This window comes from Solea senegalensis, linkage group LG21 (assembly GCF_019176455.1).
Source record: "Solea senegalensis isolate Sse05_10M linkage group LG21, IFAPA_SoseM_1, whole genome shotgun sequence".
NCBI lineage: Eukaryota > Metazoa > Chordata > Actinopteri > Pleuronectiformes > Soleidae > Solea > Solea senegalensis.
The window spans coordinates 4,243,336-4,315,424 of NC_058040.1; the positions used below are offsets into that span (position 1 = coordinate 4,243,336).

General features: G+C 40.7%; 1 protein-coding gene across 4 annotated transcripts; it reads left to right on the plus strand.

Moving 5' to 3' along the window:
* Positions 1-2,017: 2,017 nt before the first annotated feature.
* On the plus strand, positions 2,018-55,109 carry arhgef28a (Rho guanine nucleotide exchange factor (GEF) 28a). Of its 4 annotated transcripts, XM_044011971.1 has the most exons (36): positions 2,018-2,342; positions 7,265-7,318; positions 16,788-16,932; positions 17,959-18,345; positions 20,733-20,922; positions 22,833-23,022; positions 23,331-23,391; positions 25,595-25,641; positions 26,117-26,189; positions 30,515-30,630; positions 30,748-31,019; positions 31,107-31,290; positions 31,417-31,525; positions 32,881-32,967; positions 34,582-34,624; positions 35,969-36,070; positions 36,793-36,916; positions 38,820-38,955; positions 39,037-39,092; positions 39,179-39,239; positions 39,334-39,457; positions 39,561-39,676; positions 40,719-40,859; positions 40,956-41,206; positions 41,290-41,415; positions 42,188-42,305; positions 42,451-42,705; positions 43,309-43,385; positions 43,520-43,698; positions 43,786-43,877; positions 43,979-44,164; positions 44,873-45,105; positions 46,710-46,757; positions 47,404-47,922; positions 49,906-50,191; positions 53,816-55,109. In XM_044011971.1, the coding sequence occupies exons 2-36, from the start codon at positions 7,286-7,288 to the stop codon at positions 53,974-53,976; spliced, it is 5,328 nt and encodes a 1,775-aa protein (XP_043867906.1). In that variant the 5' UTR covers positions 2,018-2,342; positions 7,265-7,285; the 3' UTR covers positions 53,977-55,109. The 4 variants fall into 4 exon arrangements, with proteins under 4 accessions (XP_043867906.1, XP_043867907.1, XP_043867909.1 ...); XM_044011972.1 differs by lacking the exon at positions 32,881-32,967; XM_044011974.1 differs by lacking the exon at positions 35,969-36,070 and having other exon boundaries at positions 2,019-2,342.
* The last annotated feature ends 16,980 nt before the right edge of the window (positions 55,110-72,089 follow it).

Here is a 72,089-nt window from a genome sequence, read left to right on the forward strand (position 1 = left end):
CGCTTTGGATAAAAGCGTCTGCTAAATGACAAGATTAATCATTCATCTAAATTATACATGTTCAAAGGGGAGTGGGAAGAAGTCGAAATGTATCAGGCCCCAGAATACTAATACAGTCAACTACACACATCTAAAAGTTACACAGTGCAGTTTTAAATTAGACATTTCTTTGCAGGAGTTGCAACTATGATGTCTGCAGCTTTATCAAAACGTGACTCTCTCTCTCTGTGTTATGGACACAGTGTGCTGTCGCCATCTGCTGGACACCAGGATCACATGCACTGAAAATAAACATAGAAAAAAACAGCAACACAAATACTGCTTATATATTCTTTGTTGTATAAACTAGGGTTTTATGAGGCTTACGTTGAACATCACTTTGCAGCATACACAGAAAAAACAAATGTGAGGTTGTTTGGGAATCCTCCACAAGGTGGCAGGATTTTCAGTTCACTCAATTTTTCACATTCTTATATTCTTCTGCCAACAGATGGCACCATTGTCTCATGGGTAATACATTGCAGGACTGTGGGTCCAGGCCAGTAATCAGTTCATCTCCCCAGTTAAAGCAAGACTACACTGTCTGAGAGGAAACTGTTGAACTAACTCACTTAAAAAAACTGTGAAACTGTAAATATTTAACAACATTTATGTTTTTGTTTTGTTTTATTTGTTGCACATAATCAGCAGGATGAGTTTGGGAGCAGGAAGGGTGGGGAAGTTATCCTCTGTCTTCCTGTTAATGTCACATGTCTGTGTCTTCTGTGTCTTATTATAGTCAGAATCCAGCTGAGATTAGATTTTCATCTAACGGAGGACTAGAAGGAAGAGAAGCACTCCACTGCAAACACAGTTACATTAGAGTGATACTATAAGTAGCAGAGACGTTAAAGTGGAGCCATGGAGGACAATAATGAATGCAAAAAAAACTTAGTTTGCGTCCAGTTGAGAAGAGACAGTGAGGTGAATATTATTTATCTAGCACACTACTGTGTACTGTCAGCAAAAACTAACATTTATATCTCATGTGTCAGCTAACATACTGCTGCACAATAAAAAATGTAAAAGTACAAGTTAACATATTATATCACTTGCTACCTACTTAATTGGGTTTTATAGAAGTGTACAGCACCATCACGGAATACATGATTTTATCTCCTCTCTAGGACCTTTTGTGTCATTTTTTCATGATCACTAGTCCTAAATGTGCACTACAAAGCTGAGTCGAAATGAGGCAAAACCTCAAAACCATATTGCGACAAATATTGCAATGGCTACATGATTCCTTTGGCGCAGTCGACCTAAGACATAAGTGAACTCAGCTGCAGCCAATAATAGTGTGTGGAGAATAAAAACATTTGAACATATAAAAGAACACAATAGATATGCAAATGTGTATACGAAGGAGTTTTAGGGCCAGCCAAAAAAAAAAACAGCAAAAAATATAAATAAAACATTTTTTTTTGGATGCTTTTGCCCCTTGTGTCGGATTTTTTTTTTGGCTGGCCCTAAAACTCCTTCGTATATATCTAAATCGTGTTTATCTCAAGTTATCTGGTTTTATTTTGCAGTTGAACCCTGATGAACATGCGGTAAGTGCACATTTGCATATCTCTTTTAAAAACCAAAGTCATTAAACTGGTTTACTTGTTTAATTCAGGTTCAGTATCACCACACTTAATGTTTCACTTTGAAAACGAAAGTGCAAATAACAAGCGTGGTTTGGTGTAAGTAACAACTTTAACTATTGCAATGTATAGTATTACATTTGTATCATGTGCTGAGGTGGTGGGAGGGCCCCCAAATCAAGTTCTGCTTAGGGCCCCATGAAATCTTGGGCCGGCACTGCCCATTGGTATAATAATCCCCTTTGCATCTTTTATGTCATGTTCATAAAAAACTCATATTAAACTCATGATGTTTTGACATTTTTGTTTTTGCAGCACGTTTGTAGCAGTACTGAATGGGAGGTCCTATGTGTGCGTGTGTGCGAGCGAGGGGGCTGGACAAGCAGAGCAGGCCGCTGGAGAGAGACGAAGAAGAAGAAGAAGAAGGGAAAAAAACAGGGGAAACGACTCTGGCGACACCTGCGAACCGACTCCCAGCAACAGCAACAGACTGACTGAGTCCTGTAGCTGTTGTGAGGAAGAGGAGGAGGAGGAGGAGGCTGATGAAGCTGAGCGACGCGATAGTAATGTGTAACAAAGGTGTAATAAGCGTTATTAGCTCCATCGCGAAAGCGAATCGAACTACAGAGAAAAGTTTTTGAAGGCAGAGAGTCGTTTTCATCGGTTCCGAGTTTCCCCGAGTGCGGAGAGGAGAGGAGAGAGAAGCGGCAGCAGGTAATGGCAACACGCTGACAACTGTAAACTACAGCTTTACACAGGTTCAGTAGAGATGTGTGAGAAAATCAATCTAAAGCGACATTATCGCGACTGTGTTTATGTTTTCTTGCTCCTCGTTTTCTGTTGCTTCGTTTTGTCTTCAGTGTATATGTGGTCAAACACCGCTGGTGCGTTCAGGTTCACAGGTAAAGCGTGGAAAAAGTCTGTGTTGTGTGGCGTTTGGAGGTGTTTCAGTGTCTGTTGTTCTATCAAACTGTGCTCTGTGTCTGTGCTGTGGTCACTTCATTTCACGACTGTGTTACTTTTATTTGTTTCACTGACTGGATTTGATAGTGTGATACATGAGTGAAGGCAGCACAGTTTTGTAGGTATGAGCCCAACGATGGGTCACATGAAGAAAACCCTATTTTATACATGCCAAACATGAAGTTGTCACTAATCAAACAGGAAATCTCTGGTCTCTCCATTCAAATAATAGTAGGTGTTAAAAACAGTCAGAAAAGTAATTTTACGTACAACTTTACTGTTGTTGCTAGTTTTAAATTTGGGTCTCCGTGTAAAATGTTTGGGAAAGACAGCTGTATTGTTTCTGTGGGATATGTTTGAGTGTTGACAGTCGAGTCCCAGTTGTGTAAAGTTATCAATCAGTGCTATACATGTGTATATATACATATATATATATATATATATATATATATATATATATATATATACATATATATATATATATATATATATATATATATATATATATATATATATATTTATTATTAATTTATTTTTTATTGTATGAGGTATTGACTTCGTTAAGCACGCCACAATTTCTGAGAACCAGCCTGGGACCTGGACACTTGGTCTCAATGTTAACATAGCTGCCAGTAGAGTCAGAGAAAAACAGATTTAAGCCTCTTAACAAAAGGCCGACTGAATAAAATCTGTCTATTATACTTTAAGAATATATTCACAGCTTTACCTCACTGATGGACAGTCTTTTGCGTCTGCAAACTGAAGTCTCTGAACTGCTCACTCTCCTGCACCAAAAATCCAAAGAGAAAATCATCGTTTTTAACTTGTGTTTAAACGGGAACTGCTGGTCTACTGTCACTTCATCTGGTGAGTTTGTGTCACTTACGTAAAACAGAATTAAGGATTTCAAACGTCAAAGTCACAAGATGATATATTTGAACTCAGTGATGGAGGCTGCAGTAAATCAGAAACTCGTGTGTGCGGTGATGTAAAATCGCAATTTTTTCGTATGGACTTTGGTTGGGAGGGAAAAACAGTTTCCAAGTTTCCATTCGAAAAACACTGTTCAGTGTTGAGAAAAAGTGGTGAACATCTTCTTAAGATATCGTAAACTGTATCCAGATTTTAAGCAGCTGATTTTGGTTATTTCCATATTTTCCAATGTTTTCCATTAGTTTTCGTTGCACTAAAAACTGTATCCACAATAGGAGACAATATCTCTATGTTACTGTAATCATACAATTATTAAGGAGTCAGCAGGAAACACCTTTGCAGCACTTGATGTCATGGTGACTGACTGTGACTGTGATTAGTCATCATTGCGTTGAACACATTCTTGTGAGAGGTAATAAGAAACACTGGTTCCACATTTATCTCCATGCCTCACATACAAGAGTGTGTGTAACAGATTCTTTTTTTTACATAAATGAAGCTAAAAGCAGAAAAATATCCATTTTTATATAACAACCCCCTCCCACCCTAACTCAATAACTAATTGCAGCATGTCATGTGAGATAAATTAGATTATTTAATCATGCGTCACCTAAAAAAAAACTCTAGACATCAAGTCATCAAGTTGATGGTGTCTGAAAAGTATTTGCCTCACATTAACAGAAGTCAAAATCATTTTTGATAGCATGTGTTCTCTTGTTTATGTTTAATCTCTTTTCTCACGCCCTGTTTTAGAGTGCGTGGCCAACAGCCAGCTCAGGTTTCTTATTCACACTGACTGAACATGTCAAAGGCTAATGTCAGGCCGAGGACAATGACAGTGACATAGTAGAAAAGCTCAACCCTTAATCGTGGCTTACAGACACATCTTTGCATGCACAGTGTTTTGTTAGCGTTTTCTGATCACATTACATTCAGTTTTGCTCACAGATGAGCTGCAGGAATCTCAAATCTAGATGGATGTTCTCACTGTCCTTCAATATGTGGATTGGGATTATGTCTTTAAACCTTACGTAAACAAACAGCTGCCAAAATATTCACGTTTTGTTGACCTAATAGGTCGCAACCTGCAAAGCAAGGACAATGTTTACTCAACACTATGACATGTTCCTGCTCCAACTGCACATGGAAGAAAGAACCCCAAAGACCCATTGTTATGATTAGGCTTACAACAAGGTATAAGACGCCCTGGCCTGTGGCACTGCACTCATGTATCAATAAAATGTTAATATTACAGCACACAAACATGACAGTGACATTAGATAATCCCAGAGGACAGTATCAGTCAGTGTATTACTGTAATAGGACTGGATTTACACTTAAGACACCAAATCCTGTTCCTGTTGTTGGCCTGTTGTGTCACTTCACAGGCTCATTTTCATCAAATAATATAAAAGGATGTTGACCCAGATTCAGAGGATTGTGCCCCCGACTATTACAGTTTTAAGTCAGAGAAAAAGGAAAGTGTCCATCATACATTCGTGGTCACCTTTTATGGGATATTTGAACAACAGTAATGACCAGCATCAAATATAAACCAGTCAGTTTTTTGAAGCATGACATGCCTATACTCTCTCCCACTTTATAAAAATTATAATATATTTGGATATTGATAAGTTTAATAGTGTCCATTTTGTATCAAAAAATATAACCATGAACTATCTTTAGTTTTTATCCCTATGCTGTCAATGTAAGCTATTATCTGACAAATGCAACAGGCTCAGTGTAATTACACAACAATACAGCCCATGCAGATGAGTGTTCAGACCAGTGGTGGAGAATCTCGTACCTCCAGATTGTTCATTTAGGTTTTATGTGTTCAAAGAGGCTGTCAAAAATCCCACTCAACAAAACAACCACGTACAACACTAATGAATGAAAGTGCTCTGAAGTGGCTTCTAGAAGGTCAGTGATGGGGCAAGTTCGGAACCAGTGGCCCATTAACTTGGGACTTTCCCTGTAGACAATATTTCCGTGCCAATACATCTTATTCTCATCTCTGGTAACAGTCTGATGAGCAACATGAGAGGCGAGAATAAGAAGACTTCTCTAGCAGATTCTTTTTTTTACAGCTTTTTGGCTAAATAAGATTCAAAGGATTCTAAGGCTTTATTGTCATGTGCAAAAAATACCACGTTATCTCTGCAGGGAAATTCTTTCTCTGTGCCGCCACCTGATCACAAGGAAAAAGTAAGTAAGTATATATACACACAAGGAAGTGCAATATCCGTGGAAACAGTATATGTGAACAGTGTTTTGCCAGTGGGGCTGCAACGATAAATGTATTATTAATCAATTACTTAACTAACCGTCAACTATTTGATAATTGGTTTGAGTGTTTTTTCAGCACATTTCTGGTTTCTTTGCTCCATATAACAAAGAAATCATTAAAACAATAATTTTGCTTCGTGGGCAAAACAAGAACATTATCATTTCCAGGTTAATTGACAGATTAATCGATTATTAAAATAATCTTTAGTTGCAGCCCGAGTTGCCAGTATGTGCATGACTGCAGAAAGTATTAAGAATGCACACGTAGGAGTAACATGTTATAATCCTGATGAAAAACCCTTTTCAGTACAAATAATGATTTTTGGTTGAACTAAAAAATTAAGCAGGGTTTCGAGTCTGTGGGGAAAACCAGTTTTTAAATGGCTGATGGCTACAAACACCATCATCACCACCACTACCATCTCCCATCTGACACCTCACAATACCGATGCCTTTGTATCGCATAGTCTAGTATAGTTTAATGTGATATATGTGTTCAGTATTTATGTACAGCCTGCAGAGGACATCATAAAAATGAAAAAAAAAGCTTCCCAGCCCCTGGTCTAGACACCGTGCATCCCGCAGAGCAGACACCGCTGTGCAGCTTTGAAGTCATGTACTATTCACAGCTGAGAGTGAAGTCACCAGAAGATCAGGTTTTTGCAGAAGATACAGTTTCTTTTTCCTCGTCCTTTGCGTTGTGCCTGAAGACTCTGACACTGCTGGTGGTGGCTGACCACGGTGACCCAAAGGATGTAAGAGCACAGCATCGTATTTGGTGTTTACGTCTGAACTCATCCAAATGACCTCAACTGTTGTTGTTGTTACGTCTTTTCAAATAATCATCATTTAGCCTTTACTCCCTGAACAGAACAGCTCAACTCACTGGCTGTAACCTGGATTGATATTGATACTAGAGCTTTGTTTTTGTTGAATATCATTGCCGTTGTTGTGTAACGTTATATGAGACTGAGCAGTTAAGTGGTGAGATGTTCTGTGTCAGCTGGAGTGGATGAACTGTTCTCTTTCACCACCAACCTTCAGAACTGAGAAAGCCTCTTGGATCAGAGGTGAAAAGTCCAGTTGTTACCTTTGGATGACTGTTCTCTGGAGTTTTGTTTAGTGGTCCCTTTGCCAAGCTCACGCTCCAGTTTGTTCTTAAATTTCAAATGTTTCTTTTAACGGCTACATAACTCCCACTGAAATCAGTACATAATGAAATCATAATTCATTAAGACGTCAGACTATGACTCCGTTTTGAATCTAGTTTGGACTCTGGAATGGTGACATCAGTTCATCATCATCCAGTAAGTAATTTAAGTCCATATTGGATTGGATTTGTCCCTTCTGTAATTAGAATTATAAACTACACAAATAGATGCACTTAAAGTTAAAGGTCAAATTGTTTTGGTTGTTATTATTCTATTGTAACGTGACTATTTTCTCTCTAGGTATCTGGCGGATGGGAGAAAATGGAGTTGAACAGAAGAGAGGTGCCTCTATATGTAAGTGCTGTCTTATTTTACGTAAAGGTGCAGTGGCTGCAGTGACCCTCACACTGGGTTTTTTAAATCCAAAAAGATTAAAGTTAATAATCAAATGTCAGATAATTAAATATCAGATCAAGTTTTCCTACTGAATGAAAGGTGAAGAAATCTGTTAATTGGCGATTTGCATGGTCATTTCCTGACGTCACAAGAGTGACGTAGAAGTGTTGCGGTGTTGTCCCTTCACAACGCTGAAAACACCTTTTAGGCCACGTTGAATCCCTAGTACTGAAGCAACTACAGAATAACAATGTTTATGTTTTTGATCAATTTTAATCACTTACTTTAACCTTACAAAGTCCAAGAGTCCCCTCAGTGATTAATTGCGAAAATAAACCTGAAGCTTATAATGGAATGAATGAAGGAGCAACACAATAACATCACAAAAAAGGCATCTTTAGGCATCTTACACAGAGAAATACAACACACACAGAAAACACTGGTGGACACAAACGCACACAAGTCAGGGAGGGCAAGAGACCAAATGCAAACTCACATGAAGAGGGAGAGAAAGAAACAGCGCATTCACACACTTTAGTTTTGTCCAAAAAGCCTTTGGGTAACTTTTTAAAATGAAACTTTCCACTATAAGTCCGTCCTTATCCATCTTTGCACCGTAGACTGTCCTGTAACCAGTATGGCTCGGTTTGCCTGTGCATGTGACCAAAGGTTATGGGTCAGTCGCCACCGGAAGTAAACAACAATGTTAACTGTGTTATTTTTTTTTTTAATTATTTAAAATGAATCGCCAAAATTAAGGCGAAATGTTGACAGCACTAATATATGTATGTATATGTATATGTATATGTATACATATACAATGAACCCTCCCCAAATGTTACACACATGATTCTCTTGTGTGCTGGTGGTTTTCTCCTGGGATCTGTTTTGGTATTTTTGGGAGTGGTCGGGGAAATCTATGAACCGTGAATGCTCCTCTGGACCAGTCCCCCACATTTAAACCCAATTCTGTTTTGTTTTTTTGTTCTCACCAGAATTAGAGTACTCATGTTCCTCTCTTCAACCACCCCTTTTGCTTCTCTCTCAGTCCTGATTCTCCGTCTGTGCAGTAGTTGACTGGCAAGCCCTGTGTCATAGGTGAAACACAATCCAGGAGGCTTTCAGTCCCTGGGGAAGCCCAGCCTTACAGAGACTGTTCAACAACTGACAAGACCCTCTAAAAGCCTGCACAGAGGAAACAGGGAAGCCAGAAATAAAAGTATAAGCTCATTTGTTTCATGGCTTTTTACGGACTATACGTGCCCGATTTTATAAATATACACATTTTTCTTTTGGAAAGTGTGCAGGTGTGTCTGAATTATTATTTTAAACCATTTTTTGACGCCGTAAAACTCCGTTTCGTGCAGTTACTTTCATTTCTTCCATCTGTCCTCCTTTCTCTTTTCTATCCTCCATATCCCCCATCTTTCTCCCTCTCTTTCTCTCTCTCTCTCTCTCTCTCACCCCTCTTCTCCCGTCTGCATGAAATCGTGGGTGGGCCAGTCATTGAAGCGGTGCCAGATTTCTGGTAAGCAGAGTGTCGGCATGTTTTGCTGTGTCACCACTTTTAGACACGGTGTGGGAGGCTCCCTCCTGAACCTTTGCTTCTGCACGACTGATTGAGGAGTGCTCCAAAAACCCGGGCATGTGAGTCATTGTAGGCTGTTTCACGCACACCCATACACCTCTCCATTAAGAGGAAGTGGCGTCTCCACCCTCTCAGGTCACAGCTCAACAGGAGCAACTCTCACTGCTGAATGAGATCCAGATTTCAATGCCGGCCTTTGTGTGGGCAAGCCATGGTGCACTGCTGTGACATAAAGCTGTTATTGTAACATGCCTGGTGAAGTTTTATGGTGCACCTCCACACGTACAGCATAGTGTCAGACCCATAGGAGATACTGTTAGCCCAGATCAATGGATAAATGGCTGCATTCAGTTGCAGACAGAACGTGTGCGAGTTCCCGTGTTTAATGAGGTTTTTATTGCACTCCAGTGCAGGACTTCATGTCAAAGTCATTCTGTCGCCCAGGTGTGTGAATGACTGCTCAAACGTTTTGGAGCACCTTAGTTTACTCTGCTGTTATTGGATTTAAAACTGTACTGCATGACTTTAAAATGTAAACACATGTCCGTTGCATTCAAACCGATCTCAAATGAGTTCACACAAGTCTGATTAAGGGCCGGGTCATAGTTTCCAGGTCCACATGTGTGCAGAGGTCCACCAGGGTCTGCGTGACATTCATTTCACCATCCGCCCATTTCTGCATTGGGCTGCAAACCAACCAGCCAGTACCGAAACATTCAAAAGATATAAGAAAATACAAACGAGAGCAAACTCCTTGTGAGAAATTGCCACTACTGGAAAGTATGCCGACCGTCGCTCGTATAAACAGATCATGACTTCCTGGTTTGGTGCTATCACGTGTCTGATCCACGTAAATGTGACCTACTTCCGTTCTGTTACTGCTGTATTTTCATTCCAAAATAAAGAACAATGAACAGGCACGAAAGTCACAGCCATGGAAGAGCAGGAAAATGACATGGATAGCGGACAGCGAGGGCACATGCAATGTTTGATTACTATGGAAGCTGATTCTACTTCTGGAGGATTAGACAATACTGCGCATGTCAAAATTGTCCATTCTAACTGAACACTTGATGCATGCGTATGCACACAATCAGGCAATTTAATACAGCGTCCATGCAAATAATGGGATTGTAAACACAAATCTTCTCAGAATGCGGACATTTGTAACGTAAACATAGCTCGTATGAACGCACCTGTGGGCCATGTATGCACATGTGCAAACAGCTCCACTCAAGTCTCTTTGTGTTTCTCAGTATAGCAGCGTTTAGATCTCGTGTCGCCTGGCGACATTCCTGTGCTGCTGGAAGTGATTAGTAATATGACAAGGCAGATGGACTGAACACACAAAGAAACACTCACTTAAAGTTTCAAAAGTGACTTCCACTGGTCAGAAAAAACTTTGAGGGGATAAATGCTGCCCCCTGCGCTGCTGCTGTATACACAGAAACACTCCCTCAGTCAGGTCTGAGAGTTATGCTTGAACGAGCTGCTTTTCAAATGAAGGAATGCCTATACAAATAAAGTTATGTTGTTCATGCAGACCCAGCAGAGACAGAATAATAACATTACAACAACAAAAGCTTTAACTTTATATAACTTATCAATTTCAGTGTTTCTGAAAATAAATCACGGAAGGACCTTTGGAATGTCCTTGTTGGGCTAAATTTAATAAAGTATTTTGACTCATCCAGCAGCAAAACACACTTTTATGTCACTCAAATCTAATTTTGTCAAATATTAAATAATAGAATCACATATTTAGTTTGTAGGAGGTTTGTCTCACAAATGTGTTGCATTTGTAGTTTTTCTTTGCTTTCACTTGTCTGACCAGTTCAGGCCAAACCAGCTTTGTTAAATTTTGGAGACAGGAGAGTGGAGAGTGTTCTTTTATTGAAAACTGTGGTATGTTTCTGTTCTGTAATGTTTGGGGTCATGTTGTTGAAGGATGAATCCCTGACCTATCCACTCTGCCTTTCTTTGTCACTCGTCCTTTCCTCACTGTCGTGACAGCAAGGATTTCCCCTGGCTGTCATGACTCGGAAAAGTCTTAAAGGAGAATGTTAAATTGCAATTGAAAACTCTTTTTGGAATCTGTCCAGTGGAGCATTTCCACCATCAGTCTCACTCAACAAGAGGCCTTGTGAGACGTGTTGTTGTTGCAGGAATTAAGACAAAGATGGAAACATGAGTGTGAGATAAAAAAGAGTTGTTGAGAGGAGTTTGGAGGCTGCAATTCAGGATACATGTTATGCAGCATATTTTAACCATTGTTAAAACTTTAATTTCGATTGTTCAAGTCATGGTAATTCCTATCTTTATGTTGAGTATAGAGTAGTTCATATTTTGATGGTGCCTTGTGTGGCGATGCTTCAACATGTTTTAAATCTGTTCAGTTGACTTAAAAACATGATCATAAATCAAATTGCAATTGCGACATGTGTCGTAAACATTGTGGTTGTTTATTTTAGCAACAGACAGAGCAGGGAGAATTTAGTTGCTGCACAGTTGCAAAGCTCTGGAAAGCCCTTTATCAGCAAAATAATAAAAAAAAGCCATGTCCTGTAGCAGTTGCCCCCCCTGCCACTGACACCATACTGCGGCTGTTTACAGAGGTGACCCATTTCAAAAAGTTTCTGAAAATAGCATTCATCTACACACAGCCATTTATAAACAAAAGACCCAGGTTGGAAAAAAGTGATGTTGTTAATTGAATTCTTAATTTTACTATTTAAAATTTTCATTACTTACTATCCACAAATAATACAAACAAAACCTGTTAAACGTGATGAATGACTTTGCCGAAAGTGTCCACAATCAGAGTGAATTAATGCTTCTGTTATTATTATTATTATTATTATTATGAGCCTTTGATCCTAACCCTGGTCTACAGTGAGTCAGTAGACGCTTTTTATTTCTTTACAGCCACTGTTATCTCAGAAAAGCACAATCGTGTGCACAAATGGAGGTAGATTAGCTGTACCTTTGTTGTACTGTGTTTGCTCAGTTTGATGCTGATAGACAGTCACTTTATGCCAGTGAGATATTTTCTCGGACTTATTTTTCCTTTAAGTGCTGTAGCGATTGTGTGTACCATGCTTTTCACGAGCGGAACCAAAAGAAAACCTCAACCTAGTGATAATACAGTCTGTCATTAACGGCAGACTGAAAATACCAAGATTCAGCTTCATAACTATTACTGAAACCAAATTCTCCTCGGTATTTTATGATGTAACAATACATCTATCGTCGGCAGCCCCCTTCTTTGATGTGAAGTGTCATTGCCACTTTTACTGACAGCCTTTTCTGACATGTGCACTGGGTATTAGTATCTCATTTGCACAGAAGATTAAATCAGAGGTATGTGCTTGAGCAGACTATGAGAACAGAGAGTCTGCTGCACTGATTTCCTCGCTTGTGTCTTTTACATGTTTAACTGTTGTGGCTGAAGGGGCTCATGTCCGTTGTGTGTTTTTTTTTAGGGACGCACAATATTATCCGCACATTATCGGTATCAGCCGATATTGGCTTTTCTTTCCACTGATGCCTAGTGCTTACTCATTGTGTGAACTGTTGAGTTTCTCTGCTCTCGATGATGTTGTCTATGTACAGTGCCTTGAGGTAATGTATGTTGTGATTCGGCGCTATACAGATATATCTCAGCTGACGTAGGGCAATAGGCGGGGCACACCCTGGACAGTTCCCTCCAGTCCATCGGAGGGCCACATAGAGACGAACAAGCATTCACTCTCACACCATGCATATCATCAAATCAGATATGTGTCCTCTCTGTCTACGTTACTAGATCAACTATATATCCGACATGTGGCCAGAATCCATGCTGCTTTTTGCCTATATGAATGCGTAGTGTTGACATCATCAATGGAGGAGAGTGTCATCCTCTCGAGTAGGGACTCTCAAACGTTTTATACCAAGTACTACCTGAGAAAATGTTGAGCTAACGTTTAAAATACAGTGGTGTGAATTGGCCGAGCAAAGTTTTCACCAGATCACATACCCTGGTATGTACAGTAGAGCAGTTTTTTTACGATTTTCCTCACAAGTACCACCAGAGGAAGCTCACGTACCACTAGTGGTACATGTACCACAGTTTGAGAACCATGGCTCTAGCCATGGAGCTAAATCTCATCCATAAATTCTGGTTTCAGAGACAGACTTTCCCCTGTGCGGATCCATAAAGGTACATCTTATCCTTCATAACTCCCTCAAATACGAGGCCTCTGTTGTTGTTGATGACAAATGTAAACATGTACAGTGTTTGTGTGCTGTTCACGAGGACAGGCACATTTACATGCGAGACACATCTGAAGAGTAATGAAGTAAGAGCTGGTGCTCTGATTGTAGCCTTATACTAACTGTAATAATATGAGGTCTGGCCTGTTCCAAATGATAATGACATGCCCTGCATGCCAGTCCCTTGACTAAAACTGCACTGTGAAAATGTTAAATTTGAAACAGAGAATACTGCGTGTCCCTGCTGACATCAAAGCTTTCTTCTCACTCGCTGTTATTGGAGCTGTTTTTGTTGTTGCAGTGGCAGAGATCTTAGTCCCCTGACGTCACTTACGCGTCGTACTCAGGAGATCGTGGCAAAGAGCCGTAGAGTCGATGGCTGCTGGTTTCCTGGAGACAACAGGCAGCAGATCTGATGTTGTTTTTCCCCACTGGTTGGACAACAACACATGTAGATTACATAATCATGCCTCCGTTGTATCATCCAATTTGTTTTTTTAATTAAAACCGCCGTTAAATGAAATGTCCACCTATTATTGTGCCATATTGAGGTAATCCTGCATAGCACAGTTGTAGATTTGTATCAAGCTATGCCATCTGTGAGAAACCTCCTCATTTGTTTGTGTTCCATAATTAACATATCATGATTGACTGCCTGAAAACTGCCCATATGGGAGGCATGAGGTCAAACCACATGGTGCTGAATATTTCATTGTTACTGGATCAGGCTGTGTCATGATGACGCCAAAGAGAAAAGGCCATAGATCACATCAGTCTGTCATCTTATCACCTCCCAGCCATCCACCTTCCCCTTCCCTCAGGCACAGCCCATACAGTTATGATCAAGCAAATTCTGTCTGATCACATTGTGCTGGGGAGAAGCAATAATGTCTGAGGCTGTTGCAGACTGGTGGGGCAAATAAACAAGACCTACAGCACCCTCAGAGGACTGAAAACAAAATCAAAGGAAATGAGAACGTAGTGGTCACACATGTTCTTGTATCATACACATATTGTAAATCTAATTGCTGGGAGACAATGTAGAGAAAATACCAAATACAGTATATGGATAAAGCTTCTTTATGTGATTGATTCTTCAGAATATGGCTCTTCAAGTGACAATACAAAGGCTAACTGACATGAAATCGATGCAGAAAAATGGAAAACCAAAGGTCCTTTATGGCTTACTGCTTTTATTTCGTTTGAAATATGAAGGAATTATGCCACATAAAGGGAATCTTTTATTTTTCCAAATGCTAATTCTCTTTGATCCCTTGTAAGAAATCCGGACTGGCTGCACAAACAACGGCGTCCGATGTCCGACGTGTTATCTTTTCATTAGGTGGAAAAACAATCAGTGATAACATTAACGGTGTGTGCGCTAAGTGATCCTGCAGCAAACCACTTAGTGCCAGTAACAAGCTGAGAAGCTGCAGTTTGAGTCAGACCTGTTTTATCGCTCTGAAACACTTGAGATGGATGCATTTCTGCCTCTGAGTCACTTCATACTGGATTTAATACGCAAATCTTTAAATATTCCCAGAGACAGAACTGTAGACTTTACATTAACACTGTGATTGATTGGTTTGCCAGGAGCATATGGTCTTTCCTAATGAGGTTGTGTGGTGAAGTCTGGATCTTTAATTATGTCTTGAAAGTAACATCATGTACTCCTTTACCCTATGTCGAAGCTACTCCAAGAGAATTGCCCAGAAAATCCCTTGTTTTCTTTTTAATCATACCACAAATTAAATATCAACAGAAGTCAATTGACCTTTCCATTATTTTTAGTTACACTTACATACTTTATACTTCTTCAGTCACCAAATCTAGAAGAATTAACCTTTTTTATTAGGGTTTGCTGCAAAAATAATACAAAAGTAAAGACATTTCAATCAGAACATCAGCATTGATGCCTTATCACTGTGAGAATGTTATTATGCTTAGGTTAGCATTTAACTCAAAGCTCTGCTGTGTTTAAGTACAGCCTCATGGAGCTGCTCGCGTGGATATAGACACTTAGTCCTGCTTATGTATAATAATGTAGATTACGTTTAATCCGTGCAAACTCAAAACTGTAATTGTCACCTGCGTAGGCCTCAGTTCCATCATATTTACGTGATATGAACTGTTACAGGAATGAATACATTGATACACAGAGAAGTTTTTTTGTTTTTTTTTTTAAGTGAAGAAAATGTAGGCACTGTACATTTAAACGTGATGAATGACTTCTCCGAAAGTGTTCACAATCAGAGCGAATTAAGGATGGCCCATAAATCCCAAGATAAAGCCCCAAGCTGAGCACAAGAAAACAGAAGATAAGATTGCACAAGCATGGAACTTCAAGTATGTGATCCCTTTTGAAAGGTGTTCTGTGAGCTAACCCTCTGTAAAAGTTCAGTCTCTGGAGGAAGGACAGACCTGAGGAGCTGAAGTAAACCCTGTGGTTTCTATCTTTCGGTCATCCATCTTAATATATTGTATTGCGAACAACAAAAACTCCATGTTGTTTGTTCATGAATACAACATGCACTGGTTAATGTGAGACTATGTCTTTAAAAAAAAGGGTCTGTCAGACAAAACATTTCATATATCATATGTTTAAAATTCTATTATTTTGCAATTCATTAGTTGTTTTTTTATCTCATAGAATGTCATTTCTGCTGATAGGAGTCTCACTTACGTATTCCGAAATGCTACTTTTCGGTGTTGTAATGTAGTGAAGTACAAATACTTTGTTAGTGTACTTAAACACATGATTCATTTCTTTATATTTCTAGCAGCTTTTACATTTACTCCAACACATTTCCCTTAGCTTATCTTCATTACTACCAAATATAATCAGAAGAAGAAGAGTTGGTTATTGTCTGTATTTATATAGTGCATTTCTAGTCTTTACACTACAGTTTTGCCATTCACCCATTCACTCACGCATTCATAGGACACATCTATGTGCAGTGCATTTTCTATCACACATCTTTCATACCATTTACACACTGCCGGTACAACTGTCAGGAGCGATGTGGGGTTAAGTGTCTTGCCCAAGGACACATCGGCATATAGACTAGCAGAGCCGGGGATCAAACCTGCAACCTTCCAGTTGAAAGACAACTCACTCTATCACTGAGCTACCGTCGCTCATTTCTACTCACTCCTCACTTTTACTTTAAAGTTATGTGGGTCTTTGAGTTTATATGAGGTCAATAGAAACAAGGTCAATGATTGAACAGAAATAATGAACTCATTATAGAGATGGATCATGAACGCTCAGTAGGGTGCAGACTCTCCCCCATTGTGAGAAAATGAGTAGTGGCTCTCTTCATTCTTCATTTTTTCCTCTCTGTCTTCCACCCAAATTAAAGTGAACTTTGTGAAATCAATCAAAAAAAGACATTTTGCTTCCAAAAAAGAATCTGCCCACTATTATTTCCAGCTTTACCTGGAGCTATTTGAATGTGACAGTGACATTTTATTTTAAATTTGAAATCTGTGATGGTTTACCCTTGAAACAGTCCTCCTATTCATGAGGAAACGTCTATTGTGGTTGTGTTGTAAAAGCCGATTTTTCTCTTTTTCTAATCTCAGGGGCAAGTGGAGGCCAGTGTAAAACTGCAAGCCAGCGGTCCTGAAGATGCAGAGTTTTACATCGTCGTTCAAGGTTCGAGACTCACACATGTGACTACAGCAAAAAGAGGAGATGATGGGCTCACGCTTCGCTTCACAGTTCCCGGTAGGTTTCGTTATTTTACCTGTCATTGTCTCACAGTCTCCAACAGCAAAATTCCATGACAATGATCAGTGACCCTAGAGCAGGGGTGTCAAACTCATTTTTGTTCAGGGGCCACATACAGCACAATTTGATCTCAAGTGGGCCGGACCCGTAAAAATAGTACAATAATAGCATAATAACCCATGAACAACAAGAACTCCTTGCTTTTTTTCTCCTTTGTTTTACATTTAATGAAGGATATTTTTACAAAACATGAAGTTTCTTGAGAAATATAAGTGCAATTTCAACAATATCGTGCCTAAATGTGCTATTTACAAATCACACTGGCTCTATAAAGGAACAAACATTTAGTCACAGGTATCTGGAAGAGATTTAGATTGTAATCGTAGTGTGAAACTTTAACAAATTCATCCTGTGGGCCGGATTGGACCCTCTGGCGGGCCAGCTCTGGCCCCCGGGCAGTATGTTTGACACCCCTGCCCTAGAGACATATTATATCCCATCAAGCTAACAGCATAGGGTTTTGTCTTTTACAAATCCATAAAGTCTGTCCTTGATAAGCCTGCTGTCAACACTAGCCTGCTGTTTTCACGCCCTGAAAACAATGACAATTGAAAGTGCCGCTGGCTCCAGTTGTGTTTTGTGTGTGGACGGGCAGAATTTGAGACATTTAAAAATGATGATGCAGTTACCTGCTTTCAGTTCCTTGCTGGTTCTTTGTAGCCAAAACATGACTAAGATCTGTAAACGAAAACCTACGTCAAAACTTGCTTTCAGTTTTCACCTTAACTTTGTCTTTTGCGCACCTGAAATGAAGAAAAGCGACTTTCTTCGGGGGATGAAACACTAATTTGGACTCATGGCTAAAATGTTACATTTGTCGTTATTTTTTAAAATTAATTCGATTTATGGAAACCATCCTCTCTCTGTGTCTGGCAATCCGCCTGGGCCACATGACCAGGTGTGTGAGGTTGTGAATTTCCAAATGGACCAAAGTAAACATTGTGATTGTTCCATCTTTCATAGGTCATGACCTTGTGGAAGTTGCCTCCGTTGCTTCCTACTGTTGCACAGAGGGCCAAGTCGAGCCATGTGAGGGTGAAGCATCTCTTGAATACGTCAGTGATGTTGCCCAGACAGCAGCAGAGTACCTGAGTGCACACAGGGACCAGCTGGGGCCCCAGAGCTACCAAGAAGTCCTGAAGAGGTTTCCGGTGTGGGTGCAGTCGGCTGATGAGGAGCTCTCTGCTGGATGGTTACGTCGCGATGAGGGTGATGACGATGATGCGCAACTCAGAGAAAGTAGAGGCTATGAAGCCGATCTCCGACAACTGGATGAGCAAATCACCCAGGCTATGGCCAACATGGATTACCCTCAGCAGTGGAAAAACACTCAGAGCCAACAAAGGGAAGGTAATGATTCGGAAGTGAGAGTGAAAGTCATGAGCTGTGATATTGTAGGTTTCATTAAAGAGCCTGCACTGCACATATACACTCATATTGAGCTGTATACATTTATCAAACTTCAATCAAAACTGGTGTAAATCAAACAAAGCATTTCAGAGTTTTATGTCTTTGTCAACTCATTACATTCTCATTATAGAAGTATCCTCATAACCTCATCCACAGAGGTTCAAGATTTTGTAGGTGCTCCTGAAATGTTACCCAGCTAAAATGTAGAGTCCAACCCTAGTCTATTTATCCTTATATGTACTCTATTAATTAAACTTTGTACTGTTTGTCATTTTCATCATCAAGGAGAGTCTACCTTGCTAAATTGTGCAATCAAACTACCAAGCGTCTTAGCTATGGCATTTATTCACAACTGCAGGAATATTAACAAGTCTAAGCCACAACGTAATTGCACAGGGATATGTTTTAATTAATTAGATTAAAGTTATTCTAATGACATATTTGCTATTTTCACCTGTGTGAATGTTTATCAAACATAAACATATATACTGTACGGTATATACCTAAGTACTCTATTTACAGTGTATAATAGAAATCCTACAACCAGAACAATTTTAAATCCTGAACAAATTGGAGCCAAAAACATGTCCATGTACTATATATCACTTAATGAAATTTAATTAAAGTAAATAAGTAATTAGGAAACAGTAATTTGAACAAGCTGCAACATGCAGAGAATATTAATCTTTAAGGTTCTCTGCTGTTCAGGAGGTTTCAGAGCCAACATTGGATCAGACTGTACAGCCCAGCTCTTCTATCACATGATGTTCAAGACCAGCCAGGCAGGCAGAGGCCAGCGTGCTCGGAGACGGAGCAATTATTGCCATTATTCCTCTTCCATCAGATTAGAGTTGTCTTGCAGCTCTGCGTGTCTGTTAAATCAACTCCCACAATCCCCCTCTGCACTGCACTCCCGCTCCTTTACACCACAGCTGTGCCAGAGTTGTTTTTGGCATCTGGCCTCAGAACTCAAGTTGTTATTTATGTTTCATTATTTCAAAGCATTATTCAGAAATGCAAGTAGTGTGCCAGGGCATTACCTTATAATGGACATGCTAGGTGAAGGTGTAGAGACAAGAAGGTTTGAGTTCACACAGACGCTTGTTGCCGTGTTTTTCTGTTGTAGACAGAAAAACGTGTTTTTCATAGACAGACTGGAGCCGATAAAAATAGTCTGTTTTGGAATTTCCTTAAGAGGATGAATAAAATACCTTCCTACCTACTTGCCTGCCTGCCTGCCTGCCTGCACCATATGTGCGTGGCTTGTGCAGAAAAAAGCAAATGTCCATGCAAAACACAGGCGTGGTGCAAACGCAAAGCAGCTGCCAGCCCCTGGTCCCTCAGTGTTTACTGGTCAATTGGACAATGACATTCTTGTGTGCTGAACTTTGCATGAGGAGCGTGTTCAGCGCCGAAAACTGGGTCACAATTAGCGCCACCATTTTGGAGGTGACAGGCCATTTCATTTCGACTCAGGGCGCCAGAGACAATTTGGTGGGAAAACTTAACATTGTTTCCAGGATTTAACCATGAAAGCACCAGGAAGGCCCTCAGATAAAGTACAACAGTGCTTCACATCATGCTTACATTAAAACATTGTGTGTATTGGGGATGAGCCAATATGATACTCAATATCAGTCAGATGCAAATACTTCACGGAACAAACAACATGCTGTAAACGGACTGCCGTCACAGTCATGCAAAGGACATGACGGAGGGCAGTAAATTTCGGCCACGCAGCTGGAGCGCATGTTTTTTTAGGTAAATAGAGTCTATGTTGGCATGATATCTGTATTTGTAGATACTCGCGATGTGACATCAGTATTGTAATGGACTCAAAATAATGGTATCGCGCCTACTCGATGTGTATATGGAAAGTTTTTTTTTTGTGTTACTGTTAAAACATCCTTCACAGTCACAGGAAATCAGGACTGTTTGTACACCCTGTCCTACTCCAGTGTCCATGAGTGAAGAAACAGCACATCTTTCACAGCAGGTTTTGTCTCGGCGAAACAAATCCAGTTTTTCCAGGTCGTAATATTATTGATATGTTGTAGATGTTATGCAACCAAGAGCTGTATGCCATTCTTGCACCTTTACAGTGACCTTAAACTGCACATACCATACATTCTGTACGTAACCAGCAATCTGTACATCCGCACACAGTGAAGGGGGTTTTGCTTTGAACGGGGGAAGAACATTAGAACAGCAAGTTCATTCGCCTGAAGAGCACAGGACTGCTGTGTGCTGCTTTGTTTTGTCTTTTTTTTTACTGCATTTGATTTATTTTTTGCTTGCATCATGCATTTTCTTACATCTCTGTGCAGCTGCTGACATTCAGCTCAAAGAAACCTTGCTTCACCTGGCGGTGCGTTTGGGTTTGATCCATCTCTCCCACTACTTAATTCACCAATCGAGAGGTCAGAGGGCAGTGACCTTACCGAATCAGGAGGGAGACACACCGCTGCAGCTGGCTCAGAAGAACGGACGGCATGATGTGTTCAGGGTGCTGACAGCGTAAGGCGACAATACTACACTATCTGTTGTTCAATCTGTATAATGACAATGCAACTGCATTACACAGGCATTCTGTATACATAATAGAGTTCTCAACGGGCTTTGTTGGCATTTTGCTGGCAGTGATGTCTGAGTCGTTCTGCCCGTAGCAGCACAAGGTGCAGAGTGGGATATTTGTCCCCCTCCAGGTCACGCTGAGCATCATAGAAGGTTCCAAAAATGACACTAACTTGCCCAAAGTGTCGGGGGTTACTCATGCAGCGGCATCAGGTCTGCCCCTCTCCAGATTTACAACAAACAACATATAATTTACAACCTGCAAAAAATGTGTTTTTTGAGCGGAAAAAAAGGAAACCTGAGGCCCGACTCGTTGAGAACTCTAATACACAAGTATGAAGTACTTTTAAATATGCTTCCTTTCAGTTTCTCAGGCAGAAACCTTTAATGGCTTTCACAGCCTCCTATTTTTATTTAAGTGTAGCTCTTGCTGTTTTATTCCAATTATACGGAGGAGCTGTAAAAACATTAATGATCTAAAGCAATTGTCTAGGTCTTAATTGAGCCTGTTCTCAAGTGAAACATTCTATATATTAAGTTTATAAAAGTTACATTAATGATTTTGGGTTCACACGGTGGGGTAGTGGTTAGCACTGTCGCCTTGCAGCGAGAAGACCCGGGTTCGAGCCCCGGTTGGAACAAGGGCCTTTCTGCATGGAGTTTGCATGTTCTCCCCGTGTGTGCGTGGGTTCTCTCCGGGTTCTCCGGCTTCCTCCCACAGTCCAAAAACATGCAATGTGGGGAATAGGTAAATTGGACACTGTAAATTGACCGTAGGAGTGAGTGTGAGAGTGAATGGTTGTTTGTCTCTAGCTGTGTGTGGCCCTGCGATGGACTGGCGAACTGTCCAGGGTGTACCCCGCCTATCGCCCGATGTAGCTGAGATTGGCACAGCACCCCCCGCGACCCTCTGGTGGAGGATAAAGCGGTTAGATGATGACTGACTGACTGACATTAATGATTTTTTTATTTGAGGTTTGTTCTTAGATAAGAACAGAATGAAAAAGCGAAAAATAATCTTTTGTACAGTTTAAAATATTGTAGGTAAATATTGTAGTAGCACTGTGGTCTTTTCATATTTGAGAACCTGCCCTGAACCTAATGTGAACTATTCTTAGAATGTATTAGCCTTGTAGTTACATAATAACTGGGAATGTGTAAAATGTAACTGTGAAAATAGATGGAGAGCCCACCTACTTACTTCCTGCAACAAAAACTTTATTGAAGACACAATGTTTTGATTTTTTAAAGGACAGTTTGTTCTTTACGGTTCAGAATATGTATGTAAATATAAACATGTAGCAGCAAAACAGCTGTGAAACATTACATTTCCAATTATTGGGCCATGTAAAGACAGCATTGTATTAAAAAGTTCTAATGTACAAAATCCTCAGACAATAGATTAAAGGACAAACTTGTATTTGGAGTAAAAAAAAAAGTGAAGAACGTTCAACAATAGATAGAAAGTGTTTAATTCTCTCAAAAACTAAACAATTCAAAGCTAAAACCATTGACAGTGGCTGGAATCTGAACTCGAGCTGCACAGTAGCTTCGGGTGCTCGGAAATCGTTTTTCAAAAATGTGACACCTGTCATTCCAGAGCTGCAAATCTAAATATGAGGCTCGCTTAAAAGTATGTTCAGTGGGCGCCAAGTGTTCCATGACAGTTCACTGCTGCACAGATCAAGTTGTACAGAACAGACCGTAAGAACAGACCAAGCACACAAATGATTAAAGCTTACGAGGATGACTGTTAAGGCTGTTTCAACGGGGAATCTCTTCTCTCTGAGAGTCTCACTGCAGAGAATCTTTATTCAACCTAATAGTGCATTTGTCCTCTCTCTCTTCACTAGTTCTCCTGGTCCTGCAGTTGCCCCTGCACCAGGTGTGTGCAGCGTGTGGTCAGACAACTTCTCCATGCTGAGGTTTTGTCCTGGCACAAACTCTCTGACCCTGACAGTGCGACAGGTTCCCGGGAGCTGCTGTCCGGATGCCATCATGGTCCTCCGAGGCAGAATGGAAGACCACAGCATCCAAAAACTGGTTTGGAAAACTTTATTCTCTATCTAGTCATCTATTGCTGCATAGGACTTGAATGCCTGAAAAATATTCCCATAGATCTGTGAGTGATTTGTGCACTTGTACCAACAGTAAGCCTTTAGAAGGGCTTTATGTAAGAAATGTATTTTATTATGTCATATAATGTCCACAATATGTCATCAGAGAAGGAAAGATGTTAAATATGTTAATGTAGCTCCCTGTAGATCTCTCTATTTACAACATCTACCAATCTTCCTTATTTTATAGAGTTTTATTGTTTGTTTATTTTCTAAAATCTGCTTTTGTTCCAGATAAATGTGCTGAGAGCTGAAAATCGAAAAAGCAAAGATGAAGACATTTCAAACTGTGATGGTAAGGTGACTTTTATGAAGCATTAAAGCTGCAGTCTGTAACTTTTGGTAACTTTTTGTTTTTTTAATACTACCCATGTCATGCCATGTCAGGGAGTGTGTGTCTAGTGTAGCAGTGCAAGGGGAAGGCGGGGACAGGAAAGGTTTATCCCATCAAACTGGACCACCAAGTTTTTTGAGCAGTAGAATTCACTTCTAAAACTTGTTGTTTCTTTGTGTTTTCAGTCATGCTCCAACCTGTTGTTGTTGTCCAACCTGCAACGTCTCACTTTACTAGCACTTTGATTATTGTTGAGAATGCATTAAATGTCACTTTAAAAGTTAATTACAGTATACAATTTTATGTAGTTAGAAGAATACTTTTTATTTTTACCTACAAAAGTTTATTTTTTCACCAGTGCTTGTAATTAAGTAATATTTCCGTCAAGTAACAATACTTCGACTTAAGAACAGATTTTCAGGACTCTTTCCACCAATGCATAAGATGCTTTTCACCATGAGAAGGTTGTTACTATGAAGGCATTATAAAAAAAAAAAGAAGAAAAAAGGTCTAGGATCTGAGACTGTTACTCTCAATCAGTTAAAATCAAGTGGCTGCTTTACTTGGGACACACCTGCACAAGAGAGATGGGCTTAGTCCAGACACGTGTGTTCGTAACATGAGCCGCGAGGATTAAAAAAAAAACCTCACACTGCCAGACATGCAGGCACTCCCATGCATGTAAATATATAATGACTGCACACAGGTTAGTGCTAAAAAGATTATTTAATCAATACATAAATACGTTTATGAAGCAGTGGCGTGTTGTACTGACATTGCTCTGCACTGAATATTGTCAAAATCAGTACAAAAAGGACACAACACCGTCAACAAGTTAAAAAACAAGAGCATCAGCACACGCTCATGCTCCCATTCAAGGTCCACTGTGTAACATTAAGCAGGATTTATAGGCAGAAATGGAAAATACTACCCATAAGTATGTTTGTATAGCTTTATAAGTCCTTGTAGACTCAGATTAAGCCTTTTTGCATGCAGTTTTGGCAAAGGCCTTGCTTTACATCTTGCACCACCTTGTTGCGTGTATTTTGAAATGGAAGTTTGCTACATAAGAATGGCTCTGCCCACGTATACAGAACCCAATGCATAAACCAATGAAAGAAAAACAGATAAACAAGATAGAGAGGGATGAGCCGAAGAGTCCTTTGCTTGTTATCACCTGCAGTCTCACTAATTCTTACTCACTTTTGGATTTGTATTGCAGTTGTGATGTTTTGAGCATAAAGGCTCCTCCTCGGATTACTGATAAATACCATTTAGTCACCATCTCAAATACCCATATGGGGATCAACAGTTACCAACACAATCAACAGTTGTTTCAGATAAAATAAGCTACTTAAAAACTCTGGGAAACTGGCATTTTTTTCTTACTCTCTGAGACCCTCATAAGTAATAATCAACAGATTACTAAATAATAATTAAGAGTGACTATATTTGCTGTGTGTGTCTCTGTGTGTGTATGTGTGCGTGCGGCGGTATGCGAGTGCAGAGGCTCCGCTGAAGAGCGGTTTAAAAAAAACGGACCACCACAGGTTGACTTGAGCAAACATTTGTAGAGTCAGACATCCATCACTTACAGTCCTGAAGAGACTAAGCAAACATGTCCAAAAGACACCATAAAAGGCCCACGCTCTCCTCCAACACGTGTGCTTGCTCTTCCTCTGAGATTACAGAGAAAACTCAGGGGGCACGTTGTTGTTTTTCTTTCCTGGGGTGACACGCTCAGACTGGCATGCTCAGCCACACACACACACACAGGATTTCCAATGCTCCCACTTCCAGACTCGTTTTCCCTTAACTGTTTTTGGTAACCATAGGGACGGCAGCATCGACTTATGTAGAGAAGCAGGAAGTGTTCCTCAGTATTGACCTTAACCCTGTCCGGACTTTAGCCGCCGTCCATTAATTCTCTCGAAATAACAGCCGCACAGTGGGGAGCATGTGCTCTTCCTCTGGACCTGCTGCTTTGGATAAACACTAACTCGCAATTGGCTAGCTGTCCATTACTGGATACACAGAGTCACATCCAGAGGACTTGATGTTGTCCACACGTCTCTCCTGAGGAGAGAAGATGAGGAGCGGGAGGACGAGGGAGGAGTTAGTGTGACATTCATCAACTTCCAGTAAAATATTTTATCTTGCACAGGCATCAGCAAGGACCTCCGAGGGGACGAGCATGTGCTGGTGGACAACGTGAGTACACGTCCAAATGTACAGTATGTTTAGTCTGTAATAGTGAGCTGTAAATGTGTTTTTGTCTGTTTGTTGTCATCAACACCAGGGTTTTTCCCAGACTTTTTATATGGGGACACATTTGGTTTTTCTTAAATGACAAACCGTGGTGACCTTATTCACAAAAACAATCGTGACAGGAGCAAATGTGCACTATTTTTGTTTTTCTTTTATTAACACTAATATTATATATTTGGTAAAGCCGATATTTTCCAAGAAATATGTTTAATTAATGATTCACAATGTAATTGTGTGCATGTTATCAAAAACATCCAATAAATCTGAAGTAAAAGGCTAGAAAGTAAATTGTGCAAATGAATTTAGTGACCCATCTGTGTGTCCCAACCAAATGACTGATTACACAGTTTATAAGATTTATTAAGAGCCCTACTTGTGTGTGTGTGTGTTTGTTTATTGTTTGTGTTCTGTTTAATAGGTTTTTGAAGAACAGCTTGTTCTGTCTCTGGATGAGGACGATGATGTAAATGAAAATCCATCCTCATTATCTGGTAATTCTTCTCTTCTCTTCTCTTCTCTTCTCTTCTCTTCTCTTCTCTTCTCCGCTCCTCTGTCTATTTATAAGGATTCACAATAGAAGTGTTTTTATTAGCTCAACATTTTGACTTGCCCAAAACGCTTTTTCCATTTCACTATTATGGCAAAACTATTCATCTGGACATCTGGCTTAAATGATGACTGGCTAGTCCTTTTGAAAAAAAAACCCACAACAACATACTTGTGGCTGTTCTGAACAGCAGGGTGTGGGAACAATGCATACAAAGCTGGTTGTAGCTGGAGAGTGCAGCCCTGAGTGGTTTGTGGTGCTGGCACAATGTGCAGCGCTCTCAATCACATCATAGGAAATCAATACATTTGCAGCTTAACAGACACAAACAGAGATGCGCTTTCAGGCGGCAGCGTCGTTTGATTGTTACATGGATATATTATGACTTTAGGGTCTTTTCCTGCTCGCCATCCACAATGACACAGTCTGTGTGAGGTCAGGAATCTGCTCTGTCACTGGGACAAAGACGGGAATGGGGTCAGGCTTGTTCCACTCAAATTCTGCCTGAGCTTGGAGATGCCCCACTCTAGTCTGTTGCTCTGCCCCAGTGCCCCCCACCACTACGATTGCCCTGGGCCAGACACTGGAGCTGCGTACTTGAAGTTAAAGAGGGGGGAATGTTAACAAGCCGAATTGTCCCGGGCTTACAAGAGAAGAATTTCAGCTGAAAGATACATTAACTTTGAGTTATCTTTAAGCACATGCACACACACAGGATTGAACAAGCTCAGCCAGCTCAAGTTCAAACACTCGCTGGCTTGTAAAAATTGTGAGGAGGACGCATAAATGCTTCAGTTGTTGCCACGGTTACTGTGAATGCTAATTTCCTGTGTGTTGTTGAGTAAGAAGAATAAGGAGTTTGCTGTAAAATCCAAAGAGACTGGGGTGCCGCTGAATGGAGCCTGTAAACTTGGTGACCGTAAATTACAGTGTGTGTGTGCTTGTATGGATCTTTGTGAGGACCAAAAAACCTATAAACCATAAGGAGTGATGACATTTCGGGAAAGTGAGGACATTTTTGGCTGGTCCGCACATTCTTTTTGAGAGTTGAGACCTGGTTTTAGGGTTAGAATTGGGTTTAGGCTCGGGTTAGGCATTTAGTTGTGATGGTTAAGGTTAGGGTAAGATAACAGGGAATGAGTGTCCTCACTACCAATACTGTGCAAACATGTGTTTCTGTGTTTTGTGTGTGTGGGCTGCTGCTGCATAGTCAATCTCAGTTTCATCTCAACAAACCAATGAATGCAGACAGAAAAAAGGTAAATAGAGTGATTGGATATGAGAGGAGTTTGCCTTGTGCTGGATGTCTGAGTTTGCTGCCAACACTGTGTGAGAGCAGCAGAGAGGAAATGCCTCTGTGATGCCCAGGATTTCCCTTACATTAGTGCAGGCTCAGCTGCACTAGACATCAAAGTCTGTGTGGAAAGTGTAGTTCTATAGTTATAGTATAAAAAAAATAACATCTAATCAGGAGGTAATTTTCCACATTGTTGTCGTACCAGTACCATCCACCACATTGTTTGCAGTAATATCAACAGTGGTACCAGCAGACCTGCATAGTCTGTGCATCCTAACTTAATTTTATTAATAGTATTCTGAAGTTCTTCTCTGGTGATGTTATTATTCTGCTGTTTGGTCTTTGTGAAAACAGGGAATGTTTGTTTGTACACACCAGCAGCGCAGGGGCGGACGGGGTCTAACTGCTGAATAAACGTGGTTTTTGGTTCACTCGTGAACTCGTATTATGGGCGCTTCTTTTTGTCTCAGTCTTACCGTCAACCTGTTTGCAGCCGCCTCGCATCAACGGCACAATGTTGCTGTTGCCTTTGTCTGTCTTGACGTAAAACAAATGACTTTCTGTGTGCAGTACAGGAAAGTCACTAGGCGACACGAGATCTAAACACTGCTATACAGGCAAAATACGGAGAGAGTCGTGTGGATCTGACAGGCTTAATCAGCAATGTGCAAACTCATTTGACAGTGTTTTAAATGGAACAGACATTTGTTTATATTCAGCAATACATTAGTTTGCATTACTGGTAATTCTCCTTTTGTTATATAAAAAAACTGATATTTAATTATAATATTTATTTAACCAGCACTTGCAACTAACACTTATTTCTCTCTGTAATGATTTTGTGTATAAGATCCCAGAAAATCAAGACTCTCTTCTTTGGCCAAAGCATTATAATGTCAAAAAACTCGTTTTACTATCATGTGCGGGAAAACAAATATGCATAAAGTGCAGAAAATACAGAAGTAAATGTTGGAATGTTTTTGTTTTGACTGTCCAAAGGATAGAAAAGAGAAGCAAATCTTTCCCTGAACCAATTAGTTCGTCAGAACATTAGATTTTTTCTTGTTGATCAAATCATAGACTAATCAACTTAACAGCCCAGTTAAAATGAATTCTCTCTCCTTCAGTGACACCATTATTTACAAGTGTAAAACACTAATAATATCCATGATAATGATTATGTAAAAAAACGCGTGTCACAAATTCCACACTTATTCTGCGGGGCTTTTCAATACTGATGCTATTCAGGCGTTCAGAATAATAGACACATTGTATATTTGGTGGAGGCGCTGCCATTTCACACAGCTTATGTGGATGAAACACTGGATAATGTAAAGTCTTCATTTATGAATATAAATATAAAGCGTGAGTGCAGATTAACATCACTAAGCAAACACAACACACAGAAGAGAGAGAGTGTGCGACTCAGTGCGAGACAATAACACACTTTTCTTTTTCCCTCGGAGAACAGGCGCCCTGTTAGTTAGGATGATATGTGAAGGTTTCTGTGAAAACAAACCTTTAAAGGTCAAACAGAGAGTCGGTATGCTGCCTCATTACATTCTCCCTTCTTCACTCTAGTCCGTGGCATTTCAGTATTGAAAGATCAATGGATTATGATTTAGGGAAGTTACCGAATAAAGCACAACATAAGGTCAGACCTGGATGTAATATGGTTTGGGAGTCTGATAATGTGACAAATCTGTTGTTTGGCTGAAATATTTAGTTGTTTTAAGTTCTTCTTTTTATTCAACCAGACAATTGGGTGTATCTGGCCAATGTTGGGGGGGGGGGATTATAGTAATCAAAGGTGGCTTCTCACTGAGCTCTGTGACGGTAGATTATTCTGCAAAGCATAAAGGAGATTTCCTTTATGCGATGTACAGGGACACGGGAGTTTAAAATGGATATTGCAAACCCAAATTAAAACTGAGCTGAAACATGGATATGGGCAGCTGTACTGACCCGGTGTAACATACTACTGTATTCATGAACAAACTTGTACACATACTGTACATAACTGTCCCGCCGTCAGTTTTATGTTCATGAACTTTGCATGTCAGCAACAGGAGGAGCCTAAAGATGAAAGTGCAGATTAAGCACTTTGAGCAGCAGCAGAATTATTACATGGTGAGAGGGGAAGGGACAGGGTATTATATGTATTTATGTATATATACACACACAAATGTATGTATATATTATGTATTTATATATATATATATATATATATATATATATATATATATATATATATATATATATATATATATATATATATATATACTGAAAGTTAGCTGATTATTCACACCAGCATTTTTTTGAGAGGTTTTGAGAGTGAGTCATTTTAGGGCTTAGTAACTTTTAGCATTTCCAACCCATAGCTGCAGCTTACTGTGTTAGAGTGACTCTGCTGGCAACCCTTGTGTTGAAGCACTAAGAACTGCCTGATTATGTGGTTAGTGGTGGTTTGAGCAACAGACCAAAACACCAAACCCAAACCAAAACATAAGCAGAGTTTGTGGCCTGCAGATGAAAATGTATTTTGTAAATATACTGGCTGCACCAGTGTTTTCAGTGAAGCCAGTATTTCAATGAAATATGTTTTCTTAATGAGCCACACGGTTGGTGTAGTGGTTAGCACTCTTGCCTTTGCAGTTTGTGACCTGGTCGGAACAAGGGCCTTTCTGCATGAAGTCTGCAGGTTCTCTGGTTTCCTCCCACAGTCCAAAAACACTCTAAATGTAAGAGTAAATGGTTGTTTGTCTCTATGTGGCCCTGTGATGGACTGGAGATTGGTACAGCACCACCGCGACCCTCATGTGGAGGATGGATGGAAGATTTCTTTTCATCTTATGACTTAATACAAAACAATTCTGACATGTAGTGCCTTTAAGGAAAAGGGAGAGTATTTGTGTTTGTGCTATTATAACATATACTGAAACTGATGTGCTTGTCCTGCATGTTTGTCACAGTATATAGGAATCCCACGCAGTCCAGTGATGTTAAGAGCCAGTTTACCCAGCACGCCACAGATCCTGTTCTCTCCTTGGTCAACAGCATCGATCAGAGAACCACACAGCAGCCTCAGGTTGTGCATCATCCACTCTTTTCTCATTTTTCTATATTTTTCTCACATTTTATTTATCATTAAATTGGATTCTTTCTTATTTATTCATTTGTGTGTGTGTGTGTGTGTGTGCCTCAGGCGGACAATGTCGACCTCAAGTACAGCATCAGTGGAGTGACAAGAGAGAGCACAGGGACCGATTGTGAATTATGGGACCCCGTGGACACACATGATATCCTGCTAGTCACCGACACTCCTCCACCTTATTCAGAAATCATCTACCCTGACTCTGGACAGTGCTCCCACCGTCGCTCACTCGCTGACCAGGCCCTTGCCAGGCTGAACCGCCTCACTTCCATAGAGACGACCAATGAGAGAGACTGTCTGCCCATGGATACCTGCATCCTCAGGTATTAAATATTATAGTTCCCTTGAGTCTGAAGGCGTGTTGATTTGTGGGTGTCTTTTATCTGTAACGCGGCCATTTGTCACTGCAGTCCCAGTCTGGTGGCTCTGGAGATGGACAGCGAGGAGGACAGCGCCGAGCCGAAGTCTCCGCTTTCCCCGCTGTCGTCAGATTTTGACAAAAGTGAAGATAAAAGAGAATCCTTTTGCCGGTCACCTGACCTCACATGCACCCGCAGCAAGTCGGCCTCCTCGGCATTTGAACCCGCCTCAAAAGTAATCTCATCTGTCTCATGTGTCAATCCGTTTTGTCAGATGATTCCACTTCTCTTTCAATTAATGAGAAGCATGTTTTTGAAGTCATACGTTTGTCTTTGATCTTGTTTAATTTCTCTCATTCAGGAATTGGATGACCAGGGGATTCGACTGCGCTCCTATTCCTACTCATCCAAAATCAGTTTGCGACCCGCTCGACTTGCTCGGGACAATCACACTTCAGATATGAGCCCAGGTCTGTAACACTCCCTCACATAACAGTTTTAATTGGATTGAATTAAACACTTCTCTAACATTATTTCCATTTCCCCTGTTTTGATGATCACTAATGTTACCGTCTGTCGATTCCCTCCCTACTAATAAACATAAAAGAACAATCAAATCCCAGAGATCGTATGTGCTTGTAGGGATGAACTGGTGTTTTTGGAAATAAGCTTATTTGTTTTTCTCGACAAAGAGTCCATTCATCTCCATTATAACCACACAGTTCCAGCCAGCTCTTTTACATAAATTATATCATCCCTGTTTCTTTGAGTATTTTTTCCCTGTTTTGTATAATGATTTTACAAAACAGAGGTTTTAAATACGATATTTTAAACCTCTGTTGGAAGGACAATAGGGGGCGGTCAGGTGTGCCTTTCAGCAAACAAAAGAGCAGCAGAGAGAGTATGTTGTGGTCCAATCAGCTGCATGGCAGATCAAACCTTATCTGTCCAAAATAATATACAATTTCTGTCACATTAGTAGCACAACTTGATATTGGCAGGAAAAACATCAGCCATGGAGATTGAGCAATACGTCACAGAATCTGACAGACTGAATATAACTGAGCATTATACTGTATTGCCCCCGCTGTGCTTTTTTGACATTGACCTGCAATATTCTGACATCGTCAGCTCTCCTCGTCCTACTCTGGAGATCACTCCGTCTTCTGTGATCACTTTGAACATGTTTTTTGACAATGATCCACATCTGCTGTTTCTGGGGATCTATTGTGATCCTGTAAAATGTAAAATGAACACGTTGAACATGCCTGCTTGTTGACAGCTGCTCACGACAGGCCATGTGTCTAAGAGGTAAAGCAGCAAGGATCTCTCGTTATGACATTCTCAGTTGAAAGTAAAACATGATTTGCTAAATCCTCTCAATTCTGTGGCTGATGTGAGGATCTGAAGCGACACGTGAATTTAAAGAAAAAAATATTTTGCTCACAAGAAGATAATCTGATCCATATCATGTGAGCACAAACAAAACCGTATCCCTGTCCTTAATCATAACTAGTTCAGAGCTCACACACACAAGTACGTACAACATTACATAGATTCTGTTAATCAGGTTGTTTCCCATCTTTATGCTAAGCTGTATTAACTGGCAGAACGATATAATTACTTACATCTGACTCTCAGCAAGAAGGCAAATAAGCCTTTTTTTCCAAAAATCAAATATGAGTCATACGAAACTAGTGAGGAATTTGTACTTTTCCTCATTTGGATTATTCAGCACTGCTTGAACTAGTGATTTAAGAGCTGTGACAGCTTGCAACCTCTCTAGTTAATGTGTGAGCTGCCCTCTGTCCACTGTGCCCTGTAGATGCCGCGCTGCACTGTGTCAGCCACAGCCGATCTCTCCTTCAGGCCCTGTCTCTGTCTAAATCTCTGTCTCTGCTCCACCCTGGTAGTAAGTACTGGACACCTGCAGCCGTCACACTGCGCTAAGGCTCCGTGTAGCTGCCACGTCGCTGTCGGTGTCAGCGCTTATGTGTGTGTGTGTGTGTGAGAAGCCAAGGTTATTCATTTCAACAATTAAAAAATAATGTTATGTAAAAGAGATGACAGTTGGAGAATTATTGCCCGACATTTGAACGCTTAAATAAGTCATTTGTATGTTACCTCATCAGCAGTAAACAGCTGGCACACATAAACAGCAACTATTGGCAGAACATGGTGGAAGATTTAGCAAGATATTTTATTGCAGAGTGAACGTGACCGTACATTTTGGACTTTCATGACTTTGATGAGTCTGTGCTGCGTGATTTTAGTTGTCATGATGTCATGTGTCGAGCCACGCTTAAGAAGAAGTTCTGATTCTGATGACCAAACAGCTGGAATAATATCAACTGAGAATACTGTGATAATACTACATCTACCTGCTATTACACGTTTATAACTGTACAGGACATTTGAACCATAAGTTGAGTTAAAGTGTATTTCTAAAGGATGTCTAAAAACAGCCTCAGTTGACCAAAGTGCTGTACTAACAATACAATGCAAACAACAATTAAACCTTAAGTCGGGGGTGTCAAACACATGGCCCACAGGCCAGAACTGGCCCACCAGAGGTTCCAATCCGGCCTAATTGTCAAATTTCAGTGTGACATACTACATTTTTCACTTCAAGATACCTGTGACTAATGTTGTAATGCACATGTGTCAGTGGTAACTTTAGGCATAATATTGTTGGAATTGCACTATAAAGCTATTTCACTGAATGTAGAACAAAGGAAAACATATTCAGAGTTCTTGTTTTTCATAGGTTATTATGCTATTATTTTGCTCCTCTGGCCCACTTGAGATCAGATGATGCCGTATGTGGCCCCTGAACTAAAATGAGTTTAAGTAATCAAGTGCTAAGTGCTAAGATAATCCACAAAAACAATGAAAATAAGTGACTTTAAAATAAGATATGTATACACAATAAAAACCAAGGTATCTTTGCTCAGACAGAGCAGAGAACAGTAGCTTTATGTTATGGCTGCCAGCTGTGTACCACTTATTCTGCATTATTATACATCTGTGAACATGCATGTAAGCCCATAAAACCATGAATCAGGATGAGAAAACACCTAACATCTGAAAGCACATTAAAGTAACCTTGGCTTTTGCTTGCATGTGTGTGTCTGTGTCGGTGTCTGTTTTTTTCCCAATAACCACATAACATTATTGTAATGAGAGCGTCAAGAGGAGTGCGAGAACAAATCAGGTGAATTGTGAACGAAAAGGAAAGATAAGCCCAGTGAAGATGCATGAGGAGCCTTGGAAGGGTCAGCGCTGCATGTGCGTCTGTTTGTGCTTCACATGTCTCGCTGTGTCCTGGTCATGTACGTGGGGATCATGATTTGTGGTTGTATTCAGATGCTTTAGCTCTGTGTTGTAAATGAAAACGAGACGGGCCTTTTTCCGTTTATTCACCTACTGATTCTTCATGGATAGTTGGTGCAACGCCTGCTTTTCCTGTCCCGTTTAATCTTGAACAGCCAGTTTAATAACTTCCTCCCTTTCTTTATGTTCCCAGAGCAAAGAGGCTGCGGCATATCAGAGCAGTCCCATGAGAAAAGGTATTTATGCTTTGATATTTCATTGTCTCTGTCTGTCTTTGTCACACTACAGCGCTCCACTCTGCACCTCTCCATAAAGTTTAATGCGAGCAGAGCAGTTTATGTACGTGTCACTGCTGCTTTTGATGTTTGAGGCACAGATGTCCGGATGACCCTGTTCCTGTTTGTTTTTTTACTTTTAAACTATGGTTTATTTTCAGTGGCTGCATCATTAACATGCCACCACATACAGACATACTGCTTGTACATGCAAAATAGCGTTAAAGGGATAGTTTTAGATTTTTTAACATTGCGTTTTATGAGGTTTTAAACCCCAAACATGCAGGCATATGTTATGGGCCGCTGTCCATCAGTATGTCAGATTGCGTTATCAATTCGGCACTATTTTCTGGCCCGTATCACCACGCTGGGCACCCATGCAAGTCACAAGTCGGGGGGTTTTAATCAGAGAGAATGAGGGAAATTAAACAAACAAACATGTCTGACTATGGGATAAAATATCATGCATGCATATTTGTGGTTTAAAAGCCTTTAGTTCTGTGACCCCAGGTCACTTTTCTCCACTCCAAACCGGGGCGAGAGCTCCAAACCGGACACTCGTTAAATGATTTAACGACTTTGCATCCGCTCTGTGTCGTACAACTCAATGTTCAAAACTCTCTGCTATCCCTTGAATGAATTTAACAAAACAGAAATTAGAAGACAATTGTGAGAAAATATGGTCACGCTGTGGCCTTACACAGCCTCTCTTTCCCTTTCCTGGTCCACTCTGAATTGTAACTGCTCCTCCATCAGAGATGATGCTAATGGTTATTTCCTCTGCCACTTAAATGAATGTAAAACCATCCTCACCATCCACACTTCCCCCTAGTGGAAGACCCCAAAGAGGTGTCATATGTTGGCACTTATTTTGCAGAATTTTTTGGTTCGCAATAAAGCTGCAATTATTTGCAACCATTCTGCTCATGATAATTACAATGATTGTGATAATGAATGTGTATACATTAAGCAGAATATGTGAACATGTCTGCTGTGAGGGGTGAGCTCTTCTACAGATAGAACTACTTCATTTTAATATTTGTTAGGTCTGATTCAAGAAAGTGATATCGGGGATGTTTCAGTGGGCGTTTCAATGATCAGTTGACCAACTGGAATCTTTTTTTTCCCTTGGGGTTTGCATGTAGATGCTTTTGTGATAGTCTGGTCACCTGTCCAGGGTTTATCCTGCCCCGTGTCTCACACAGTACTGGCAGGGATTGACTCCAACTCCATGAGCTGACAAGGAGGGAGCAATCTTTTTCCACGAATCCATGGCATTTATTTTTACTACCGTGTTCTTTACAGGGAGATTAGGTTCCGTAAGCGTGCCCAGTCTGCTGATGATGAGGGAACCGTGGAACTGGCAGAGTCCCTCCAACATCTCACACTGTCTGAGTTCCTCAAAGAGTATGTGGGGCAGTTTAAAGCTTCCTTCACTGACCAATTGGAATAAACTAACCCCCAAACATCCTACAGCCCTACATAGAGTATGACACATTTACCACCCTAACAACAATAAACCCCTTTCCCTGCCTTTAACAGCAGAAAACACTGTGTACAAAGCTTTGCATGTCTAATAATCTACTAATGTTACTTTACTTTTCCAGCACGAGAGAGCAGTGAACTGATGATGACATTTTGATTTGTTTTTCCTTTTCCTGCCATTTATTTTACAGTGTCATAGACTAATAACTGTGAAATATCAGATTGAAAATGAACTAATCACACCTCAGGTCATGCACCAGTCGCATGCTGAGGCACCTTCGGGCGGCAAAAATTAACTGATTATTAATTGATAACTAAGTAACTCACCATCTATTTTGATGATTGATCAATTTGAGGCTTGTTTTTAGAGAAAGTTTTGAAATTTCACACTAAAATGTGAATATTTTCTCATGACTTTGAAGCGAGGACTTTGTTATTTTGAGGTTTATGAAACACAGATCGACACCAAATGAATGAAGAAAATAACCCACAGATTAATCACTAATGAAAATAGAGTTGCAGCCCTGTCCCACCACACATTTCTCTTTTCTTCCACCTTTTTTTTTTTTTTTACTTTTGTCGCACTCAATCAATGGGTGCTCACGTTAACGAGTGGCGCTGACATTATTTCAATGTTTCTTCAGAATTGAGGAGGAGGAGCTGGATAAGTACAGTATCCCGACCAAGGTGGAGTCAGAGAAGTACAAAGTCATCCGCACGTTCAGTTTCCTGAAGAACAGGATGTCCAGCACACGCAGCAAGAGCAAGGTAAAAACCCGACCTCAAGCAGTCCCAGCAGGTGTGCCTTTGTTGTCTCACCCAAGAAAAATTCAGCTCAAATGAATCCGGCAATTAACAGCTGATCCACGTGTGATTAAAACAGATCTGTCGTTTTGTCATGATTATTTTATGATTGACACATATATGTGTTTGAGATACCAATGATTGATTATTCCCTTTATGGTAAGTGAGAAGTGAGATTTACATTAGTGTCATTGTTAATGCATGACAACAACAATGTCAACAATAGATTTGTCTACCTGCCTGTCCATGCACGTCTCTGTATCATGTTCTGTCTCCGTGTCAGTGGTAATCAAAAATGACTAAACCAGTTTTCGTGAAACGTTGCGTGAGGGTGTTGCCAAGGAAGAACACATTAACTTTTGGAGTGGATCCAGTTAAATGGGTGTATACAGGAGTTACTTTACCTGATTGTTTTTATTAGTGCCTGCTGCTGCAAGGCATTCTAGTGAGAACCTAGAGTTCTCACTAGAATGCATTGCAGTGCCAGCATCTCTTGTTTTAATTGTCATGGATTCCTGAAAATACACAGATCATTTCGAAAAAAGTCAAGCATACTACGATCCAAATGTGTATTTTGATGTAAATAAATTCTATTTATAAGATATAAATACAATTAATTACAAAACACTATTATTGTACAACTGCACAAAACAGTCGATGCAAAGAGAGAGAAAACCTGGCGCCATGTATTTGACCTTGATTCTTTTGTTCATTAAGTTTTAAGATGGATTAATGCACAGACTCATCTTTCAATCTGATCCTATTGAATCACAGAACCCTGTATCTGTGGTCTGAATATGTAACAAAGTAATAGTTCATATTCAGAATAGATGTTTATGATTATTTATGATTCGTTTCACAGGCAATGTTGTTGTCCAGTCTCAGTGTGTTGTTGTTATTGTCAGCTGGTTCACAGCGGCTCTTCAAAGTTTGATCTTTGGAGCGATTTTTTTTTTTTATTTCATGAAACAATTACGCTTGTAGAGCAGTTACAATACTAGTGGATAAGGTAAAAAAAAACAAGGAGAATTTGTCTACTTGTCCCCAAATGATCTAAGACAGCAGAGGAAATAGATTACCCGCTTTGTCCTTTTGCAAACAAATTCTATGGGATCTTTCCAGCAGACATTTAATACACTGAGGTCACAGTTCTCTGCAGCAGTCCCAGGTTTGCGAGGCCCCGGGCTGCCTTTTTCACTTCACGCTACCATCTGCTTTCAATAAAGCCTCAAAAGTGGCAGAAATATTTAGAAATAAATAATAATAATAATAAAAATCTGTTTTGTATGTGGGCACAATATGTAAAAAAAAAAAAATTTCTTTTCATGTGTGACCTTTAATGACGCAGGTGTTTGCATACTGGCTGACCGAACTGTAGTATTCTTATACAGGGGTGGTGTTGTATGTAAAGAGAAGCTTCCCAGGTGTGGACTCACGTGTGTCGTGTGTGACCGTGTGTCTCTGCTCTGTGGGAGACAGAACCAGGAAATGTTTCTGGGAATAGCTCAAGGTTAGAGGACCAAACATGGTGTGTAGCCTCTTTTCCTTCAATGATTAATCCCCTGTTGCTGAGTCAACACAGATACTGGAAGCTCTCTCTGACCTGCATCTGTTGTTTATGCCGTGCTTGGTTTCCTTGTCGGTGGACTTTCTTACGGTTTGGAAAAAAAGCCGCGGATTCTTTCCAGGAATATTTATCTGACTTGTGGGAGCGTTTACTCTGCAAATAGAAACCTGACAAAGATTGTTATCATGGTGTATGGAAACATTAATTAAGGCCTGTTTCTTGGCCTGAGATTACAGGTGTATTTTCTCTGTCTATGCGGTCCCTTTGTTTACGCATATGTCTCTGACATGGTTGTCAAAGGGGAAGGCGAAGGACAGAGAAGCCAAGGATAAGCAGCTCAATGGACATCGGTTTGCGACAGGATCCTGTTTGGGCCCGACGATGTGTGTGGTGTGTGACAAACCAGCATCTGGAAAGGACCTGCTGCATTGCCCCAGTGAGTAAAGTTGTTTCCCTAAGAGGCTTCCAGTCTCTTCTTTTGCGGAACAGAAATAAACAATTATTGTTACTCCTCTAGGTTGCACTGCAATTGTCCATAAGGGCTGTAAGGAGTCAGTTCCACCATGTTTGAAGGTGAGTGTGGTTCTGTTTTGACCAAAGCTGTCCTTGTATCAGTTGCTTATATGCTCTGACCAGCCTCTCTCATTTGTATTACTTAGAAACCTCTGGATAAAAGTGCTGTGACAATGGTAAAAAACAGGACAGCATCCCTCCCACTGAGTGAGTTTACAAGACAGGGGTCAGCACTCACCGGCACTTGTGTTGTTGAACTCTCCTTTCCTGTTTTTCTAACATTTCGTCTCTTCGTCCTCAGATTTCACAGTGAGAGACAGTCCTCCTCTGAGTGTGATCCCCATCTCTGCCTCTCCACCTCTCATGACTGCCAAGGAAAAGAAGGACACGGTGACCCAGTCGAGCTCTGCGTTTGGAAGTGACAGGTCGTTAAACTCTCAGACGCCGTAAATTGCATAATAATCCACGGCGTGGTGCAAATATTCTCCTTAATTATGCAAGTGTCTGCACTCTGCTCTGTGTTTACAGTCGACTGAGTGAGAGTTCAGAGACGGAGTCAGATGCTGTGAAGGTGACCAGCCCTTCAGAGGAGCTGCTGTCCACTCCAGTGTCCTCCACCTCTGCAGACTCTTCCTTTGCAGAAGGTGCAAGAAAAAGGAAGCTCATTCATTTACTTGTTGTTGTTTTCAGGAGTCACATGTACACCGTTGTACAGTACCTCCCCGAAAGGTTACAGATCGATTTTTGTTAAAAACTGTAATTCTTCATGGGATGAAATGCAGTAAGTTAATGATAGTACTTGTTAACAATATAGGAGCTGCTTGAAAATGGGTTTCATGATCCACAGAATAAAACTAGTACAAGCCGACCATGATAATTAGGAATTGACTCCGTGGTCGAGCGACTATAAAAGAGCTGTATAACTACAGATCATTATCATTTTAAAATACTGTCATGATGCAAGTGTCCTGTTGTGTAGTGAAGGTGTCAGGTTTAGACAATTTGAAGTTTTAAGTTGGTATCATGGTTGACAGTTTGTTACTGAGGCAGTGGATTGTATACTTTTTTGGGAAAAATGCATTTCCTATTACACAATCCACATGAATGTGTTTGGAATAAGATGTATCCATTAGAGCTGCAACTAGCGATTATCTTCATAATTGATTCATCTGTCGATTAATTTCTCGATTAATCAAATTATCGTTTGGTCCATAAAATATCGTAAAAAAAATACAGTTTTAATGATTATACAATACAATTTCGCAATATACAATAATGAATACCGTTTTAAATCTTGTTTTAATAATGAAAAAAGCTTTAAACTGATTAATCGATGATCCCAAAAGTTGACGATTAATTCAGTATTAATCGAGTATATACATTTAGAGTAGTATTTCAGCTCTAGTATCCATGTACTGTATTTCACCAGCACTGCAAGGTAACATGCAAAGACATATTAAACATTAACAAATATGTTTTGGTATTTTAAAGCCTAGGAACCTTTTATAAGATTGCTGATTCCTGATTATAAGGTAAATTAAACCTTAAATTGGAAAAAAAAATACAAACATATGTAGAATACTTACTTATTTTTATGATGTTTCAGATTAGTTTATAGTTTTGAACCTCTCTGATTAAAAAAAAACATTCTGCCTAAAACAGTTTTATTCCTTTTTCGACCCACAGACTGTGTGGACGCGTGTATCCAGGGTGACATCTCCGCGGACGCTGTGGATTATGAGGCAGAGTCGTGGAGTCTGACAGTTGAGCACAAGTTCTGCAAGAGGCACGACAAGCGAGCCGTCAAGAGGCAGGATGTCATCTACGGTGAGTAAGAGACGTGGATGAGAAGTGTTAGGAGGAGGCAAAACACGCTACATACATGTCATTTATAAGTGTCTGCGCGTGGACCCTCTGATGCAGAGCTGATGCAGACTGAGCTCCACCACCTGCAGACGCTCCACATCATGGCAGAGGTTTTCCGGCGAGGAATGAGGGAGGAAGTGCAGCTCGATACAGAAGCGGTGAAGCGGGTTTTCCCCTGTTTGGACCAGCTGCTTCTCTTCCACCATGGCTTCTTCGCTGCCATGAAGGAGCGGCGACTCAGCTCTGCTGAGCCTCAGGGACACAGGAACTACCTCATCCAGCGAATAGGAGACGTCCTGCTCCAGCAGGTGGGTCTTCTGAGGCCACCTCTTCTGTTCACTTCTAACTGACGGGAGCGGGTGCAAATATGAACGTGTGTGTTCTTTTGCAGTTTTCAGAGGAAAATGGTGAGAAAATGAAGAAGGTCTATGGAGAATTCTGCAGTCGTCACAATGAAGCGGTTGGCTTTTTCAAAGAGCTCCAGCAGCATAACAAGAGATTTCAGAACTTCCTGAAGGTACTTAACAATCTTGGACCTCTCAGACACATAAAGAAAAATAACATTATAAAACTAAGTGACATAAATGTGCTCCAGGCTGTTGGCATTCATGGGTTAATCGTCAGATCTGCTTACTGAGAGAGAGATGGGGGTGTCACACTTTTAAAAACAGCTGATGATCGCTGTGTGATCGTTGGCTGATGAATAATTTAGTGAAATAATTCATTTAGTTAATTCATTTTATTTAATTGATTAATTAATTAATTAATTAATTCTGCCGCTTCTCCGTCACAGAATCACTTTGCCTGTATCAGTTTAGTCCGTTTGCATATATTAACGCTGCAGCCCCGTTTGTTCATCTGGATTATTGTTTAATAAGACGGATGGAGAGACAAAGAGAGAACGAGACTGTGTCACCTGTTTGATATCGTGTTTCTGTAGTGGTAGCCTTCATTTCCTCCACATACACATACTAAAAACAGTGTTAACAACATAATATGTATGTTATTACGAGGGTTGTACAACCCTAATACACAGCCTGTATGAAAGAGAGAAGGCATCTAAACTTTCTTTGCATTATTTTGGTTCCCTATCAGAATACACGGTCAATTTACATTGTTAATTTCTAATTGAAAACTGTTGTAAATTGCAAATGAATTCAAGTCTAATCAATTAATTCTTAAATAACGGCATGCTTTCATATCTTCTTACTATCTGACCAGTGTTAGAATATAACCATCGCTGCCATTCTGCTCCGAGACTGAATAGATTTTGTTGCTACTTTTTCCAGCAACAAGGTAGCAATTCCTTGGTGCGCCGGAGGGAGATCCCAGAATGCATCTTGCTGGTAACCCAAAGGATTACAAAGTACCCAGTGCTGCTGGAGAGGATCCTCCAATACACTGAAGGTACAGTAAGTCATCTGCTGCCATCTGCTGGCGGAATAGATTAAATGATCACTTGAGCCAAATGCTGGTCAGTTTTAAATGTACAACAAAAACATGACATGATCTCATTAGTTCCTTGTGTGTTTGTTCTTCCTAAATCCCTCAGAAAACACAGAGGAATGTGCGGATCTTTCCAAAGCCCTGGCTCAGATCAGGGAGGTGGTCGCAGCCGTGGACCTGAGAGTCAGCGAATACGAGCGGCACCAGAGATTACAGGAAGTGTGGGGCCGCATGGAGAATCGGAGCCTGGCCAAACTGAAGAACGGGCACGCGTTCCGGAAACAGGACATGATGAGGCCGGGTCAAGCGCTCAAACACCAGGGCCTGCTCCTGTGGAAGACTGCCACTGGTCGATTAAAGGGTAAGACACAGATTTTTCTCAGGCAATCATTCAAATGTATTTTATTTATTAATGGCCTAAATAGCAACACAGACTCTTTAGTTTTCATTTGTTCCATTTATGCACAAACAAATAATAAATACAGTTTTTGTATGTGAAAAAACACAATCAATGAGAAAACCTACGCGACAAATTACCATCTCATATGCCCTCATTGTTATTTCTTTATACATTTTTGTTTATTGATAAATATTCCCACTACACCTGAAATCAGTCTGGACTGAAAGTTTGACTCCAACAACAGAAATACACATTTGCTTCAAAGCAGTGTGTGATTTGTCTGTAAAATGAACAGTATCTTGCAACACTTCCTTACTTTCATCATTTACGTCATCATTTGACCCTAGCCCTGCATACATGCACTAACTTGGAAAATTTCACACACCAAAACTAAACACCGTCCACATGGGGTTCTGGTGGTTTGCACTGGTGCCACACAGGGCTGTATTGTAACAATGTAAAGGCTTCAATTTCATTTTCCATTCGATATCACTACTAATTACAAACTGGGCCTTTGATTAATGAATGAATAAATAAATACTGATAGTATTTCTTCTTTCACAGATGTCCTGGCGCTCCTCCTCACAGACACGCTCATCCTCCTGCAGGAAAAAGACCAGAAGTACACGTTTGCTTCTGTGGTACGAGCTCATTAGTCGAGTTGATCTATGGCAGTAATCAAAACGTGATATCCTATTACCTTATTTTATGTTGTGCTGTTACCATCTAATGTGAATTTAAAGTGTGCGTTTTCCCCTTCTTTAATGGGCTTCAGGACCAGAAACCACCAGTCATCGCTCTGCAGAAGTTAATAGTGCGAGAAGTAGCTAATCAAGAGAGAGGCATGTTTCTGATCAGTGCATCAGCTGCCGGGCCAGAAATGTACGAAGTCCACACGTCGTCCAAAGAGGAGCGTAACACCTGGATGAGGCTCATTCGAGAGGCTGTCGAGAGGTTTGTGGAGAGAAGCTGAAAAAATTGAAAGATTTTACTTTTCACTCATAGATTTTCTAACTTTCCTTAACTTTTGCCTCCACTCAGCTGTCCAGAGGAAGAGGAGGAATACACCAGTGAATCTGAGGAGGAGAAGCGAGCTGCTGAGGCTCGCGTTCAGAAGATCCATAAGTTACAAGGTAACTGAGAAATATGTGAAATTATTTATTATGCTTGTTCTTCTTCGCAATCTCAGATATTTCAGGGCTAAGCCCTTGACCCACGTGACCTTGTTTATCAGGGAGTCTGATGAGCCACGACCAGCAGATCTGCTCCAGCCTGGAGGAGAAGCTGCACATTTACACTGAGCTCTCGGCTCTGAGTGGGAGGACGGACGCTCCGGTGGTCGAACCTCGGCTCCTCGTCCAGCCGCACTCAGAGGAGCTGCCTCAGGCCGCCACGCTGCTCGCTGCAGCTCTGCAAGAAGGTGTGTGAGGCCTTTGGCATAAACAAACACTAAAAAACACTGTGTCTCTCTCTTTTTTATGATTTTAAAAAACGATTATATTATAGCAGCATTTATTTGGACTTGTACTACTTATATTGCTCATATAGTTGTCTCAAGTCAAAGGTCAGTGTCAGTTGCAGTCCGTCGTTTCAGGCTGGAAGGCATAAAGACATTTGCATATCTGGGATTTAATTCAGGTATAATAGTGACAAAAAGATATAATGTAAAAATTCATCAAAGATAAGGACACATTGAATTTGAAATTAGAAAAAGAAAATAATGGATTATGCCCCATAGTTGCAGTTCCTTCCTGGTAAATTTGGGGCTAATCATATTCTGAAAAAAAACTAAAACTAAACTAATAAATCCCATTTGTTTGTATTTATTGAAAAATAATAAATAAAATGTATTCTGCTTGAGTTGAGGCAGACGTTGCTTTACCGTTTCTGCACAATTAAATCCCAAAGTGTTTACATATTGTTTCCCCTGTTCACAAATATTTACTATCTTCCCCCAGAAGCCTTTAATGATTTGAATAAAATAGCAGGTTGCAGGCTTTGAGGTCATAAATCCGGCTTCTGTCTGAAACAACCAAAATTTACATGGAAAACTCAGACTTGAATGCACCGTACAATTCAGGCACACTTTCAAAGTCAGTCTCACACTTGCGTTGCTTCTGTTTTGCAGCCAAAAACCTCAAATCCACTTTGTCAACGAGGACCTGCTCTCCAGCCAGCCACAGTCCGGACTCTGAAAGCCACTTTGTGTTCAGCCCTGCGACACCTGCAGAGTTCCCCTCAAATCCTCCCGAGCCCTCACCTGAAAACCCCGAGGCCACAGAAGGGAGATGGACTGAGGCTGTTGTTCTTCAGGCTCCATCCCACGTGCAAAACGCTGAGTCAGATGACATTGATTTGAAGGTACATTAGTGGTTTCTGAAATGTCCTGAGCTTAAAGCTCTGAGATCATGACATAGATTGAAATGGAAGCTTAAATAGGCTGTTTGAGTAAAACATTGCTACTTTAATGTGATGTAATCTTTTCCTATTAGTGTATTGAGTGATGATGGTGATATTATACAGTGGTGTCAGAGGTAGTTCAGGCCAATACATCCTGAATCTGAGCGTCACCTCTTTCCATTTCTCCTCAGATGTGTGGCTCAACATTGCCCGCAGTTGTGTTAATAATTCAGTACCGTCTATTAGAATTACATTTCGGTCTTAATGCGATGAATCATTGATAAGCTCGTAATAAAGGGAAGAAGTCCATTTAGTCCCTAAAGGTATTGTGCCATTAAAAATGGATATACCGACTTATTCCAATTACCCATTCCGTGCCACAGTTGTGCAACCGTTTGCAGCTTTTTTGTGAACTGTGAGGTAAATGACTCTGATAAAGGAGAAATGGTTTTCTCATCCAGTGCTGAGTGATAATTCAAGCCTCAGCAGCCTCAAGGGGGCGCCGATGTCCCATGAATTTGACTTCAGATTCTGACTCCTGCAAAGGAGCGGTAACTCATTTGTTGGCTGAGGATTAATGAGTTACACGGCAGCAATGTGTGACACATACTCAATTCAGTTCAGCTTTATTGTTATATTATGCCACACATTGTCATGCAGAGCAGAATGAAAGAGATCCTCTGGTGTCTGGTACATTATAAATCAAGTCAAGGCTTATTTATATAGCATGTGTCAAACAACCACAGTTGACTTAGGGCTGAAAACACAAGATAAAAGAAAATGTGTTGTTTATATACAGGGTTTTGACGGGTGCTTGAAATCCTTCAAAAATCATCATTGTTGTACTTTGAAGGTTTGAAAAGTGTGTCAATTGTAGCTTCAAATTGCAACTGTAATCTATTTCACAACAAACACTTATCTGACTACAAAGTTTGCTCATTAGATAGAGAATTATATCAACTCTCATTTAAATCACTTTTTGTCCCCATTCTCATGATTGATACTTGGAATATCAGCTTTTACATCTAAATGCCATTTGATTAGCTGATTAGCTGATTAGACGTTTGCATTAACAAGCAGGTGAATGGGTGTACCTCATGTGAGTCTATGTGTTTTCATTTGATTTGTTTAAATTCTCCTAACACAATACACAATGTTGGTTGTTTATTAGCACAGTACCACTTTAAATGTACACAGTAAAATCATAATTTTGAATAGTTATGTCATTTACCTTAGATAGAAAGTGCATTTGACCTTGGATTAAGTGCATGAATATGTGACTAAAAATAGTAAAGTTTTTAAAAAAGGGCTGTAAATATATTATTATGATCTGGGTTGTACTGAGAAAAACAGGTAGACTCGTCCATAGAAACTCCCAATAGCTTCTGTTTTGTTTAGTTTTTTCCACACACTATACAGGCCCTTAAGCATTAAATCAGCCTGTGGTAGAAAACAATTCAACAATCTTTTGTCTCTTCTTCAGATGAAATGTTAAAACACTTTGCATTAAGAACACAGGAGGACATATTTATCCGCGTGCTTTTGTGCCACTCTTTCTCAAACAGATCGCTCAGAGTGTCCACAGCCTGACGCAGTTGCTCTACAGTCTGCAGGTGAGTGCCTCTCTGCCTCTCTTCACCGCCCTAGTTAGCATGTCAATAAAAACAAACAAACAAACAAACGAACGAACAAGCAAAGCCCTCCTTCTCCTCACTGTGGAGGAACACATGCTATGTTAATGTCAGGTTCAGTGGAGATGAAGGTATCAGAATACCTGCACACTCCAGCTCGAGTAAACACAGACATCACTCAGCTGTTTGATGAGCTGTAGACGAGAGGATCCCACTGATCTTTCTTTCCGCTCATGGTGTTTTGTTTCACTACACACACACACACACTCCTGTTTGGTATCAAAAAATATAAATTTGTGTAGTGTGTGTGTGTGTGTGTGCATATTTGCATAAGGATGTATGTGCACATTGTGGAATTGGGATGGTTTTATGATCTCGAGGGAATTTTCCTATTCAAAGTTCTGTGTCCTTCCTTCCTTACGAACCGGTAAACCACACATTATGCCAGCGTCAGTGGGATTATTCACCCTTGTACGGAGATGCTGTTTGTTCCCTGATCACTTCTAAACTCCGAGCAGCGCCTGATCATGATTTCCATCACATTTTGCCAGTCAAATGATCTGCACGTGTGGTTAATCCTCAGTGTTTCCATGAACTCCATCTTTGTGCTGTTCCCTCTCCGTGCCAGGCTGCGGTGACCATCCAAGACAGCTGCTACGAGGTCCAGAGGCTCCTCCTGCGAGAGAGCGGGCGCCCGTCTCCCCGCGCCCCGCGACCTCACCTCCTGACCACCCGGGGCAACACCTTACAAGAGCAGGAGAAACAGCGCAACCTGGAGAAGCAGAAGGAGGAAGCGTTGGCTGTTCAGCGGCTCCAGGGCCGACTGCGCCAGGAGAAGGAGCGCTGGGAGAGGGAGTGTCAGGCCCGGGAGAGCCAGCAGGGGGAGCAGGAGAGCAGACTGGAGGAGAGGGAGAGGCAGTGCCACCTAGAGGCGGAGAGGCTAAGGCGCGAGAGGGAAGAGCTCGACGGGCAGCTGGAGGAGTACCAGCAGAGCTTGGAGCGGCTCAGGGAGGGACAGCGGAGTGTGGAGAGGGATCGCGAGCACCTGGAGAACCAGCAAAAGCTGCTCCAGACATGGACTCACGGCCGGCAGAGGAGCGTGCCTGCTGTGATCCCTCATATGGTCATACCTCTGGATGGACAGCAGGTAGGCGGGGGTGACTCACCGCTGATCCGTCAGACAGACTGTTTGTTCTCTGCACACATTTCAATATAACTTATTATGTTTACTCTGAGCAAGTAATGCTCCTGACCAAAGCTCTTGACCCTGAGAAGAATGCAAAGTAGATATACAGTGTTTATAGAGTATTTCTTTGTTAAATTCATTAACACGCAGCTTTCCTCAGACAGCTATCATCCTGAGTTACACTCATTTACACAGAGCAGCTCAATCTCCCCTTGATAAACGACCTGCGATAATGAGAGCAATTTCAGCGTCATTTGTCTTAGAGCTCCAGCAGTTCCACACACCAATAAACAGCTTAATGATTGATGATAATTAAACCATTGCAAATAAAAGTCCCGACAGAATAATTAAAACCAGAAGCACGCGGCCCAACAAATCGCTCAAGTGTGACCAAAAGGACCTAAATTATCGACACTTCATCGTCTGAAAAGCACTACAGTGAAAAGTCCCCCTCGCAGCTGGAAGGCACGGAGGATAAAGGGCTCCACTGTTCTCCGTGTTCTTTACGTCTCAGTGTACTTCGCATGGAAAAGCAGCAGTGGTGAAACAAATATAGCACATTTAGCCTCTGTCGGGATCGGCCTTTGTGTTGCTCAGTTCAGCAGGTGTGAGTTTTCAAAAGACGCACGCAGAGCACTCGTGACAGACGGACAAATGAGCAGAGTCGCTTTGCAATGTTCTCACTCTCAGCCTCATTAATCTACACACTCTCACTAACATGGGCTCTTACAGGCCAGATGTAATGAGGTCGCCCGGGCTTTTTGCATATTTATTTATTTGCTTTCATCTGTTTCGTCAGTGTGGAGGCTGTAGTACCACCAACGGTATGACAAAGGTGTGCAGAGGCAGGTCCTTATGTTCCCCCCTGCTAATGTTTTTAGCCACAGGCGGCCGTTCACAAGGTCAGAGACGGATCAAGTGACACACACACAGACGCACACGGTCCTTAGTAATTAGCAGTCCTGCCTCAGCACAGCTTTGTGTAAAGAGAGGAGACAAGAGACGGCCATAGAAGGAGAGTCTGTCACACCTTTCACCAGACAGTCAAAGGATAGTATTTTAAAGTTTGGTTGTATGAGGTGCTGACACAGTCAATGCATGTCCCTGCTCTGCCAGTGGAGACACAAGGAAAAACATTCAAGGCCCTTGACGACAGGCTTACCTAATAAAATAAATGCTCGCTGAAGTCTCACAGTTTCACAGCCTTTTCTGACCAGAGACGGAAGTTTGTGTCGTTTTGTTAAACCGCTCGCTCCCTGCACCAAAGTCCATAGAGAAAAGCGGCGATTTTATATCACGGCACATTGGCCTTGTTGAAGCACTGCTGCTTCCATGCATGAGTTCAAATGGGTTATTTTGTGACTTTTACTGTTCAGTTTTACCTCAGTAATACAAATTTGCCAAACAAGGCAGCAGTAGACCAGCAGCTCCTGTGTCCCTGTAAGCTAAAAATGCTGATTTTCTCTATGGACTTTGGTGTAGGATAGTGAGTGGTTTACAAATATCAGTTTCCAGCCAGAAAAGACTGTCTAACGGTGAGATATACCAGTTGACATAGATTTTATTAGGTAGCCATGTTTTCAGTCAGGGTGCACAGAGTAAAGTCAGCACCAGCTGTATGGTATTGATTTTCCTTTTACTACCCCACCTCCAATAACCTAACCGCTCACAACTATCACTTTAAAGGGTCATTCCAATTACTTGTATAATCTGTTAATTACATTAAATTAGTAGTTTTGTTCAGTGCTGTGAGCACCATAAATGAAATCCAATTCTCTTCTATCGGGGTTGGAGGAATGTTATTTAACATTAATGTCCATTCTTACTCTAGAAGCAGTTACGTGGATACAAACATTAGATTACTTGTCACATGTTCACACTGTCTATTTTCCCTCTCTCATCTCTGTTGTTTTGCATGACCGTGGCATCTGCTCCCTCTCTCAGGACTCGGCACCAAGTCCGTCAAGAGACCACGCCGGCAACGGCTCCATGTTTGTAAACGAGGCTGAGTTCACCAGCACCAGCATCAACAACCGCCACGTCCACCACAAGCGGATTGACCCCAGCGCACACAACTGTCTCAACACCCTGCTGGCCAGATCCAACAGCAGACAGTCCCCCAACGCTAAGACTCCCCATAATCCACACTCAGAACCCCAAGGGTGGGTGATGGGCACAGGTTACCTCTGCAGCCCCGCAGGAAGGCTGGGACTGCAGCACACACCTGCTGGTAAGACATTTTACCATTCCTAAAATCCACTTTAAATATACTTTTAAAGTATATTGTTTTGTCCTTGTAACAGTCCATGACCCAAAAGCATTTATTTTTGTACAATTTGCTGTCATATGTACAGCCTTAAAAAAATCCAGGGCCAGGGTGAGGCCTTGTCCTTCAAACGACACCCTCTAAAAACAAAACTTCTCAACTTCTGAATTTCCCCGATTGTTTGATTTCAATACATTTTTGAGCTGCAGTGTCATGAAACTAACAGCCAGACAAGCCTGTACACTGAGGAATAAAAATAATGCTCTTGTGATCAGTCATGACATTGGTGTGTATTTGCATACAGGGGCTGGGAGAGCCAGATTTGTTCTCCTGCCGTCCATAATGCCCAGTGCTGTAAAGAGACTCAAGCTTAAGAGATGTGAATACTTCACTTTATTGTTTTATAGCATTAATGAGTTTTTTGTTCTTTTTTAAATATTATCTTTGCTTTCAGATAACGTCCATGATAGAAAGTAACACCGGCCTGAAAACACCCACTAATGACTGCATCGAGTGACTCACTTACTAGTTTTCATTAGTGGCTTTGTTTAATATCCTTATATTACTCAGCTCGAGTGCCTCTCGTGTTGGACAGTAGTGCGCTGTTATCGTACAAGCTCTGCTGCTCATTAACTGAGAAATCTGCTACCTGTGAGAATGTAAACAAACCCTCAGCCTGCACTGGTTTCATCCACGGATGTGAGAGCATACTGTAAACACACACACACACACACACACTGCTCTCAAGGCTGTATCCCTGGAGAGGCCTTGTCTGTCCTTCCTCTCAGTTAATCAGTGTCTCCTGACAAAGAAACCACCCAGTCCTGCCCCCCCCCTCCTCCCAGCAGCTCCACCTGCACCAGCAGCGAGCTGGGGGCCCTTCCCTGCCAAAGGAAAGGAAAATCAATGGTTTCTCTATTTATCGACGGGCAGACAACAGCATGTGAATCACAGTTCACAGGCGATGGCTGACTGATTGGGTCATTGATCCTAGAAAAATCTTTACAAAACTCATTACAGCATGACTTGTCATGGCATCAGGCAGAAAGTGGGGGGAAGGTGAAAGGAGGGGAATGAGAGATGTAGACGAATATTAATCTGTGTTTCTCCACTGAGGTGTGTGTGTGTGTGACATTCCTGTGGTTGTTGTCAGCATTCTTAATCCATTCATACAAGTTCGCTGGAATATTCACAGCGGGATTGGCAGGTGACATGTGACTCGTCCCTCCGCCCTCATGAAAACGGGGTCATTGTTACAGTTTCCCCAGCTATTGCAGGTGGCGCAATCTCTTCCTTATTGATCAGCTTATTAACCTTGCCTCATTATTGAGCACATGCACAAGCCCCGGTGAAACCCGAGTCACTTGTTAACAAGCCCGGGGCATAAACTTGGCTGCAGCCAGCAATGCAACGTGCATTCCAGCTGACATCTTACCCACAATGCATCCCGGACTGGCAATGAAATAATCATGAAAAACTGAACAAAATGCCCAATCTTCATTTAATTTCACGCTAGATTTAAACCCGTGGAAGGAGTGGATGTTGTATTTCATGTGCAAGCTGGGTTTGAAAAGCTCCTTTGTGGCCACATATTGGTTCATGCACAGTCTGGTATGTGGAGGAACTCGGTATCTCTTTCTTCCTGTTTAAAGAAAAGAGGCTCTTTGAAATGCTAATTCTCCATTGTGCCAGCGGTCACATGGATCAAAATATGATCCGACTTCTCATCATCACCTGAGCATGTGAAAAGTTTTGTTCTCATGCACACAATCGCAGACACAAACAGACACACACACACACACACACCCTTTTTCATTCATTGGATTTCCATAATTTGCTCCTGCACAACATAATCTTGGGGAACCAGTTGGATGGAATTTTCTCTCATCTGATGAGTCACATTTTTTTTATTTGCTCACCTTTTTATGCAAAGGCTTCAAAACCGATGAAGACTTATGTCGAGTAGATGACTCAGTGAATCATTAGGTCACTCTTTTACCAGCTGGGAGTCACAAAGCCCTTTTTTTACTTTTAGTTTGTCATAATATTTATTGTTAAATGTAAATGACTCACCATTTAAGTCATTTTTGCCTTATACTATCTTTCATTGAAAAAAAACCAACAACTCTAGATCGATGTGTGTGTTGGCCCTGTGATGGACTGGTGACAGGGTGTGCAGCTCATGTGGAGGATAATGAATGACGACAACGAATTAACGAGTACACGGGAACAAGGGTATTCGCAGACGTGAACACCTGCAGCATCAGGTGGCAGAGCGAGCCGCCTCAGTTACCATCCTTGTATCACAGAGGTGCAAAGTTAAAAATAAAGAGGAATGCTGAATCTCTCAAAAATAGATAGCTGTTGTAAACCAGGCAGCTACGTGAACTTAAAAGTAAATAATAATAATACAGAGAGGAATGTGTTATAAAAGTTATTCATTTTACTCTTCTGACTTCCTGCAGATATTAGTTGCACTGAATGTGAAGAAACTTACTATGTAAATCAAAATGTACCCTGTTTGTGGTAAACATACATGAGGGATGAGGGTCCTCACTATACACACGTTATAAAAATATTGCAAATCGCTGCTTGCTGATCTCATAGGACCTTAAATGTGTTCTTACATTTTGTCAGAGTCACGCCGCCAGCTTTTTAAACAGCTTTAACATAACAAACTTACAGCTGCATTTAGCTGCATTTGCAATTTCCTAGTTATATATCGTTCTTTAAATAGCGTTTGTTTGATGCCGGTGTTGTAACGTATTAAATCTGCTAAGGTTTCACTTAGTGCTGTGTGCTCATGCCTCATCTATCAGGCACCAGGCATATGTGGTGGCTACTCTAACACTCCTTTATATAATTAATCAAACAGACACTCTTTTCTACTGGACACAATGAGGCAATTTATAGTTCATGCCATCTGTTACCATGACAGCACACCTGCCCTTATAGTAGATGGTCGCTGCCACACACACACACACACACACACACACAAGTGGGAGAATGCAAGGGCACATTATCAGCCGGGCTAGTCACAAAACACATGGTCTTTTCAGGTTTCATAATGTTACAGCTCCTTAAAAGGAACTTCCTCTTGTGATGAGAGGGGCATGGCTGAAGCTGATTTAATATTTTTGCTCCACACACACACACACACACACACACACACACACCTCGGCCGTTCATCCTTCCTCGTTTCCATGCTCTGGTTTGCTCATCTCGTCTTGTTGGAGCGTGAAGCGTGCGGAGGCAGGTGTCATCGAATCCAGGCCGTGACGATTGATAGGGCTGACAAAGATAATGATAAAAGTGACACCTCTAAGTATGGGGAGTGATGGATATCTCGGGATCTTTGAGTTTTGACTCTCACTCTCGTGCTCCGGTGCAGGAGGCAGCTGCTGTGGCTGCTAGTGATTACAATTAAGTCTGAGCTCATTAAACAGAGGCCACACGTCCCATCCTGGTGATTATTTGTTGATGTTTTCTAAATGATGAAGTCTCTTGTCTTGTATCCCCTCTCTATGGAGTCTGTAATGATGTCTTCTTTGTGTATGTGTGTGTGTGTGTGTGTGTGTGTCCACCCAGATCATAACAGCTACATCGGGGAGACCTGGTTGTCGACAGCAAGTGGAGCGGATCTGTATCCGGATCTCCCGCATCCCAGTGACCCTCAGCTGGACCTGGTTTCCTTGGAAACTGGCAGTGGTGGTGAGGAGGGACGGGAGGAAACCATAGTGTACCTCTGAATATTGATCAATATCAGAGTCTTAAAACCCAACCCAGCACTTCATGAAGGCTTCAGAACCAGGACTGGATTCTGGCGCCTTTAGAACACTTTTCTTTGTAAATATATGTTGTTATTGTTGTTGTTGTTTTTTATTATTGTGTATATATTTGGAAAACTGTTGTGTTTGTGTTTTTTTTCTGTGAAGTGGAGAGTTACTGGAAACACACAGGGAGAAAATGAGATAAAGAAACTGGGTTTGTTTCGGACTCAATCTCGCATGTGTCATGCACCTTAGCCTGAGGCACACTGGGTGTTCTGTGTCTCTTTATTTTCTGCTGTGTGTGTGTGTGTGTGTGTGTGTGTGTATATGTGGTCTATACTATCTGCCTGGGCCCCCACAGTAACACCTTTTCTCCCTTTCCCCTCCTCTCCCCACCTCCTCATTACCTTCCTACCTCAGGTCCCACATATCTCATCTCTGGAGTTCTATATTTATTAAATTTACCAGAGAGAAAAAAAAAAGACAGCATAAACCCAATATCAGCAAAACATCACGCTGCATCTCTCTAGCGGGTGATTGTCTTGCCATGGAGTAAACTGTCCCTCATTCATTCATCAGACGGCCTATGTTTATGTGCAAACATGACACGAAGCACAAAACATTAGAATTGATAGATGAGGCATGTCAACATCAGTGTAACATTTTTTCCAACTCGCTGCCCGTAGCCATAATTTTTTTTTCTCTTTATCTGGAGTGTGTTTTTCTTTTTCCTTTTTCGAGAGAGAGAGATGTTGCAGCTGCGCTAATGTGTCATTTTTATCAGTGCAGAGGACTTCCACCCAAAAAAAAAAAAGATGCCCAAGAGACCGTCTTTTTTGTGCAGAAATAAAAGTAAAAGACGAGTCACGTTGCAGGAAAAGTCATTTTGGCCAAACCGATGGAATGCACTGATGTAATTATGTTGCAACGATGTTGATTGTGCATCTCTGGTGACTCTTATTTATACTGTTGGCCTCTCCTGCAGCAAGACTTTGGATTGTAATGTCTATTGGTCCACCACATTGTTGTTTTTTGTATTTGTTAAACTACTTGACGTATTAAAATTAAATGTTTTGTGAAGGCATTCCTTGTTCCCAGAGGATGAATACTTATTACTTCCATGAGTCAACTTTGTTTCCTCCAGCCCCATCGTTACATTTTCATTCATGCGCACCTGAGGATGAACTGTGGGCCAATTGCACTCCCCTGACTTTTCATTTAACACGTTCAAGTAAAACTTTTAGATTTATTTTCTTGTTTTCTTGTTTCCTAAATGTCGTGGTTCGTCCACAATCAAGTCAGAACTTACATTTAGGAATCTGAAAAGAAACACTCGGACCAAATCACGCCATCAAAATAGTTTGGACTGAACTTTATTGAGGGGTCGATAATGAATTGATTAGTTGTTGTAGTTGGAATTCATGAGCAAGTATCTGACAAAGTGACTCATATAGGCTATGGAACTAATACGTGGTTAATATTTGACCTGTTTGACAACATCACTTAGTTGTTTTGTCATCAAAGACTGTTGGACATAGTCTTCTGGTTCTCCCATCAGTAAAGGTTTTTCTGACAATGGTCTCAAACACTCTTGGACAGCCAGTAGGAGCTTTGTGTTTGTAAAACCTCAGAGATGTCGTCACTATTGGCCAAATTCATTGAGTCCGTCATTGTGCACGTTGCAGGAGAGCTTACATTCACACTCTGAGGCAGGTCAGTTTATTTCCTGTTTATTCTCGTCTGCATGGACTTTGACTGTGGGAGGAAGCTGAGGTACCTGGGGAAAACCCCCACAGTCAAATGCAAACTCTACACTCGTCTCATTGTGTAAATTAGACCATGTGCCAATTCCTTAGGTGTCTCGTGATGTTTCTGGTCACAAAATAGCAGTATTTTTTGCCCTGACTTTGTACCTCGTAAAACAGTTTCAATGTTATACAGTGCTTTATGGAAGATTGTATTGTAAAGAGATGTGTGCCTGTGTAAACATGTGCGTTATATTCAGACACAGCCGTATCAATGAAGTTACTTTTAGTGAACTTAAAGTAGTCCTTTGTGGGTTTTTTTTGTTCTTAATGCTGGCACACATGGCTTGTGTTGTACTGGTAATGCAATAAAACTAAAAACTGGCTGAAACAAAAACACCGCGCGCAGTCCGGGTGCAAATATCACGCTGGTTTTTATGTTCCCGGACTGAACGTGAAGCAGTGTCAACAGATATGACAGGTGGTAGACAAGGTGTATGAATGTAATTGATTTTCTGTCTGGCTGCACCCGCTGAAAAGAAGCCACAACAGCACCGGCAGAAAGTGATATGTTGTGTAGTAACAAACAAGGCTGAATATAAATGTGTGGTGCCGCTGCATTCGTTCATTCTGAATGCATAGAGACTCCTAACAATCAAAGCCGACTGTAACACTCGAGTGTGCGCTAAAAAAAGCCAGACTCCTCAGGCTTTTTCCTGACAGCAGTGATGTATTTGATATGCTCCACCTGTGTTTCTCTCTCTATTTCAGACAAAAGAGCAGAAGCCTGAGATCAACAGGGTCTTTGTTCTACTCCCAGTTACTATGTCAACAAGGTGCTGGATACAGACCATGATCATGCCCTTGATTTAGATTTCCATTCATTGATTTCAAACCTGATAATGATGATGTTGGTGCAAAGTCATTCCATCGCGTTTTCATGGTAACCATCGATGAGACACCAAAATATGACGGTTGCCCCCCAAAAATGTGCTCCTTGAAGTGTGAGTGTATTAACTGAACCTCTTTTGTGGTGCCAGCATGAATCGATTTCAGTCTTATTTACATAAGTTATAAGTGACATACAATATTTGAGTGAACAAAAACGTCTGGAGTTCCTCAAGGATCAACATTTGAGCCCCTGCACATTCACTGGCCTGCTTCCCTGCTAACGTGAATCCTGCAAAAACAAACGAAACACAAAAGTAAGTCAAAATAATCACTTGTGTTAATGTTAAATGGGATGATGGTGAATAGTTCTGCTGTTTAAAATATAGAAAAGCCAAAACCAGCTCTGAGTTAATTTGTTAATCGAGTATTACACCACAGCAACACAAACATAGACGTTTGCTAATATTACCCTTTAGAAATAGGCTGAAATGTTGACTGAGCTTTCTTAGTATTGCCAATATGTTGCTACTAATGAGACTTTTTACTAAAGGTAACTGGGATTTCACATCTACTTAATTAACATAACTTAACCGAACTTAATTAAAAAATGGCTTTCATCATATCTTTGTTTTCTCAAATGCCTTTCATAACTTCTTGGTTGTTTGTTTTGTGTGAATGATGTCGTCAAAACAAAAACCCACGTACTTCTTAAAGCTTGAACACTATATGATCTGTTCAAGTTCAAATAAGTTTATACACACATCGTTTCTGCAGACCATTTGGAATAAACCTTGATGAGATCTGAGAAATCTAACTCAGGCTAAATCAATATTTTTTCCATATAGCCCCACGTTACGTAAATCAGGGTAATCATTCAAATTATAATATATAATAGTTTTTTTATATAAATTGAGGGTATTAAATCTTATTTTTAAACTGTTGTTTGTGTTACCATTCCTTTCTCACACTGCAGAGCATATGCTGATGTGGTCAGACCTCTGGCAGCCTTTCAAGGATCCATCATACTTATCACCTTTGCTGTTAAAAAGGAGATGAGACTCCTCTCCATCAGCTCTTTTTCAGCCTGTGCTGGAGTAACTCATTTAATCAGTAAAAAAAAACTCTGTACGCCTCAGTGAGCAGGTCGCTTTTATGAATCACTTTATGGACCACGATGATTCTTATAATTCAGATGTCCCCGTGTTTTATGCGCTCCGGCACCCTTTAAAGTTCGGCCTGGTGGAAGTCTGTCAAAGGCACCGAACGGCTTTTTGAGGAGGGAATGTTTGCGTTTTTTGTGTGACAAAGAAAGAAGGTGTGGAAAGAGAAGGGGAAGAGGGCGTTTCGCGATGCCACAAGCTTTTTGTACGCACATCACGGTGATGCGTCTGTGTGTGTATACCTGTGTTTGACAGCTGTTATTACAGCCTCTCGTACACGGATGTAAATGCCAGCCAACCATCTGGATATTTCCATCGCAGGTCTCTGATATCAACCTCTGATAACATTACAAAGACTTTTCATTTCCTGATAACTTCCCAAAGTGTAAAAGGTCAAATCTATGCAGTGTGTGAGTGGTGGAGCCCAGAGAGTAAGTGATTTTTTTTATTTTCACCACTCAGTAAACCACACATAATACACATTTAAACTGAAATAGTGTTAAATACGGAGTAGCCCTTTACTCGGCTTCAGTCTCGTGTGGATTCAATAATCATAACTTGTTCCTTTCTCATTACACACTAAAGAAACCCCAGGACTGGATGCGGTTCCCGTCTGTCTAACCCTAACCCTAACCCCGTGCAAGGTAACCAATAACACAGAAGGAGAAATCCGATAAATGTGAAACTTATTATCGCTGAGTCATCTGCCTGGTTTGCTACAGGCTTTCCCAGGGGGCAGTGTAATGATTTCTGTAGGCGGGCAGAATAAACCTGCCCAGCCCAAATATAAATAATAGCCATTAAAGCATATACCGGTGAGGAATGCTTTCATGAGAAACCTGAACAATATACAGCACATAGAGAAGGTTATTAGATTTCTCTTGGGGAGATATACAGTGACAGGCCAGACTCAATATATAAACTCTTAGAGGAGAACATCTACAAGGTCTAGAACTCAGTGTGTCTGTGTTTGACTTTCAGGACTCTGTCAGGCTTTCTGTTTTTCCTCTTCAGGTGTCTTTCGCTCTAAATCTTTCACTGGAAGTTGAACAATCCAAAAGAATGCGGCCTCGTTTTTTTGACATCTTAAGTGCTGCGTCCGTTTCATCTTTGCTTTTTTTTCCTTTTTCTTTTAATATAATTGCTCTCACTCATCATGTCCTTTTAAAGTCGCGGTCATCTCCGGCAGCAGCAGCAGTGTCAAGCCCGAGTGCGAGAGTGTTTAGCCCAAAATAAATGCTAATTACAGCGCTGGAGACATGAGACAGCTCCAATGTCACAGTCACCGGCCACAAATCTGCACGCTGACGCGATGGCATGCAGGTGGTGTTTTGTTTTTTAATGACAGCATAGGTGGGGGAAGAGTTATGCCACAGTAAAAAGAAAAAAGAAGGTCACACCATTATCGCCAACGTTAAAACACAGTGGTGTAAATAGGCAGATTTATTCCCATCATTTGCTCTCTCATCGTCCTCCTCTTCCTCACATATACTTCACACACTGGAATTAGATTAAGATGGAGCGAGAGATAAGGTGACTCTAATTATCTTTTGTGTTTATTTGTTTAATTTTATATGCACAAGGTCAAAATTCAGCTCCGCTGGTAATATAGGGCAGTATTTCTGATTTTCCAAACTCACGTACCACTGGTGGTACACGTACCGCAGTTTAATACTACTTGGCTGGTGTAATTACATTACATTACATGTCATTTAGCAGACGCTTTTATCCAAAGCGACTTACAATGGAATCAAGTACAATTAGCCAGGGGTGGAATCGAACTTGCGACCATGATGTCTTTGGTACACAAGGTACGGTCTTAACCACTGATCCACTCCACTCCACACCTAATAAAGGGTATAATAAGCAAGGTTGTGCATCACATCTCAAGAGATAAACTAGTCCAGAAACAGTAGGATGGTCAGAACTCGATGTGTAATAGTTAAAGAAGACAAAAAAGAAAAACGGTATCCAATCAAATCAGTTTCAAATTAGGATTTAGTCACATTTCAAGTGTCGTCTTTGCTTGACACGAGCCATCTGTGTTTGTTTGCTGACAGATATTTTCATTGTGTGTTCGCTTTGAGGCAGCACATCTATCAGCGGGTCCAAATTAATACTTGGATGTTGTTGTTTTTTAAAAGTTGGAACACAACAAGTACGCCCGCTACGTGTGATGTGAACGCAGCATTAATTGGCTTTGCAGCACTCCTTCTTTTTTCTCTTTTTGAGATCGCGTCGCAAATTTCCAGTAGTTCAAACCAACAACACACACAATGCATTCAAATGTAATTGGACATAAATGTCCATGAGGAGTTTTTATGTGATTCTTTTCCTCCCACATGCATTACATTATCGTCATCGTGTACTCTAACCTGACTGGTATGGCAATAATTATCCGAGACAGTATAGGATTAACAGTATGTGCCACATATGAGATAATACAAGATAACCACACTTTTTTTTATATATATATATAAATGCATTGATACGCACTTGTACAGTACATGTTTCCATCTCATGCGCAATCATGGCATAATGAGCTTTGAAGTTCTTTAGCAGGAATAATGGCGAGTCATGTAATTGCAACATCTGCGCTCCATCTGCAGCTGGAAGCGAGGTCGGAAGATGCTTTTGATGAAAAGCAGAAACAGGCAAATGCTAACATGTTTTTCCCCCGCATGTGAAACCTCGTCAGAGTCAGAAATTCCCCCAATTTTCCCCCCCCGAGTTAAGAAACGCTGCATGTCAATTTCATTAGTCAGGATAATGTATGTCAGAGAGCGTTACGTCTGACGATCCATGCACTTCCAATTGCTTCCATACCTCTACCTGCGATCTGTTCTATGTCTTATAATATCCACTAGTCCGTGTACATCACTCACAGCACCTGTTGGAGGCCTTTTCTGGATAGTGAATCATTATTTATGGGCTTGTTGTCTCTGCAGAAGCTTGTTGACCGCCTGCAGTCCTGTCAGCGCCGCGTCGTTCTCTCTGTCATCGGAGCCATCAGCTGCTGCCGTGATGTTGTTGGCACAACAACATTAAAGGGAGCGAGCACACGTGTGTCTTCCTCGAGGGAGGAAAAGTGTATTTAATCACGTGCGTGTCTGTGTGTGGTTTGGTCATAGACCATCAGCTTTCTGCAGCCATGAAGGAGGAAAAGAGAGAATGTTTTTCTAATAGAGGGAGGCCATTAAATGGCTCCTGTAATTGCAGTCCTCGTGGTTTCGGGTGGATGGGTGGGTGGGTTGGTTAGAGTGAGCATTCTTGCAGACGTAGTGATGCACGCCACGGAACCGTACCTGTCAGCACTTGAGGAGCGTGTGACATGCCTGTGAGGGCGTTCGTGAGAGCGCGGGGATGAGCTGTTTACTCTGATCCTGCACCGTGACAGTGGGGTAATCCTCAACAATAGGCCGACACATTAGTCCAACCTGCCCACCTGCTTCTCAATGGGACCCTCATTTTGCTCCTTTGTCCTGCTAAATTAAAGCACGCTGTCAGGTGTCACGTGGTGCGTGTGAACGTGAGGCGATGTAAGCGCTGAGGTCATGGAGGGTTAGGGCGTTGTGTGTGAGTTGCAGACGTGTAAAGATAAGCTAATAACTAATTGTCTAACTTAGTGATGGAGCTACTGGAGGGAAACGGGCTGGGATGTGTGTTTGCTTGTTTGATCAGTGGATTAGAAAGAGCGGTGAGTTCTGGAAAAGACATCGAGTATAATATACGCTCAACGGCCAATTTATTATGTACACATGTACAACGACTCGTTAACATAATCAGCCAATCATACGGCAGCAAATGTTCACACTCACAGATGAATTAAAACAGAGTAAAAACATAATTCAGTTTAAAAGAATATACAAAATACAAATGTTAAAGGATCTATCTATCTATCTATCTATCTATCTATCTATCTATCTTTCTATCTATCTATACATACAATTTAATAAGCACCTCTACATCAAAAAAACATAGATACTGTGCTGGTTGAATGCTATTTTCTTCACATGTTTTGCACTAACAACACTGTGCAATCGATTTTAATGTCATAAAGACAAGGTCAAGACCAACAAGTGTCAATTTCAGCTTTAAATCACACTGAATTACAGTGTTTTTGTACAGTTTTCATTCATACTGTACAAAAGTTCAACTTTCCCAGTGTACTTATGAACCCTGGACAACACATGTTATTAAAATAGGTGAAAACAGGGTCAGTCCACACCTCCATCCACCCGTGCACAAAGATGAACCAATAATTACAGCTCTCAGTGGTTGGTCATCTGCTGTGGGCACAGCAGCCCTGTGATCAGCCGAGGAGTTCGGAATTAGTGACGCTCTGTATACATCGGCTATTTAGGCCATAACAGATTAAACAGGTTATGGCTGAAGAGGGTCATCGTGCATATCTTCGTGTTTGATGCACCAGTGCAGGAGGAGAGTTTTTAACCTTAGTTTGGCACTGCTGAGAGGAAAACGATGTCACAACTTCAAAGTCTCCAAAATCTGGGCTGCATGTGCAAGCGCTGTACACTTCCACGCACAGCATTAGCAGTAAAGCAGCGGCTTTAACACTGCATCCTCTCTGTTTGTTTTCCGAGACGTGTGTTTGAGATGGAACCCGACCAAGGCTGTTCAGATCATGTGTCACATTGAGCTGCGCTGTGCTCCACATCAGCTCCAAACTGAAGACAAACAGCAGAGGAGCCGTGCAAACGTCTCTGTTAATGTTTCACTAAAAACATCCTGATGGGAGGGAACAAGGGGAGGAATCCCTTCTGTTCCGTTTGACTCAAAACAACATTGTGGTGTACTGTCGTTCAAGGTCAGTAGGCCACTGCAAAATGGATCACTTGCGTATTGTTTACCTTGCAAATGAATCGTGTAATGTTCTGTGGAAAAAGCAAATGATGCAGTCTCCTGGAAAAAGGATGCTCAGACTCCGATTTTTGAAAACAAGCGTCAGGCTCTGTCCATTAGCTTCATCCAGTCAGAGTGGTCCGTATAATATCTGTTCACAACGACGCTCGAGTGAACACTGGATCCCATTTAGCCAATCTATGTGCGGATAAACACAGGTTTTGTATTCTACTTGCCGAAAAACAACAAACGCTTATTTGTTTTTAAACCTGTCCAAAGGCAGCAGAGTTCTTCCTGTGCTACGGCTGCTCTAAATTAAAGCAGAGAGCCAAACGATACACACTGGGCCTGTTCCTTGTTGAAATGTATCTCGTAGTTTAACTCAAAGGGCTTTTTTCCAGGTCTCAGGCATTTTGAAGCTCATGCATGTTACATTTCTATCCATCTTACACAAGCTGCGAGCCAAGAATGAGTAAGAACGAGTCCGTAGGCCTTTTATTTACAGCCGACTGGCTGAGTAGGTGGTCCTCCACTGGGGACACATGCAGTATATTTCCATAAGTCCAGCTACATGTGTATCCATTCAGTTAGACTCCTGCAACTGTCCCAGTTTACAAACACTTGTCGGGAATTGATTTATTGAATGAAGTGTGTCCAGCTCCTCCATGCAGGGCCGTTTCTAGCTTTGTAGGGGGGGCTATGCAAGATACAGTTTGAGGGCCTCGAGTTTAACTACAATGGAGAGATTCCTAACCCTTTAGATGTTAAACGGTCATGCTACAATCTATTACACTTCGTTAGCAAAACAGGCTACAGTGATGATAATCTCTCAGATTAAAATTAAACTTCATCATTTGAGCCACTCTTGCAGGTTACACTGATAAAAAAAATGATAAAATATGGAAAACAACAATCCTCTATATGTCAATAAGTGAAACAGATATTGAGTGTTTTTTTTTTTAAATGTTTACTTGAAATCCAGTGTTGTCATGTAAAATGTACTATTTTAAATACTTAATACAACATTCATGGATCTGTACTTTGTTATTTATATTTCTAGCAACTTTTACTTTTATTCCACTACATTTTCCTCTAACTATCTTTGTTACTCGTTACTACCAAATAAAATCAGAAGAAGAGTTGGTATTATGGTCTGTATTTATATTTTATTTATTATTATTATATTTATTTTATTATTATTATTATTATTATTATTATTATTATTATTATTATTATTATTAGCCAGGAATTGAACCATCAGCCTTCCCGTTGAAAGACAACTCACCCTACCACTGTGCTACCATGGTTCAGTCCTAAAAAGTACATTTTATATCAGAAAATAACCTTTGATAGAGTATTATGTCATATACTTTAAGGATTTTACTTAAGTAATATAAAAAGTGACTTCAACATCTACCAAAGTCATTTTCTGGCAAGATACTTGTACATTTTAGACTGGTTGAATATTGAAAGCAAGAACACAACTCAACAAAAAAATAAATAAATAAAGTGGGCCACACCCATGATCAACAGGAAATAATGAGGCTATTACTTGCCAGCATCCATATCAATGTTCAAACAATAACAACAAAACAAAACAAAATAATATTGGACTGTTAGTGTACAACTACAGTGTTTTCTCTCATTAAAACTTCTAGTTTTTCCTTCATTTTAAATTGTTAATTCACCATTTTAACATGCAGTAAAGTTATTCTCTAAAAATGGGCAAAGGAACTCAAAGGACACTTTGAGGCTTAGGTGTTAAAGGGTTAATTCTCCTCAGATGAAGCTGCACATACATGTTCAGGGCCCCCTGGTGGCTAGGGGGCATACAGCAAGAAACGGCTATGCCACTATGCTAGTTGGCGATATACAAATAATGTTCCATTGTTTCTGCTCATGTGACCAAACAGAGGCAGAATATCGACATCATTAGCAACGTAAAAAGTTACGCACGGCGGCTTTAAAGGTTTACAGGGTAGTTTAACTGTAAATGTTTATCCATTCACTCGTCATCAAGATACTTGATTAAAACCAATATTTATGAATAAAAGTCTAATGACTTGTTGAGGTAATGTTTGTTGTGCTGTTATAAACTTTGACCTTTGTTGTTGTTGGCGCTGTAGAGTAAAACTGAGGTTTCTCCTGTGGGAATCTTAATTCAAGGCAGTCCTCACAAAAGTTGTGTAAATACTTTACATTTTCGTTTTGGCTGAACAGGGAAATTTAGGGAATTACCAATGTCAGTTGGATACTTTCTCTTGGGAGCCTGAATGTCGGTCCAGTTTTTTGTTCATGATTTTGTTATAACTTGGTGCGCTCTGATCTTTACATACCCATGCCTTCAAAGCTTTGCAGTGTGAACGCAGTGCCAGAACACATTCACTGGAACATGTGTTTCTACTTTGTACTTCCACTTCATTTCCTCGCCATTCTTGTTCTATAACCTAGTCGGGAACATCGTCACTGTACATGTGTGTGTGTGTTCATGTAAAGTAAACTGATACCTTTCAAATTATTTAATGATGGTAATATTAAATAGGCTGTTATTAAACGAGGATAACTGTCCTGAAACCCTGTTTTATTAAATATGATTTTAAAAGTCGTTTAGATTTTATATCCCTGCTCACAGCGGGATCATAATTTCACATTCCAGTCCCAGGATAGTGGTTAGCAAAAGCTCAAAGTCTGTCAGGTGCAATATATTAGATGTAAAGATTATTTTTTTTTTCCTACACTCAGCTGGTGCAATGCTCTAGTATTAATATTCTCCAAAACAGTGTGTTTCAGTTATTCTAGCAGTGGTTCAAAGGTCTTGTGAGATGATGCTCATTCGACCTGATGTTAATGCTCTGACTTTTCCATCTTTTCATATCTTTGATGTGATTTCTCCTCCAGCGGGAACTGGTGCGCTTTCCTTTCCAGCCCGGCAGAAGAAGAACAAAGTAATAATTTCCACACACACATATATGGGCCATTCTACCGAATTCGTGCAAATTGCTGTCCCACAATAAAAAAACTATTTAACAAAACAATTAAGAATTCAGACCTTCAATATTTACTAAGATTATGTTATGATCTAGTTAAACACAAGACTGTAACTATTTAGTAATTAAGCTAAATATATACAAAATCATCATTTATGCTACCTTCCTAGGTACTTTCTATTGGGAAGTAGTTGTCCCAATCTCTAAGCCCTAAATTTCAATCCATGAAAATAATACTTAAAAGAATTTTGTCATTTTTTCCAATGGTGTATTTTAAAATATATGTTTGGTTTCTTTTAAACAGAATGTAAAACATTTAGATTCATTTTGAAGTTTTTTTTTAAATTACAAAACATGCTTTAAAAAATGCTGTCCCACACTTTCATGTCACAACCGTAACACGAGTTGTTTTACCACATGGGTGGAGCCTGGTTTTAGTCACACCCCAGAATTTCTGACCAAGAAATGACACTGCATCCCTGTCCCTCATGGCTGCATGGTGAGATATTACCTCTCATAATTTTTAAGTAAATGGGCTCCAAAGTCTGAAAATCAGCATGTTGCATTAATAATTGTCACAACCGTACACGTATTATCTGCAAGTAAATACACTTTTGGGGGCTCAAAACAAAATATTATGTTTTGTTGTGTGTACAACTGTTCAAACATCTGTTCCTAGCCATTTACTTGTTAGCATGTTTGAGTTATGCTAGGAATTGGCTAAAAATGTCACAACCGTAACGGTCACAACCGTAACAAATTGTAACGTTACGGTTGTGACATAATCATTATGGTAGTGACAACATGTAATGTTCCACATATTTAAGGACATTTTTCATCATTATTATTACATTATACTCTTAAAACATAATAATAATAATATTGTTATTATATTTGATTTGTAAAGCACATTTGATTCTTAAGAATCTCAGAGTGCTAAATAATGTTTGATATGATAAGGAAAGAAGGAAAGAGAACGAAACTAGAAACGAAAGAAAGGAGGAAAGATCAAATCTATCAGTGATTTATCTGACAGGGAGCAAAGGAAGGTCAGAAGATCATGGCGAAAAAGACAGCAACATCACAGGCTATTGGTGAAAAGTCAAAGAGAGATGGAGAGATTGTGCACAACTTCCACCCCACCTCCCACACCCTCTGCCACGCCTTCTCCCATGCCGCCTCACCTTCCACGCACTTCTAGTGAGACTGTTACTCCACGCACTTCTAGTGAGACTAATAAGAGACGTTGGAATGCGTGACCACAGAAAAATAAACTTGAATGGAAGAAAGAAAAATATAGAAAACGGTGCCATAGATTGTGCGTGAGGCCAGAGAAGTCAAAATGTTCCGCAAGAACAAAAACTCAGAAGGAAGTATGGAAGCACAGAGTTCCTGTGCATATCAGAAAGACCCTTCTTTTTCATAACACACTCATGCACAATTTGCAGAAAAAAATACAAGTCTGCCAATTATAAAGAGAAACATGGATTAAGAAGCGCATTGACAAGCAGGTTGCTCAGAAAATACAATCTTGTTTCTATGCTCAGAGAAACACTAGGCAGCTCCGACAGGCAGCTCTCAACACGACTGCAGACAACCCACTTCTAAAGTTCACATATCAGAGACATAACATTTGTGTTTGTAAAATTCACATTAAAAGGCAGGTTATGAGTTAATATTAAGCAATAAGGTTGAGGGGATATAATACAACCTTGCAAACAAAATACTGTGGTCACAAGCAAAACAGTGCAGTCACTACCGTAACAGTGCGGTCACTACCGTAACAGTGCGGTCACTACCGTAACACTGAATGTTTTGTAAAATAAAATAAGAATTGAGTCATTAAATAACATTTTATGATAACTATTGGTTAAATATACATTCAATGTAATAACTAATGAACTCTGAGATCTCTATGATCAGTGTAATTCATTTTACAAAAAAGATTGCATTTAAATTTTGATGAGTCTTAGAAAATAAACTTTGAAATTTGATAAAAAAATTATTTTAATTGATTTAGTTGTAAAACCCTTCATAATAAATTACTAAAATTATTCTTTAGAGGGTGTATGGACACACAATATTAACAGATTAATATAATGGTTTTTATTGCAGTGTGTTGCTGTGTTATGGTAGTGACAAATTTCAGGAGTTGAAAAACATTTCAAGAACAGGCAGACATTAATATATGAAATTTGACTGCGCCTTTACTAGATATGTACCATTGAAATATGGTACAATATATGTATGGACAAGGTTTTTGGAAAAAAACAACTTTTGAAAATGTGTTTCCAACTCTGGACTTTGCACGAATTCGGTAGAATGGCCCATATACACACGCACATATATATCTAAAGGATTTACCCTCATTAAAAGATTTCATAGGACAGAAAGAAGAGGGATCAGACTTTATCTGATTGGGGGCTGGGCACTGCAGGAGCACATTGCCACTTTCTGGATTAGCGTTCCCCTCCACTCAGCTGAACTCCTCGTCCTTACTTTATGTGTGTTTGTGTCACACCGCGCTTTATTACCGATGCAGCATTGTTGTGCTGTGAGGCCACAGTCAAGTTTCAGTATTTCTGTGAAATTGAAAACACTTTATAAAGCTTTTCAGCACTTACACTGATATTCGGACTCCATTTACATTGAATGGTAAATGGACCGCATTTATACAGGCAACACTTTTCCACTCTGAGCACTTTTACATTACGGTTTTACATTCGCCAGTTTTGCCTGGCAGTGTTTGAGTGGACGTGACGCTGCGTCCATAAACTGAAGGCTGTGCTGACACAGCGATCAGTGTATGGGTTCAGTATCTTGCCCCGAGAATGCTTCAATAACGCCACCGCCGTGTGCTGCTGACATCACTGGGAGGCCATGTCTGCACAGACGGGACCGCTTCACCAATTAAGAGTCCGTTTCAGCCTTTGTGTGGTCAAATAGTGTAATAATAATGAGAATAATTAAAATAAATTAATGTTTTTGCTGTTTGCTTTTTAGCTTTCTCTTGTCTCATCTATTCTATATGGATGATGTACATGAAAATAGAAAAGGTGGGCTTCATTCGTCTGACTGTCATGACTAAACCTTGTCATTGATGGAAACCTTTGCAAAAGTCAACAAGAACCAATATTTCACTAATCAAACAATATGCTGTATTTATTGCTAAATACAGCAATAACTATTATTATTTTAATGCAAATAACTCATCGTGTTTGTCATAGAGTCAAATAAGTTAGTTAGTAAGACTTGTGTTTAAATCCAATGTCAATCAAGGAAAATCTAATAGTTTAATTATTCAGTGCTGCTCAGCTGGCATTAGGTTAATAGGAACAATTTAACTTAAGTCAAACTCAGTGATTTGTAATCTTGTGTTGCAGAAGTCACAGTCAAATACAAAGCCAAGATTTCTTGTGTATCTACTTAGTTTTTCCAACCACTGATCTGTTTAACTCTCTTATGACCATCATGATAATCAGGCCGCCAGGATTTATTGTGATTTTATCGCTGTGGAATTGTCAAAAAATGTCCTCAGGGCTATGACAAGTATATGGGCACAAAGCTCTGCTTTCTGGTATCCATCCATCCATCTTCTAGCGCTTTATCCTCCACGAGGGTCACAGCTGACATCAGGCAAAAGGCAGGGTCACACCCTGGACAGATCACCAGTCCATATTTTTTAAATGTTCTAGATATCACAAACGGTGTAGGAGTGTATGTTATTGAGAAGTACGCATGCCAAATCCTGTTAGTGATGAGAGGATCGGTAACAGAAAAGGTCACTGGTAAAGGTCCAGTGTGAAATACAATTAGTGGCATCTATCTGCAGTGAGACGCCTCCAATTACCATGAACCAAGAAACTACAGTGCCCTTCACATAACAGAAAGGATGTCGGTCTTCTTTCTTCATAACATGACACACACGTTCTGGCTACTGTGGAAACATGGTAGCAGATTATTGCAGCTTCCATAAAGTAAGGCCTTTGCCTATAGACTCATTCTCAGGCTTAAAAAAAAAAAAAATACTTATATAGTATAGTATATTCAATTTCTGCCAATAAACCCTGCTGAATGTGACAGACTGGACCTTGAAAGCATTTAACAGGCTGAAAAAGCATTAGTTTGGTCACAGCCTCACATGAACACATGGTACGCCATAATCCCATAGCCCTGTATAACTCTTGATTACAGAGGTGTAAAGCATAGAAGTGCAAATTCTGTCACAATCTCCCAATTACCCAGACTGTGACAGTTTCAGGGGCCAATTAGATTCAGACGGAGCAGCCCAAGTGTTCCCTTTCATATTAAGTCTAAACAAGAGGTGAAAGTGCTTCAACAGACTTTCTTTGGATAATTAATATGACTTTTTTTTTTTTTTCTTCTCCACTGGAATCTGTTCCTTAACTTGAACTTGTAAAATCACAAGATGGGGCTTTTAATGAATTTTACTGGCAACGAGCTAAGACTCTGAATGCATGCGTTTGGCCACAAGAAGGCTTCAAAAAGTGAACCTCCCACATGACGGAAACACTCCCCCCAGCATGACTCATGTGTACGCTTCACTTTGTGACCTTTAATGAGAGAAAAGCGTTTAACAGTCGCTGGATCCCCATAAAGTGCCATAAAAGAAACTTTGATGTATTGAGTTGCAGCCTATTAAAGTTTCCTTATTTAAGGATCCTCATTCACTTACAAAAGGACACCCACTTGGGTCTGGCTTTGTAAAGGGCCAGTTCACAATACCACAGCAGACATTGTGACAGGAGAGGAATAAATAAGTTGTGTCATTTGCTAACAAAGTAAACAAAAATGTCATATTCTGAGCCATGGAATGTGCAACCGTGAGTCCGGTGTTGCAGTTTCTCTGCAAACCGAGACACTTTGTGCAGCACATGCTAATCCCGCGATCATGTGCTCGAATGCTAAGACGAGCTGTGTTTTGTGGAATACAAAAGAGCATCTGCATTTCATTATACGATGAGGAGGTATGGAAACCCAATAGCAGTCATGTCTCTGAGGCTGAGCATGTGTGTGTGTGTGTGTGTGTGTGTGCACATAAGCACCTGGCCCACATTATATGTCTCTTTTGTGGTTGTTAAGAAAAAACAGCAAACAGAAAAGTTATGTGTGTGTGTGTAAACTCAGGACATGAGGCACAGCGCTGCTCTGACACCAAATTTATTCATGAAGAACATAATAATCAGATAGTTGAGACGAGGTGGGAAACGGGAACTATTCCAGAGCGGTGATGTGCTGCCGCGTGTCCTTGGTGCCTCCGCGGCTCCTCCGTGGAGACGCAGATGGATACGCTCACTCCGAACAGGGTGACTGACAGCTCCTGTCTCTGACGGCTTTTCATTTACACACCACACCGTCTGGCGCCGATAACCCTCGGTGATAGAGCCGCCGCGGTGGTGTCAGAGGAGAGGGGTGAAGTGTTTAATTGTGATTCATCTGGCGGTCACTCATCAGCCGTGACTCCAAGATGCAGCAATGGGAGAACATGCTGGGTGCTGATGATAGATCATGGATAATGAGAGTGTGAGGAGTTCACGTGTCATACAAGTCATCGGGGCCTATTCCGCCGCCTGCGAGGTGGTGAATCATCTCCTCTTGTTTCGAGGGAGAAAGAAAAGCAGAAGAGAGACACTGGTATTTCATTTGTGAGGGAGTTTTTCCTGTGATCCATCAGGTGTGAGAAGTTCTTGGAGTGTTGTCATGTGGAGCTCAGGAAGAACACACCAGTGACTCAGTACGATGGTGCACAATGTCCAGGACTCTTTGTTCCCCCAAAAGATGTTTACACCAAACTTAAAGCTGTAGTTCACATGACTGTGTGTTTCTAAGTAGCTACAGCAGATAATTTTTAAAGTTATTGTTATACATATTATTCTGAAATGATGTGACATTATTTATATGCTCTGTCAGGCAAAACTATCAGACTTGACTGAGGAAGTGTTTGTGTGTATACAGCAACAGCGCAGCGGTGGGTGGGTGGGGACTATCCGTGGTTTGAATGTATGAACGTATTCAAATGTATTCAAATTCATTTCAAATTAGAACTTGCCTCAGACATTTACTTGGCTCCGTCACACCTGATTCAGACCCATCTCTGTTATCCACGAGATAGAGGAGGTGCTGTTATGGTGGAGGTTAGACGGGGGAGGATGAGGGAGGCTGTAAATGATAAATCACGTCAGGGAGACGCGAGGATGTGAGAGCAGCGCCATCGATCACCTCTGCTGTGTCATAGCAGCACATTATAATGAGGAAATCAGGACAGACAAGGGGGCGGACGGCTGTCAGTCATTTTCAAATGTAAAGGCTGAGGAAAATGGTCTCCCGGCGAGGGATTTGTTTTGATAGGAGAGAAAATTGAAATTGTCCTCGTAAATGTTTTTGCTCGTGAAATGATGGCAGAAATACAATGTCATTACCTCACA

Bases quoted from the DNA above. Each gene is read 5' to 3' on its own strand.
- arhgef28a (XM_044011971.1), top strand. From the start codon at position 7,286: ATGGAGTTGAACAGAAGAGAGGTGCCTCTATAT. The intron at 36,071-36,792 runs GTATGTGGGGCA...ATGTTTCTTCAG, and splicing joins CTGTCTGAGTTCCTCAAAGA to AATTGAGGAGGAGGAGCTGG. The intron at 39,093-39,178 runs GTGAGTGTGGTT...TGTATTACTTAG, and splicing joins CAGTTCCACCATGTTTGAAG to AAACCTCTGGATAAAAGTGC.